At 40.7% G+C, this 51,196-nt stretch overlaps 1 protein-coding gene and 1 pseudogene across 6 annotated transcripts; one reads left to right on the top strand and one right to left on the bottom strand.

Moving 5' to 3' along the window:
- The first annotated feature begins 204 nt into the window (after nt 1-204).
- LOC147917167 (uncharacterized) lies at nt 205-38,471 on the top strand. Of its 6 annotated transcripts, XR_015551851.1 has the most exons (5): nt 205-349; nt 2,313-2,512; nt 22,674-22,787; nt 23,988-32,433; nt 35,529-38,471. XR_015551851.1 is itself a non-coding variant. In XM_087429167.1 (3 exons), the coding sequence occupies exons 2-3, from the start codon at nt 2,464-2,466 to the stop codon at nt 24,697-24,699; spliced, it is 615 nt and encodes a 204-aa protein (XP_087285293.1). In that variant the 5' UTR covers nt 205-349; nt 2,313-2,463; the 3' UTR covers nt 24,700-24,868. The 6 variants fall into 6 exon arrangements, 2 of the variants coding, with proteins under 2 accessions (XP_087285293.1, XP_087285294.1); XR_015551854.1 differs by lacking the exon at nt 22,674-22,787 and having other exon boundaries at nt 23,951-32,433; XR_015551853.1 differs by lacking the exons at nt 205-349; nt 2,313-2,512 and adding an exon at nt 20,750-20,858 and having other exon boundaries at nt 23,984-32,433.
- Nucleotides 12,961-15,531, bottom strand: LOC147917168 (uncharacterized; annotated as a pseudogene).
- Nucleotides 38,472-51,196: the final 12,725 nt, after the last annotated feature.

Genomic DNA, 51,196 nt, shown 5'->3' with positions numbered 1-51,196 from the left:
TTGCTCTCTCGGCGTTATGGCGGCTGCCGGGAGCCAATAAGCGGCGGGAGCGGGAGCGCGCGCGTGGCTGCGGCGTCGACGACGACGGCTCGTTCCTTCTCGCTCTGGCTGCCCTCGCCGTTGGTGCTTCAATCAAGAATGGATTGTTGGATCCGCTCCACAGGGGATCGCCTGTGGGTGCCCCGGGCCAGGGCTTCCCCTTCCCCCTCCCCCTCACGGATTCCTGCTTCCCCCGAGACGCCCGGAGCCCGAGGACTCACCCGGCGGCGGAGACCGCGGGCCCGGGCGCGGGGGAGGCCACCGACCTGAGTGGGCTCCCTCCGCCCCCGCGAAGCCTGCACGGCTGCCGGTAAGAAAGGGGGCGGCGGGCGGGTCAGGACGTGGCGGGGGGGGGCCGGGCGGGGGCGGGGGCGCCGGGCGAAGGCCGAGGCGGCTCTGCGAGGGCCGGCGGCGGCGGCGGCCGGGATCGGCGCGCGGGGGGCGCGTGAGTGGCGAGCGCAGGCGGCCCCGCGGAGCGCGTCCTAGCGCCGGCGGGCGGCGGAGCCCGGGCCTCCTCGGCGTGGGCGCGGCTGGGCCGCGAGGGCAGAGCCGCGGAGCACGAGCGGCGAGCGCTTGGCCGGCGCGTCGCTCCCGCCGCGACCAGGCCTCCCAGCACGTGGGGAGCAGCGGCGAGGGGGAGGGGGCGGCGGCCCAGGCGAGCCCGGGAGGGCGCGGAGCGGGGCTGCGGGAAGTGTGAGGCGGGAAGAGAGACTCGGGGACCGGGATGGAGGCCCTGGGAGGGACGGGGGTGGGAGTGTGCGTCCGGCTGGGAGACTGACTGGAGCGAAGCTGCGATGGACGGAGGAGGGAGGAGGAAGGTTTCCAGCCTCCTTTCGAGCACCGCTTCGGAAACTCAGCAGGAGCAGAGCAACTGTTCAAGGACCGGGCACAGGGGAGGAGGGTTGGGGAGGTTTGACTTCATTGTTAAGACGCGGGAAAGGCTGGAGAGAGCTGCGTGCGCCTGGAGCTTCAGAACTTAGGGCTGTGAGAAGGGCCTCAGAAAGAGGACTGACTCGGAGAAGGCAGATGAGGGGGAAAAGGAAGTTAGAATGTCCAGAGAAAGCCGTTTTGAGGAGCGAAAGGAAGGTGAAAAGGAAAGAACGAAAAGAGGAGTGAACTTTCTCAACGCAGAGAGACTTTCGGGAAAGAGGCGGTTTGTTAGAGTACCTAGATTTTTAAGACTTGTTTAACAGTAAAGCTCTTTGACGGGTTGGAATTAGTATTTAACATGAGGAATAAATGTTGCGTGGAAGAGTTACTTTTTGGATAACCAGTTCTTGCAAAGAGTCTACTGGACCTTAGTCTCTGGAGAATTAAAATCTCGATCTAGATGTAGAGTTTGCTATGATTAAGTTGGCAACAGCCTGTTTTCCTCCTCGTTTTTTGTAGAATGGAAATCATCGTAGGACTGAATTCTCTTTGCTGAGGTCGGAGGACAGCTCTGCTCTCAGTCGGCTATCTCGGTCCTTTCTGGCTGGGGAAGGATCTGACGTCTCCTTCCCCCGCTTCTTCCTCTCCCTCCCCTGCCAGAGATCTCCTTTGTTTGTTCTTGGATGGCTTGTAGGTGACTCTCCAGTGTTGTGCTGAAATCTTGAAAGGTGGGAATGCTGTGTCTTGGTCCGTGATTTCTGCCCCAAACCCGTTACTTAAAAAATCATAGTGTATATTCCATTACCTTTTTTTTTTTTATGGAATCTCCGCAAGTCCAACCTGGATAAATATTATTTAAATTTTTTCATTCCACTGTCGGCTTACCTGTGAAAGTACACATTTATTTTGACCTGTACAGTTTTTGCAAAGATTGTATGATACTCTTTTATTCTTCTGTTCTTATGTGAGCATTTTCAAAACTTTGCCTCATTCAAGTGTATGAAGTTCTTGGTGATATGAATTGGTGTTTGATTAAAGGTAACCTTTTCCCCCCTTACTTGGTTTGACAAAGTATCTAATAAGACTCCGTTTTCTATTCTTGGAATGTATGTATATGTTATATATTACCGTTTTTCTTTAGTTAGCTAGTTATCCGTAATGTGTATATATGTATCGCTACACAGCTGCAGTTAGTCTACAAGTTTTATCACTCAGCAGATATTCTGATTTCTTCTGTCAAAAATAAGCACTGGTGTGCTATAAATTCTAGTAAGTAGTCAGGAATGTAGTTAATGGAAGCCTAGGTATTTCTGATTGGCCTAGGTAGATTTGTATAAGTTCTAAATAGACTTATCTTTTTCTCTACAGGAAGTTTTCTTATTTTCTTAATATGTTTTCTTTAGGTGAATCAAAAAGGGTCCCAGGAAACCTGTGAATGTTGAAGAAAATTTGTCTGTGAATTTTTGGTATTCAAGGAGGAGTCAGTATTTATATTCATCTTTTAAACTGGGAAGATTTATATTTTATTTTAAAACTTCTTGATATTTACAATGAATGGACACAGTGATGAAGAGAGTGTTAGAAACAGTAGTGGAGAATCAAGGTAAGCACTTTATTATCAAGTATTTATTATGAAGAGAATGGAAAACTTGTGTGACTCTTTTTAGTTTTCTTAGTAGATGGCAGTTTTCAGGTTCAAATTCTTCCTCTTAGGTATCCAAACGGTAAAAAGTTTCTAATATAAGGAGCTTTGTTGATAATACAGGTTTTAGTTATTTTTTTCCTTTGAGATACACAAAGAAGAATTTAAGTATAAAAGTTTGGGTTACTTAAATCGCCTTGGAGGTATATATTGTTTGGGTTAATAACTGAAGCTAGAACAAGTAGGAAAAGAGATTTAAATTGATTTGACTGTTAGTGCACTCTCTAAATAAAGGCAATAAGAATTTCTTTCCTCATCTTTTTCTGGCATTTTTTCTTCTACCTGTGCTGTCCAATATAGTAGCCACTAGCCACATGTGGCTGTTTAAATGTAAATTAATTAAAATTACACAATATTCAAAATTCAGTTACTCAGTCACACTAGACACATTTCAAATGCTGAATAGTCACATGTGGCTAGTGGCTACCATGATGGACGGTGCAGATAGAAAACATTACTATCACTACAAAAAGTTCTTTTGGACAATGCTGATCTGGATATTTGTTAAAGTATTGTTGCAACTCTTTTTTCCTCCTATTTTCTTTAATTTGAGTTTTAATTATATATGAGTGAGTTAAGAGTTCTTACTTGGGCCATGTCTTTTTAAGGAAGATATAGTTTATGGGAATAAGCCATATTAAGCTATTTTAATGTGAAAGAAGCCTCTTCAAATACAAAGACTCTTTAAATTCTTCTGTAGCCCCCAAATTTTGAGTTATCTGCATATTAATAATAAAGTCCATGTAGTTATATATACTTATCATATGTAGAGATCAGGAATATGGACATTGGAGTGAGACTGCCTGGTTACTTATCCCGGTTCTACTTCTGGTTAGCTCTGTGAATTAGGACAAATTATTTAACCTCTGGGGCCAGCCCCATGGCCTAGTGGTTAAGTTTGGTGTCCTCTGCTTCAGTGGCCCGGGTTCAGTTCCTGGGCACCGACCTACATCACTCATTGGTGGCCATGCTGTGGCGGCGACCCACATACAAAATAGAGGAAGACTGGCACAGATGTTAGCTCAGAGTGAATCTTCCTCAAGCCAAAAGAGGAAGATTGGCAACACATCTTAGCTCAGGGCCAATCTTCCTCCGCAAAAAAAAAAAAGAGAGCGAGAGAAAAAGAAAAAATTAACTTCTGAGGCTTTGATTTTTGCAGTTTTGAAATGGGGATTACGGTATTATTTATCTTATTTGAAGTTGAGGATTAAGTGAGATGCTACATCTCAAGGTCTTAATATAGTTCCTGATATAATGAGCACTCAATATTTGCTTATGATTAGCATTATGTTTTATGTAACATAGGGTACTAGATAACTAAAACATTAATTATAGTGATAGAGAAATGTGATGGACAAGAAACAGGAAAGTTTTGGCAGTTAGGAGGGTTTCAGAAAAAATGTTGGGGTAGAAAATGAAGCAGTGGTATATGTATTTGACCTGAGACTTGGGATTTTCTGGTCATTCTAGGAATACTTGAGTTTATCAGCTTTCACAGGTGCACTGTTTGGATAACAAGAACATCATAGAGAAGAAGGAGTAGTTACGGAAAGCAGCATGATTTAGCAGAACAAGTGTTGGTCTGGAGTTACAAAACCTGAGTTGACACCATCTAACTAGTTCTCTGAATGATTTCTCAACTGTAAAGTAATTAAGAGTTGAACTAAATGATTTTGAAGTTTCATCCTATCACTTTTACAATGTGTAATAAAATTTTAGATAACAGAGTTTCTGGTGATTCTAGTCAAACTCTGTTATCTAAAACTTTATGAATCACCAGAGTTGAGAGGTAAATTAGAAGACTTTTGAATCTCAGTTTTGATTCAGATCTCTACAGGTATATTGACTATAGTAAGTGAATAGGAGAGTCACATTGTCCCGCATTGTCTTATTCATTAGTGAGCAATGAAATGGTTGATAGGTAGAAATACCTAGAGGAGACACAGGAACAAAACTACCTGGAAAATAGGAAGTAAGCCTCTTGAGAGTAAATCCTCTTGTTGAGTATGTGGAGAGATCGCGTGCTGTTATGTTCTGACCGCTTACCTGTTCAAGTAATCTTTTATATATTTTACTGCCATATCTAAAGCAAAGGTGAGTAGTAAGTCAAATTAGATGGTATAGTTGAAAAAAGTTAAACCCTGTGAAAGCAGATTTACTTACAGGAGTCTTTTATAATGCATACTCATTTAAAATAATTGCAAAGCATATTCTGTAATTATTCTGAGTCACCATTTCTACCATACAAGGTATGTGCTTCTGAGAAGTATGATTGTCGAGTTATCTAATTCTTTCAACTGCCTTGGTGTTTGTTTATCAGGAGGAGGAAGACCTGCTTCTATTTTGCTTTCATTTTCTTCCTTACTGCTGTTATGCCTATCCTTTTCCTTTGCTCTACTGTCAATGTTACTAACCCTGAGACCCGCTCCCCAAAGCTTTTATAACAAGGCAGTACAGAGAAGGGAGATTGTGCCTAGTTAGTTAAAAGAGTGAGGAGGTGAACTTTACAGACATAGGGATTTTCTTGCAAACAACAAAAGTTTCAGTAACTATGAATGTTAATATAGAGTGATGAGAGGAGAAATATGCTCTCCTTTTAAAATTAATATACACTGTAAATAGTTTTTAAAGTAAAATTTGATTTTTATTGGCTAGAATTTTTAAATATATTTTTGCTTTAGCGTTTCTTTTTTCCTTTATGAAAATGAAGTTTATGAAATGAAATAGACTTAAGTCATTTAGCATTTTTGGTTGGTATAATTAGCTTTCTACTACAAAAATGGTTTTTTGATTCTTTCCATGTAGAAAGCTCTCTATAACCATTGACTGAAGGGAAGAAGAATACATAGGAAAATGTCTCTTGGGCTGTGCTATAACGGACAGTTTTGAAACTTATTTACTAAGAAATCTGGGTCAGGATGCACCTGTACATCAGTTTCAGCTCAGCACAAAGTTTATTATGTAACTGAAGTTAAGCTTTCTGAAGATACTATTGGAAGATTTCAGAGCATCAATTCCTCACTGTGTGGATGTGTTGTTATTTGCAACCAAATTTTTCAAATCCTGGGTAGATATTTTTTATTTTAAAATTATCTTGAATGATGATTTACTCCAGGACTAGATTTATGGGTAAAGACCAGAAATATATTATCATATTTTGCTCATTTTTGGATGATTGATACATGCTTAATACTCAGAAGAATTTCTCTGCTTGCCTGTAGATTAAATTTTTAATAATATGTTTGTCCATGTAAATTTGAGAATTTATTTGAATCACTTTAATTAGTCTCTATATATTATGCTCTTGAAAAATTCTTACAGGGTGAGGAAGGTTGTTAGTGATGTGCTGTAATGGTCTTAACCATTTAGATTTAATCTCTAGCTGGCAATTGAGCTTTGTTGACCTGTAACACTTCAATTTCCTTGGCTTATAGAAAATATTTTAATTATCGTTTTATGGTTCGAGAATCTTTGGATCTCAACTTTTAAAGTGTTTTGGGTAGGCAGTGAATAGGGAATATGATCACTGGAAGTGTTCTAAATGAAAATCTCCTTTTGAGAAATTCAGAGTTTTAAAAGGCTTTTTCAAGGCTTTGAGAAGCCCTAGAGCCTAAATGACCTGTTAAATTTCAGGAAAACCAGTTCAGAGTTAATGTGAACACAGGGCACAGTTTGCACCATGTGTCTGTTAGTGTCCTGTTGAATCCTACTATGGGATGCTATTTGTGGAAACATTGTGTTTCTGTGTACACATACAGAAAGATTTCTTGCCATCAGAATCAGTTAGTTTCTTTTACTAGATAAATTTGAACAGGTTTAAAGTCAACACCAGTTACGATGGTGTTTGTTGAGCTTATTTTGCAGTTATCTCAGAGTTTAAAACAAATGTCATTTTTTACATTTCCAAAGTTTGTGCTAAGAAACATTTTAAGGAGGATGGGAAAGTGTGAAATCACAAAGCCAGAATGGCTAGAAGTCATTGAGTTAAGGAAACTGGTTTTTAAAATTTTCTGTGATGTCATTAATTGCAGGGAAGTATGACTCTTTTACATCTCATTTTTTGTTATTCCCTATTTCTCAGTTCAGCATGTGCTTTCTTCATCTTTTCCTCTTTTTTCTCTCAAATATCCTGTATATGCTACTAAATCTAAGATATCTAAGATCGCTTCTTATCCTTTGAAAACTCAATAAATCGTTAAGCAGGAGCCTTAGTAATAGGATACTCTGTTTCCAAACAGAATTTACCAAATTAAAATTTTCACACAATTTCCTAGGATTGTGGTTAATCTAGGTTACTGTAAAGTATTGAGGCTTTTTTAAGTGATAAGGCCAAGAGAATTGTATATGACTTGACTTTGCAAGACATTACTTTCATCTACATAGGTATGAGATCATGTGGGGACAAACATTAATGTGTAGTTACCCCTTTTTTGTACAGTAGCCTCCCCTTATCCACGGGGGATGTGTTACAAGACCCCAAGTGGATGCCTGAAACTGCGGATAATACAGAACCCTGTGTATACTATATTCTTTCCTGTGCATTCATACCTGTGATAAAGTCTAATTTATAAATTAGGCACAGTAAGAGATTAACAACAACAATAATAAAATAGAACAGTTATAACCATATACTGTAAAAATAGTTCTGTGAATGTGGTCTCTCTCTCTCAAGATACCTTATTGTACTGTACTCACCCTTCCTCTTGTGAGGATGTGAGATGATACAATGCCTACATGTTGAGATGAAGTGAGGTGAATGATCTAGGCATTGTGATGTAGCGCTAGGTTGATATTGACCTTCTGACAATACATGAGGAGGATCATTGAGCCATGATGATGTTGATGGTTGGATGTCATAAGCAGATGATGTCCATGGTTGTTAGAACACAAGCACTGTGATACTGCGATAGTCAATCTGATAACTGAGGTAGCTACTAAGTGACTAATGGGCAGGTAGCTTATGCAGCGTGGATACGCTGGACAAAGGGATGATTCACGTCCCAGGTGGGATGGAGCGAGATTTCATCATGCTACTCAGAACAGCACGAAATTTAAAACTTACGAAGTTGGGAATTTTCTATTTAATATTTTCAGACCACAGTTGACTGCAGGTAACAAACTGTGGAAGGCAAAACTGCGTATAAGCGGGGAAGACTGTCCTGTTGAAATAGTTGCTTATTTAAGATCTTGACGACTGGTGGGTTACACGTGATATAGTTGGGTTTAAAAATAAGAGTATTTTTTGTGGTGAAGAGATAAAGAATAGATGGAGAAAACTTTTTTGTATTTTTTAAGGAAAATTTAAAAACATGCAGAAATAGAAAAGTTGCAGCCCCAATTTTGGTCCTTGGACCAGCAGCATTGGCGTCACTTGGGAGCTTGTTCAAAATGTAAAACCTTGGCCCCTACCCCAGACCTTCTGAATCAGAATCTTCATTTTAACAAGATTCTCCAGTAATTCGTATTCATATTAAATTCATACGCATATATATGAAGCGGTTCATTCAGCACCTTGCCGCTTTTTTTGTTACTGATGTTGTTATACATCGTTTTTATTTTCTGGGAACTCCCAAAGAACGGTGTCATAGGCCCTGCCATCAAGAGGCTGGGTCCATTTCATTGCTCTAGAAACAATAATGCAACCAATAATCATTGAGCTCTTAACTCTGACTGAGCCAGGCATGGTGCACAGTACATGGTGCATTATGTGAATTTATCACAGTTCATCCTCACAAAACTCCTGTGATGTTCACAGTATTATGAGTCCCATTCTCTAGAAGGAGAAACCAGATTTATAACCATTAAAAAAAATAAAAAAAGCTATTGGGGCCAGCCTGGTGGTGTAGTGGTTAAGTTCACGTGCTCTCCTTCCGCGGCCCAGGGTTAGCAGGTTCGGATCCTGGGCGCAGACGTATGCACCACTTATCAAGCCATGCTGTGGCAAGTGTCCCACAGAAAATGGAGGAAGATGGGCACAGATGTTAGCCCAGGGCCAGTCTTCTTCAGCAAAAAGAGGAGGATTGGCAGCAGATGTTAGCTCAGGGCTAATCTTTCTCACCAAAAAAAAAAAATAAATTTCAAACTTCACTTGGATTTCATTGACTTTTCCATTAATGCCCTCTTTCTATTCCAGGATTCAACCCAGGGTACCATGTTATGTTTAATTGTCAGCTCTCTCCAGTGTCCTCTGTTCTGTGAGAGTTTCTTAGCCTTTGTTTGATTTCCTTAACAGTCATCAGAAGTACTGGCTAGGTGTCCTGTAGAATGTCCCCCAGTTTGGATTAGTCTGATATTTTTGTTAGGATAAACTAGGGTTATCAGTTTTTAGCATGAATATCACAGAGATGAAGTGTTCTTCCAGTCACATCGTATGGGGAGCATAATATCCACGTGACATTACTGTTGATGATAATGTCCATCACTTGGCCAAGGTAGTATTTGCCAGGTTTCTCCACTGTAAAGTTACTGTTTGTTTTTCCCTTTCCATGCTGTATTCTTTGGAAGCAAGTGACTGTGTCTGGCTCACTCTCAAGGGGGTGGAGGGAGTGGGAATTAAGTTCCATCTCCTGCTGGGAGGGAGTATCTACATATATTATAATGGAATTCTTCTGTAGAGAAGTCATTTCTCCCCCATTTAGTCACTCATTCATTTATATAAGCATGGACTTAGGTATATGTATTTTATACTTTGGGCTATAATCCAATAAATTTATTTTGTTGCTCAAATTGTTCTAGCCTTGCCCATTGTGAGCTTTCTTTCGAGTTGGCTTCTGTGTCCTTTTTACACATTCCCATTCTTTTGCCCTAGAGTCAGTCATTTCTCCAAAGAGCTCTGGTTCCTTTTATTGGAGAAAAGGGTATTAGAAAGCAGATTTGGGTGCTGGGTATGCTCATTGCTACTCAGGTGTCACTACTTCTAGGCCCTCTCAGCAGACAAAGCAGACAGAGCTAGTAACATATGTATATATAGTAAACCACGTATATCGGCATATCTATAGTTCTTTCTGTATCTGTCCATCTGTATACATATTAAGGTAAACTTGAGTTTGTACTGATGTCTCCAGCTATAATCCTGAACTACAGGATTCATCCTAACCTTCCTTTCTTGCTCCTTTATAATTTCTATCTCCAACAGAGAAACCTGGTTCCCACCATCCTCTACCTACTATCCATACTCTTCACCCTCAGCATATGGGTAAAGCAGTTGCAGAATTTCTAGGCTATTCTCACAGAAGAAACAAATTTACCAACTAGAATACAGTGTTTACGTACAGCGTACAGTTCCTATTATATTTAGCCTTACAGTTTCTAGTCAAAACACCCGTTTTCCGAAGTTACTCAAGTTAGCTTCTGCCCCCCAACCCCCTTCAGTATGGTGATATTATAAATTTATAATAATGTTAGATTCATTTGTCACAGTTTGCATTCCATCCTGGGATACTCAGTCACATGGGTTGATTTTTTTTAAACTTGCACATATTACATACACTCTGTGCTACACAGTTTTGTGGGCTTTGACAAATGCATAGAATCATTTATTCTCCGCCACAGTACTGTCAGAATGATTCCTTCATCTAAAAGTTCCCCTGTGTGTCCCAGATTTATGGAATCAAAATTTTCATTTTAACAATATTCCCAGGAGATTTGTATGCATATTAAATTCATATGCATATATATGAAGCTATTTACCTGGAGTCATTCAATATCTTGCCATGTTTTAAAATTATAAATTAACTTGGAGAAATATATTATGATCTAGAGGTGATAATGGAATAGCCAGGTTTAAATGCACAGTCAAGGAAGTGAGTATATTTAAATTCATGGGGCATATAGGTATGCAAGTGAGGTGAAAGAAAATAGAATTGGGCAAATTATTGGACTAAAGTAGTGGGCTGTATGGCAGGTTTTCACAGAGCTCTTTAAGTTTTGTCCTCTTGATAATGATGAGAAATGACGTAGTTTGGAAAGAAGGAAGAACAAATGGTATCCAGAGGCATGATGGAGAGGAAGGTTTTTTACAGAGGTCATAGTCCCCAACAAAGATGTGCAAGTTCCCTAATAAAGAGAATGTGTTGGACATCCTAGCTTTGCAGTTCTTTACCCTGAGGTTTATTCAGTGTTCTGCTGAAGTTTTTGTGTGGTTTAGTCCCAGGTGGAGGAAGGAGAAAAAAGGAAGCATAGCTGAATAAATGCTACCTGTATTGAGGGATACTTCTGGGAGTGTAATACAGTCCATGTGAATGGACTGGTCAGAACCACAGATTTTAAGGAGGTACTCTAGGAATCTCTTGTACCAGAATCAAGTTCTTATGTATGAATGACTGAGAAAATTGCTTTTCATAATTAAGAGTATATTATCTGTCCCTGTGATATGAGGTGACTGCTTAGTCAAAAGTCAGCTTTAAGTAAATGTTAAACTGCGTTCAAAAGTTTCCTTGGTGTGGATAGATTAAGTGAGATCTAAGTTATCTTTGGGATTAAAATACACAAATGTGAAAAGTTCTGGGTAATTACGCGCTACTGGCTTTTGGGATCTAATGTCTACAGTATCTCTCAGAGCTGAGGCATAAGGCACAAAAATAGTAGGGGGCTCTTTTCTTAATGAAAACCTTCTGTTAGCTATTTCACATCTCTCTTGTTGCTGCTTTCAGAACTACAGTTCTGTGTCCTCAGATAGTTATTTAATTTAGATGATTGAGCAAGTACTGTGTGGTAGATACCATCAAATACTAAAATTTGAGATTCTTCTCTGAAGCTTATAATCAAGAAAGAGACCTTAGCCTTAAATATTTGTAGCATCAGGTGGATATGGTAAATACAGAGAGATACAGTCTGCACCACTTCAAAGGTAGGAGACCGAGAAGTGATACATGCTATTGAGACGAATATCTCCCAATAATGATAAGAAATGTGGGAATTGGAGACTTGCTCATTTATCTGGAGTGAGAATGAAAGCCTCTCTGTTCAGGGCACACTTGAGCAGAGACCCAAGTGAACTGAGAGTGAGCCATGTGGCTACATTGGGGGATATCAGTCTAGGCAGTACAGAGACCCTGACATTGAACTGTGCTGGCGTGAGGGAGCTACAGCAAGACCAGTATGGCTACAGTGGATGGAGCAAATAGGAGAGTGGTGGAAGGTGAGGTCAGTGATGTGATGAATCCTGATTATTTGGGGCCCCTGTAGGAAATGGAACAGACTTTTCAGTATGCTCTCCGTGCACTGATGTGTCACTAGGCCAGAATGATTCATGTTAACAGGACTAGGGTGTAGGGAAACCAAAGAGGGATACTGCATATTCAGTCACTGGAAGAGCAAGGAAGAAAAGGTGAGGGGAGGGAGTGAGTCTGGGGTCATAGTGGGCAAAGGGGAGACAGCTGCACCACAGGGGCTGAGAAGAGCTCAAGGGTAACACCCGGACCCCAGTTCTCCTGCAGGGATATAGTCATGGCATGGAGTCACTCTCCTCCAACCCTCTGATCTCCTAACTGGGCTCCCCACTGACCAACCCAAACAGAAGCCTAAGGCAAATGAGCTCTTTGATATAGTCCATCAACCTCCCCAAGCACAGAGCAGTGTAGACTAGAGGGGAGAGTGCCAGTGTTTGCCATTCCACATTCCTTATATACAGGGTGTTCCTCTGCAGTGTGTTTCTCATGTGTGTCTTAAGGGATGAGGGTCCTCTGAAGGGTTTTCCATTTTGATGATATTCATAGAGTTTTCCCTTAGTGTAAATTGTGACGTGACTCCCTAGGGCTATCACTGAAGGCTCTCCTATAGCCATTGCGTTCTTTAGGTTTCTCCCCAGTAGGTCATCTTCTGGCACACAGTAGGGTCAGAGTTTGTGTTGAAGGTTTTACCACATACAGTGCACTTAGAAGGCTTCTCTCCAGAGTGAGTTAACGTGTGGGTTATTGAATGCTACTCCATATTGATTAGATTAGAAGGATGAGGGTGTGCTGAAGGCTTTTCTTCACTGAAGTCCAGACTCCAAGAGGATTCCCAGTGATCTCTGTCTCCTGGTATTCATATCCTGTGTAGTTCCCTCCCACTGTGTGGCAGGATCAGTCTGGGTGACAAACACAATCCAGATGAAGAGAGAATATGGCCTTCTGAGGCTAGATCATAAAAGACTTACGGCTTCTGCATGGGCTCTTTTGGATCACTTCCTTTGGAGGGTACCTGCTGCCATATTGTGACGATACTCAGCACCATGGAGAGACCTACATAAGGAGAAACTGAAGGACCCCTGCCAACAATTGGCACTAATTTGCCAGGGATGTGAGTAAGCTATCTTGGAAGTGGACCCTTCAGTCCCAAAGACTTTAGATGACTGCAGTTCTGGTTGACATCTTGCTTCTCATGAGAGATCCTGAGCTAGAACTACATAGCTAATCCATTCCTGAACTCTTGACCTACAGAAATTGTGAGATAATAAATGCTTGTTGTTTTGAACCACTAAATTTTAGGGATAATTTATTACACAACAAATAATTTATACATCCAATGTGAGTCCCGAAGATGCCCCAGAGATGGCAGATCAATGAATGCTTTCCCACAGTTACTATCTTCATATCTACCTATTATGAATTCTCTTATGCACAGAAAGGTAAGAGTTAGTGGTGAAAGATTTCCCAAAATGATTGCATTCATAGGGTTTTTCTCCAGTGTGAGTTCTCACATGTTTCTTAACAGATGAGAGATTATTTAAAGCTTTCCCACAGTCACTGCACTCGTAGGCTTTCTCTCCATAATGTATTCTCTTGTGCACAGTAAGAGAAAAACTACTGGTGAAGGATTTCCCACACTCATTAGACTCACAGTTTTTCTCCAGTATGAGTTCTCACATGCTGTGTCAGATGTGAGCTCTTCCTAAAGGCTCTACAACAGTCATGACATTCATAAGGTTTCTCCCTGTGTGCATTCTATTGTGGACAGTAAGGGAGGAGCTCGTGCTGAAGCGTTTCCACAGTGATTGCATTTGTAACGATTCTCCCCAGTATGAACTCTCCTGTGCCTTTTGAGGATACATGTAGTGCGGAAGACGTGAAAACACTGGTTACATTCATAGGGCTTTTCTCCAGTGTGAATTCTCACATGCAGTCTAAGGGATGAGGGATTACTGAAGGCTTTCCCACAGTCACTGCATTCATAGGGTTTCTCCCCATTATGTATTCTCTTATGAACAGTGAGGTAAGAACTGCTGCTGAAGGATTTTCCACATTGATTGCAATCATAGGGTTTTTCTCCAGTATGAATTCTCTTGTGCTGAATAAGATTAGATTTTGTGCTGAAGACTTTAAAACACTGATTACACTCGTTGAGTTTCACTCCAAGATGACTTCTCTCCTGTTAATTAAGAAATGAATGCTAACTGTAATTTATAATATTTTTAATATTCAATGCTATCATAGGAATTTTTCTTCCAGGAATTCTGCTATGTATAACATCATTATAATTGGTGTTTTTGCCACTTTGAGTGCCTGTATATGATTTCTGCTGGTTTGAGTTCTCAGAAGTTAAAAAAGATGGATGCTTTGCCATAAGTCCTTATCAGATTCACAGAGCATCTTCTGATAAGTTTAAGACAAATTTATCTTTGAAACACTCAATATCTGAGTCACATTTATGGAAACATTTACTTGTGTGAACACTCAGGGAAGAAAAAATTTTGGAGATAACTTATGCTTCTCTCCAAATTCACAAGAGTTTCAGGGTATCTCTCCAGAGGGACAACTTTTTCTTGGGAAAATGAATCCCTTGGTAACTTTGTGGCTTTTCTAATTTATGGTATTTTCCTACTGTGGAAAATCAGAAATCTTACCATTTTTAAACCTTTAGATTGTTCTTCTCTAAAAACATGCTGCTTAGAAGTTAACCCTTGGACTTTAAGTAAGAGTCTCCAAATCCGAAACAAATTGAAAAGAAATTTAAGTTGATGAAGGAAAGAAAAGGTAAAATGCACATGTTAGTGAAGGTAGACCCGAAGGGGTTAGAGATTTTCAGGAGGTTTGCAATGAAAGGGACGCGAGTGTGAAAATTTTAGGTTTGTATTGAAGAAGACTCTAGAAAGATTGAGATTGATGCTGATGGAAAGAAGGAATTGTCAGGAATGTAAAGTGAGAAGGAACTAGACAAAGAGCTCATATGAGACTTAAATTTAAGAAGGAAGAGAGAGATCTTTTTCCCCCCTCTGAGGCCAAAGTAAAGTATGAGATAATGAACAGAAAGTTAAAGAAAAAGAAAAGGAAGTCCACGAGGAGGCTCATACTAAACGTTTTTGGCCTTCTTGTCGGTAAAAAAGGGCATTTTACAAATGTCTCGGATTGACATTTCCTAATGTAATACTCCAAACTGTCAAGCCACAGGCCAGAGAGGTTCCTGACAAAGACTCATATATACCTAGTGCTCACCTGGACAAGTGCCTGGGAGAATTCCTCTTTCCTCTGTCCTCGCTTTATCTTCTTGCTCCAATTTGGAGAGCAGACTAGGTTTATCAACTTGATTCCCTATACATGGAGAAAAGACATATGATGTGGGGGACTCTGCATGGGACAAGAAGCCTCACCATGGAACTGAAGCCCACACTTCTATAGATGAGCAGGTGTGACTTTAGGAGCAGCAGTACAATTATCCTTAAATTCTAACAAATATAGTAAAACTATCTTTCACCAAGAAAAAAAAATGCAAGCATCCTCAGTCAATATCCAGGGTGACGGGGGATAACTGGTCCCAGAAGTTCATGCCCAGTTTCAAATACAGACTTAAAAGCCCCAAAGCTTTTATCCATGGAGAACATGAAGTCAGGCCAAGGAGTAGATCTTCAGTTGATAGGGAAGGCATTAGACCACAAGCTCCAGGATGGTAGGGACCTAATTCCCTAATTCCTAATTCCTAGCACAGACCTCATTCACCACCATATTCCTAATTCCTAGCACAGACCCAGGAACATAAAGGTGCTTAAGAAAGACTTGTGAGAAATGATGTCAGTGACAATGGTGGAGTAGGTAACTCTCAAAGTCCAACACTCTACAAAACACCAACAAATAAACTGGTAAAAACTGTCAGAATCAACTTGATTGGAACATTGGAGAGTTATAAAAAGTTTACAGCAACCAGAAGAATGCTTAATGAAAACAAAGAAGTGAATTTGGTAAGAGAGCTCTGTGACACTTTAGCTGACCCTGGCCCATCACCTGTTCCCCACATGGCAGTCACATTGAAGACAGCAGCCTGTGTTCCTACTACTGGAGGGAGCAGAACGAATTTTCTTCTCAAAGAGCTGTGGTTGCTTGTTTTGACCTGTGTGGTGGCTCACTGAATGACTGGCTCAAAGGGCTTGCTTTTATTTTGTCTAACTCCAAACTCTCTCAGTGCTGAGGTGGCTATGAAGGGTGGAGGGCTGGGGCACGTGCCAAACACATTTAAATGTATTAGCTACTGCTGCCTGGGGCAAGGGAAAACCATTAAACCAAACAAAAGACTAACCAAAAAGTCTAAGAGGAAAGCAGGGAATAAGATGTTTCAGACAAAAAAGGCTTCGAAAAGCTCCCACATATTCCTAGGTATACGTAAGACCACGCACATACCCAGGGCTGGGTGCATGCTCCGAAAAGACCTGAGAAGGCACTAAGCCCTCACCTTTGATTGACCTTCCTGCTCTGCACAAGCAGGAAGTGAAGGCTAAGACAGAGTTGTCAGTCGCCTGATTGAGTTTTGAAAGCCCGCTCCAAAATATACACAGAGACCATTTGCAAAGACTGTGCGTTTTTGGGTTCTAGGTATTTAAGGAAATCTCTGACAAATCACTAGCTGGCCATTAAGCTAACAAAACAGAGACTTCAGTGGCCACACATGACTAATACAGACATTGCAAAATTAGTTCAGAAATGTCACCAAACAAACAACACCAACTACAACAAGCAACAACAACAAAACTTAGGGATGGGGTGAAATCTGATGTACAGAATTGCCAGACTATAATGCCAAACGTCCAGTTTTCAACAACAAAAAAAATGAGTCATGCAAAGAAACAAAAGTGCTTGGCCCATTACAGGAAAAGGAAATTAACAGAAATTGTCCCCAAAGAAGGGACTTTCCAGACAAAGACTTCAAATCAACTATTTTAAGTATGCTCAAAGAGATAAAGGAAACCATGTACAAAGAACTAAAGGAAATGGAACTCTTACCAAATAGAGACCATCAAAAAGATAGAAATTATTGGGGCTTGCCCGGTGGTGTAGCAGTTAAGTGCACGTGCTCCATTTCGGTTGCCCAGGGTTCGCAAGTTCAGATCCCGGGCGCGCACCGACACACCGCTTGTCAAGCCATGCTGTGGCAGCGTCCCATATAAAGTAGAGGAAGATGGGCACGCATGTTAGCCCAGGGCCAGTCTTCCTCAGCAAAAAAGAGGAGGATTAGCAGGTGTTAGCTCAGGGCTGGTCTTCCTCACACACAAAAAAATAAATAAACAGAGTTCTGAAAGAAAACAAACTGTCACCCACAAATTCTATATGCAGCAAAAGTGTCCTTCAAGAAAGTGAAAAGGAAATCCATAGAATGGGAGGAAATATTTGCAAATCATATATTTGATAAATGTCTAGCATCCAGAAGATATAAAGAACTCTTACAACTCAACAACAAAAAGACAAACAATCCTGTTCCCCCTAAAATGGGCAAAAGACTTGAATACACATTTTACTAAAGAAGATATAGAAATGGCCAACAAGCATAAGAGAAGATAATTCTTATCTCATTATTCTTTAGGGAAATGCAAATAAAAGCCACATTGAGATATATACCACTTCACATGTATAAGGATGGCTTTAATTAAAAAAAAAAAAGGAAAATAAACAAGTGTGGTTAAGAATGAGGAGAAATTGGAACCCTCTCATATTGTGGGAGGGAATGTAAATGGTGCACAGGTGTTATGAGAGGTTCGGGGATTCGATCGGAGATGTAAAAGACACTTTCCACTCCAAACAAATGGACTGAAGGTATATTTTATTATGTAGAGGATAGTAAAGGCGACAGTCTGCAAACAGATCAAATAGGTCAAATATTAAGAGGGAAAAAAAACATCAGCCCGACTGGAAAGGGAAAACACCCACATCGGCTGAAGAGAAATGACACAAATCAACCGGAAAGAGAAACACCAGGTTGACCGAAAAGAGAACACATCAAATCAATTACTTCATATCAAATCAATTACTTCACATCAAATCAGTTACTCACAACATCCACGCCCCACTGCCGGGAGAGCCCTGTCAATCGACGCGGCTGGGCAAGGATCACACGTCCTGGGCAAGGTGTCCCTTCCACAGGTGGAACTCTCTCCGGGTCTCAGTCTCCAGTAGTTTTTATACCATCAGTAATTTTCAGAGTAAGCAATTACAGAGTTTGCAGAGCAAGCATTTAGTGTTCCCATGCACAAAATGGTTATCAGTGGCGTACGTGCACTGAGCCCCCTGGCTAACGTCCCAGCCCAGTAGTTGTGTACGTGTATTGTTCTCTTTGGTTATCGTCCCAGCCCGGCACAGATGGCCAGTCCATCCCGCGTACGACGCTCCAAGAGCCTTGAAATGTCACAACTTGCAACTCTCTCTGTGGGAGAAGGGCCAGTTCCCACCACACAGAAAGCAGCTTTGTATTTCTGTTTGTGCTGGTGGCTGTAGGTCAACGGAGCGGCCAAACATGGCTGTACTCATGTCAAGACAACAGGTACTCTGCCAAACAGTTTAGAGGTTCCTCAAAAAGTTAAAACATAGAATGACTATATGACCCAGTAATTCCATTCCTAAGTTTATACCTGAAAGAACTGAAAACAACTGTTCAAGGAAAAATTTGTACATGAATGTTCGTAGCAGCACTATTCACAATAGCTAAAATGTCCATCAACAGATGAGTGGATACACAACAAGTGGTATATATGCACAATGGAATACATTCAGCCATAAAAAGGAACGAAGCCTGATACACACTACAACATGGATGAATCTTAAAAACATTATGCTGAACAAAAGAAGCCAGACACCAAAGGCCATATATTGTATGATTCATTTATATACAATGTCCAGAATAGGTAAATCCACAGAGACAGAAAGTAAATTAGTGGTAGCCAGTGGCTGGGGGTAGGCAGGACTGGGGAGTAACTACTTAATGATCATGGGTGTGATAAAAGGGTTCTGGAATTATAGAGTGGTGATGGTTGCACAAGACTGTGACATTATTAAAAGCCACTGAACTGTATATTTAAAATAGTTAAAATGGTCAGTCTTTCTGTTTTGTGAATGTTACATGAATTAAAAAAAGCCTTGTTACCTGAGTCAATAAATAAATGCAGGAATGATGTCAGGCTTACCAAGAGATGCGAGGTTCCTGCAGTTTTCCAGCATCACATCCCTGTACAGTGTTCTCTGAGAAGCATCCAGTAATGCCCACTCTTCCAGGGTGAACTCCACAGCCACATCCTCGAAGGTCACCAAGTCTTAAACCATCACAAACATCATGGCTTAGCCAAGGACCACCCTCACCAATGTTGACAGGAAAAGGGCCGAGGATGACAGAACTAGGGAAGAGGAACCCAAAACACACGATGTCTGGGCAGGTGCTGAGCTCTGCTCTCCTTTGCTTCCAGGCTCACCCCTCAATGCTCATCTCCAGTCTACTTACTTCCAGCCACTCCCAAGGTTAGATGCATGTCCATCACATACACGGTTGTCTTTTTCCAGTAAGACTGTGGGCTCTGTAATCTTATTTCTCTCAATCTCCAAGGTTGACAGGCTGGGACACTGCAGAAAACAGAGAAATACTCACTAGTAGCCGTCATAAATTACTTGAGTACAGGACACGGTCACGTCTTTCCTTTAAAAGTCTCAGCAGAACACAATATAGACGGTGACCGCGGAGGAAGCTTTGAAAATGTAAAAAATGTTGACATAGGCTGACATTTTGTGGGCAGCCCCTCACCCTCCATCAGATGCTCGGAGATCCTGGGATGCCTGAGGACCTGGTTTGCCTGTGAGGCTCCAGGCCACAAAAGATAAGTCCAATTTCTGGTCAAAAGAATAATTATCTGGAGAAAGGAATATCTGACTTACCAGTAACCAGCTTGCCAGGAAGCCATGAACAAGACCTTCCTCCTCTGTGCATCCTCTCTGAGGAGAGGCTGGGTACAGGGGAGACTGAGCTGGAGAAGAAGGAAGGAGTCACAAGAATCCAGGGATGCCCTCTGTTCACAGATTATTCCCATTTCACAGATAAAGAAATTGAGGTTCGGAGGGACATCATTGTTACTTCATCAAGTTTATAGAAGGAATTAGAGGTAAAATTCATAAGATTCCACACAGTCACCACACAGGTGACATCTCCACAGACACTCAAACCACTGAAGTCCTAAATCCCAAGAACCACATAATCAGATATCAGTGACCTCATGGATCCTGGGGCTCCACTCCCACCTCCCCTGCTCAGCCCCCTCCCCTGTGGTGCAGGGGCCTTTAGCGCCTGGACTCTGAGGGCTGTAAGGACCCAAGAACTTACCACATTCTTTAATTGCATTCTTTAATTGTATGCAATTAAAGAATGTCCATTTCATTGAGGGTATAATGCAAAGTGAAATAAGTCAGAGGGAGAAGGTCAAATACCGTATGATTTCCTTCATTAAGTAGTAGATAATAACAACAATAAACAAACACATAGGGACAGAGATTGGATTGGTGGTTACCAGAGGGGAAGGGGGGAGGGAGGAGGGTGAAAGGGATAATTCGGTACATGTGTGTGGTGATGGGTTGTAATTAGTATTTTGGTGGTGAACATGATGTAATCTATGCAGAAATAGAAGTACAATGATGTACACCTGAAATTTTTACAATGTCATAAACCAATGTTACTGCAATAAACAAAAATTTAAAAAAAAAAAAAAAGAACTTACCACAAGTTGGGGACAGAACCATGGCCGCCATCCTGTGATTCAGTAAATGTTTGTGAACAACAGGGCAGTGGAGAACCAGGATGCTCCTCCTCTTATCCCCACAGAGCACTCAGGACAGGGCCCTGGAATAAATGGGAAAATACAAAGTATTCACAGCCTCTCTCCCTCTCTAGGTTACTGAGGACGAATCTGTCTTAGCCCGTCCGTCATGTCCTCCTTCAAACAATATATTTGATACTGGGCCTTTATTTTGCTTAGCAGGTGATCAACTCAGGGCCATGTGATGGCAAAACTTGTCTTCTTCTGCCACCAATGGTATGACCAATACATTACTGCTCCCCCCATTTTAAGTCCTTGGTTTCTCTGAGTCTCAGGGCACATTCTTCCCATCCGCGTGGTTGTCACAATCACAGTCCCAGCTACAACCCCTGTTCACGGAGACTTTGGCACGTGACTCCCATTGTTATTTCAACCTCCAGTCCCACCTCACTTGGATGACGTCAGCGTCCATGAGGATGACTCTCACAGTATTAGGAGTTTGTCCCCATCCATCTTGGCCACACATTTCCATGGGCACCACCCCAGGCTTTGTCATCACCTAACACTGCTCTACCATCTAGAACAATAGTTCAGAAACTTCTCTCTCTGAACCCAAACCCCCAAACATCTACCCTGCTCACTCATTTCCTCCTTTCAGGACATGTGTTCTACCACACATGGCTCCAGTCTACCCACTCTCCTACTTTATTGTTGTCCATCTACTACCTTCTCTCCTCACTTCATACTTACCCAACTTGTATTTCACTGTGTCTCATTTCAACATATTTCCTTATCCCTACCCCCTATCTTCACTCTGGCACAGCAGAACTCCAACCAAGCCTGATTCCAATAATCTGCCTGCTCCGTGGCAACATCTGGGCAGGCCAGCCTGCACAAGAGATGTCACGTTGCCACCTCCAGAAAAACATGGTCTCCACCACGCAAAGAGCTCTTGACCCTGTAGGACAATCCCACAAGTCTCTGAAGCTTCCTACTCATCATACCTTCTCTAATGTCTCTAAATCTCTCACATCCTCACCTTTTCCCCTCTGGTAACCAGCTTCCTAAATAGCCCTCAATGATTCGAGCCTCCTGGTTGTCACACTCACATTGAATTAGGGCTGACCTGTGTGACCAACAGAATATTGTGGAGGTGACTTCTGAGGCTAGGTCTTAGAAAGCACTGTAGCTTCCGCCTTGTTCTCTTGGACTGCTGGCTCTAAGGGAAGCCAACTGCCATGTTGCAAAGACACTCAAGCAGCCTGGTGCGGAGACCTACGTGGAGAGGAACTAAGGCCTCCAACAGCCAGCACCACCGTGCCAGCATGTGAGTGAACCACCTTGGAAGTCAATCCTTCAGGTGACTGCAGCCCCAGCTGATATCTTGATGTGAACTCATGAAAGTCCCTGAGACAGAACCTTCCAGCTAAGCTGCTCCTGAATTCCAGAACCACAAAAACTGTGAGATGACACATGGTTATTGTTGTTTTAAGTCACTAAGGTTTGGGATAATTTGCTATGCAGCAATAGGTATCGATGAATACACTCTGACTTTCAGCAGATGGTCTTGCCTCTTACTTCTCAAAGCAATCATCCTAAGGAGTCCATTTTCCTGTCTTGTCACCAAAATCACAACCTGCACCACGGTTTCCTCCCTCTGCTGTTAAAAACCAGGAGCCGTCTCCCCTTCTCTGTAAGGCCGTGCTCTGCAGCTCTGTTCTTTGCTCCATCCCGCCTGCCTTTTTAGGATCTGAAGCCTATCGATGATCTCTTATCTACCCTTCCCCTTCCAGCTCTCCCACTCTCCTGGACTCTTCCTCCCACCATTTCAACCCTATGCAGTATTTGTAGTGGGGAAATAAACCTATCCTAAGAGCATAGTTTTCTTTCCAGTTACTTCCCAGTCTCTCTCCCTCATCACTGCCAAAGTGTTTGCATTCTCTGTCTCATTTCCTCATGTCCCCAACACAGGACACTCTGGTTTCCACCACTTCCATTTCAAGGACAACACTCTTGGTAGAATCATCAATGATCTTAGTCACAGAACAGAGATGTAGATGGTAAATACTGATACTGTTTCTTATCTTTCAGATCAATAAAAATCCTTTGTTGGAAAGTCTGTCTGGAAAGGCACTTTCATACACTGCTGGGGTACAACTCCTACAGAAGAAAATTTACCATAATCAAGCAAAACTGCAAAAATATGTATCCTTTGTCCATCATTCCCACTACTAGGAATCCATCTCAAAGATACAGAAATACTAAAATATTCCTCTAAGACTATTCACTGTGACATTATTTATAACAGCAAAGGAGTAGAAACAACACAAATGAACATCAATAGGGAACTGGTTGAATAAACTATGGGATATTCACCTAGTGAAGAATCATGCAGCCATTAAAAAGTGATAAGATCTCTAGGTAGTTATAGAGATAATTATCCCCAATAAATATAAGGAGAAAAACATCAAGATACAAAAGTGTATGGAATGATTCCTTTTTAAAAGAAGGGAAAGGCCAGGATATATACATATGTATATGTATACATATAAATGTATATACATTTGCATTTTATATGTATATGTATTGTATGTAATTGTATGTAAAATACAAATGTATTTTATATAATACATATATATAAATATATGTACATATATACACATATATATTTTGCATATGTATATTTTTACATATACACACACCTATTTTCTTATATTTGCAAAAGAAACGCTGAAAGGATAAAACGAATACAAACGGTAACCAAGAAGGGTAGGACAATAATTGAGAAGAGGAGACAGGAATTGAATTTAGAATTCCCTAAATATGGCTCATTATACAGTTTTGACTTCGGAACCATATCTTAAAAATACAACCACAATCCTCAAAATGGAAAACAAATAACTCAATGAACCGAATTTGCATGTAAATTGGAAACATGACTACAACAGAGTTTGAAAAAGAATGCTTTCACGTGACTTTAAAACTAAGTATATTGCTAATTCAGCTGGTTTCCTACTGAAGGACGTTTGAGTTGTTTCTCTTCTTTTGCTGTTGGAAATAATGCTTCTGTGAATAACCATCGTGTGTAGATGTGGTCTTGTATTTTGGGAGGTTTACATTCAGAGTATATTTCCAGAAGCGGGATTGCTACGTAAAGACAGCGACTCTTCTGGGTGTAATTTTTTATATACACTGAAGGAGAATATCATTAAGTAAATGAATTGCTATTCAGAGGCAATATTTTTAGTATAACATGTAAGAGATTAATATAAAATCAAAGAAAATTAAGCAAAAAACCACTGTAAAGTTAAATCGAATTAGAAATATGTTAAACTCATGATTTAAAAATTACGTATTCTCTACTGCAGAAATTGATAAAAGAAACCTTAACTAAATTGGAGTCAGGAAGGCCTGTAGTGGGAGCTCTCACACCCTCTCACGTATTGTCAATTACACCAAACAGGAAGTGACAGAGACTTGTGTCTTGGACACGAAGTAAAACTGCTTTATTACTGAAGCAAGATTTCTTTTTCCACCTGACAACATCCTAGCCAATGAGAAACATCACAGCTCAACCAACGAAACACGTCGCAGCTCAGCCATCGAGAAACGCCGCAGCTCAGCCATCGAGAAACGCCGCAGCTCAGACACCGAGAAACGCCGCAGCTCAGCCACCGAGAAACGCCGCAGCTCAGCCAGTGAGAAACGCCGCAGCTCAGCCACCGAGAAACGCCGCAGCTCAGCCACCGAGAAACGCCGCAGCTCAGCCAGTGAGAAACGCCCAGCTCAGCCACCGAGAAACGCCCAGCTCAGCCACCGAGAAACGCCGCAGCTCAGCCACCGAGAAACGCCCAGCTCAGCCACCGAGAAACGCCGCAGCTCAGCCACCGAGAAACGCCGCAGCTCAGCCAGTGAGAAACGCCGCAGCTCAGCCACCGAGAAACGCCGCAGCTCAGCCACCGAGAAACGCCGCAGCTCAGCCACCGAGAAACGCCGCAGCTCAGCCACCGAGAAACGCCGCAGCTCAGCCAGTGAGAAACGCCGCAGCTCAGCCACCGAGAAACGCCGCCCCACTGTAGGGGGTGAAGAGAGATTTCTTCATATTTTACATTTCTAACATCTAGTTCATCTTATACATTGATTATTCCTGACCCTACTATAATGCTAATGATAATATCATTGTCTTTATTTCTGATTCTTCTCATTATATAAATCATTGAATGCAAATTGCTAAAAATATTGTTTTTAAAAATATTTAATTATGCCAATAAAATATAGCTTCCTGATCAAGATTACTCAATCTTTGAAAAGTTCAAGATTGCATGACTTGGAGAGTTAAAAATTCCCCTCCCATGGCTGAACAATGTTAAGTGGCAGGCACTATGGTTATAAATTTACATATGAAGTAATACCAGCAGGACTGTTCAGTTCAGTTTTGGAACATTCGTTAAAGTTCAGTTACAAGCCTGACGTTTATTTTCAAGTGTAATTGTTGAATTACTCCGTAGAAATTAAGAATGTGATGTAAATTTTTTTTTTTAACTGAGGAAGATTCACCCTGAGCTAACATCTGTTGCCAATCTTCCTCTTGTTTTCGCTTGAGGAAGGCTAGCCCTAGGATAACATCTGTGCCAGTCTTCCTCTATTTTGTATGTGGGTCGCCGCCACAGCATGGCTGACAAGTTGTATAGGTTGGTACCCAGGATCCGAGCCTGCGAACCCAGGCTGCCGAAGCGGAGCATGCCGAACTTAACCACTATGCCATAGGGCTGGCCCCTAAATATTTATTTTCTGAAGCAGCTCCAGGCAACTCATGTGAAGTAGGAGTTTCTCTTCTCTGTACATCATCAGTCTCTGAGAGCACAGAGAAACCTTGGCAATAGATTTACAGGCCCACGACACTGGGGGAGTGGAGTTTATTGCAGAAAGTCTGGACATGAAAAGTGATTCTGGTCATGGATCCAACCTATGTATCTCAGGTTCACATTGACTTATGGCCTTTGAAAAAAATCCTAAATATAGATGAGTTTTCTGTATTTTCAGAATTGTGAAGGCACCCATATCCTAATATTTTCTTGTTTTCATTTGAGCAGATTACTAGACAAATGACTTCTGAATTTTCAGTGATAATATTTATCTTTAGAATTAATTTTAGAAATATATGTCACAATTTTTATTTTATTTTACAAAAATGACTATGTTTGCTGCATCAGCAACACATCTAGTAACAGTGTGGAAAAAAATTTGCATGGGTGTAGAAATATGTGAAAAGTAACAGCACTGGGAAACTCAGTGGACAGAAAATACTTTTCAAATTTAATTTTTAAATTTCTACATACTTCCTATAGGAATAGTAATTCCCCTTCCTTACTCAAAGATGCCCAGTTCTTTGTTGGTTTAAGGTTGTTTTTCTATTTGTAGTGATGGTATTGTTTGCATCTCCCTTTGTTACTCCTTTTCCGGGCCCAACTTTTCTTTCTTTCATTAGGGATTTCTGAGCAAGCCAGGGGCAGATTCTCTGCCTGGAGACACCCCTAGGGGCTGGTGAACCCTGCCTCTCTCTGGTTCTTGTAATGAGTTGTTAAAAGCACTTGTTCATCAGATATTTTCTTTTTCTTTTTATTTCTAGATTTAGAAGTATTTTAGCAGGTGTACATTTGCATATAAAAGAGAATAAAAGATAAGAAGTTGAGGCTTTTTCTTCCCTCCTCAACATCATCTCTCTCCTATCTCCCTTTATTCAGCATGTTTTTGCTTTCCTTCTTTGGCTGTTTCCGTTTTCTAGACACGAAATGCATATCAAAAAAAAAAAAAACAATCTCAGTGATTCTTCACCACTTTGTGGGAAGATAGATGATTGGGTTTGGCTGGCTTATGTAACAAAGTAGGGAAAAACATATTTATCTCTTTGTGTCATCAGTCTGGAATTAATAGCCAAGGATGGATTTTAACCCCCTGGACTCCTTTATTTTATGTTTTAAATTGCAATATTTTCTACTTTTTAAATTAAATCTTGACACAGATTTGAGTGTATAATAGATGCTTGACTGAGAGATCCAGAACTGAAAGCTTGAGCATGCATATATATTTGTTTCTGTGTGTACCAGAACATTCTAATTGACAATAATTGTATTCTTTAGAAATATTTGTTTTATCTAATTATACGCACTACTCAATAATTTTCTGAGAGTTTGACATGATTAATGAGCGGAAATGTTTCTCTGGAGTTCTAAGTCACAGGCTGGAAAGTAAAGCCTTGAGGGGCTACCTAGTCCTCGAATTTGCAGACTTAGGGTTTACTTGCAGTTGAGAAGACTCAAGTCTTTTCTCCTTGGAACTGGAGGAACTTGGCCCCCACTTGTCTATAGCAGGCTGATTTGAATCTCTAGACTTGTTACTTTTGCTCTTTTGTTCGTTCATTCATTTCGTAACTATAAATTTGCAGGGCAATACAGTGCAGCTTTTAACTGCTTGATTCTTCACTATCCTTCTTCCTTCTAGGAAAGCCTGGGCCTGAGTTACCAGAAACTTCGTGCCCGTAGCTTTGCCTACTTGACTTATGAAGTTGGCGTCCTGGCCAAGACTTCTAGGCTTTTCCAGGAGGAGGTCTGAATTGTTTGAGTACCCCTAGCAAAAAGTAGACTCTTGCCTCCAAAGAGTCTGAAACCTGGTCTATTTGATACAAACAGCTACTTAAAAACCTCCACACAGCTGTTGCAGCCTGCCTTGATAATGTGTTCCGGGGTCTCTCAGCTCTGTAAACTACGAAAGCTTTTGCTAACATCTAGCTTATATCCCTTGGCTGAAGTTTTTCTCTGAGTGTTCTTGTGCCACTTTTAGGGAACACAGAAAAAATTGCTCACCACCATCTAGTTTCGAGGTTTCCAGTGTGTTCTGTTTGGCCTGTGCAGTGTTGTATTTTTTTTTTTAAGAAAGGCAGAAGTCTGGCAAGACTAGGCCCACTTTCCCACCTGGCAGCAGTTGGCTGTAGCCGGAGAACAGCTGTCCCCCTGGCCAGGCATGTGCTCTCCAGCTGGCCAGACTCACTTCTCTGTGCTACCTGCTTGGCCCCAGAGCATCTGCATTTATAATCCTGCCCTGTCCAATCTATGCAATTTCTGTGCTTAAACCCTCTTCCCGGGCCGGCCCCGTGGCTTAGCGGTTAAGTGCGTGCGCTCCGATGCAGGCAGCCCGGGTTCGGATCCCGGGCGCGCACCGACGCACTGCTTCTCCGGCCATGCTGAGGCCGCGTCCCACATACAGCAACTAGAAGAATGTGCAACTATGACATACAACTATCGCCTGGGGCTTTAGGGGAAAAATAAATAAATAAAAAATTTAAAAAAAAAAAAAAAACCCTCTTCCCTTGTTTCTACGCAGGCTATGTAGCCTTTATCCTCTCATTGTTATTTTTTAACCAAACCTTAATTTTGTTTTTCCTTTTTGGGTTGTTTCCCAGTCCTTCAAATGTTTTGTGCAGCTCTTCTGACTAAAACAGGGGTGACTGAGGGTGTGATACATGCCATGGGAGAATGACCACAGCTCTGAGCATCTGCTGCCCGACACAGACCTCCTGTTAGACAGCAGCACCTGCCGCCTGCTCCAACCCCTCTGGCTGGTTTGGTGTCTTGGTCCTGCCTCAGTTAGTGTTTCTTCCTCCAAGTGAATACACTTAATCCTTTCACCTTTTAAACTTCACTTTGCCCTTAAACCACACGAGGAAGCATGCATCGGGGATGGGAGCAGGCCATGTGCCCAGCAGTCCTCAGCTTGATTTTGCCAACCCTCTATTACTTAGGTCAGGGCGGCTACGTCCCAGATAAAAATTGTCCAGGTGAGCTTCACTGACTTTCCGCTTAGAGAAGGGCTACAGAAGGTTTAAAGATCAAATACCAGTAAGGAGCTATGGCTGGGAAGGGGGGTGGGCTCTGGGAGAACGAGACTGGAGAGACGAGCTACATCCCTCCAAAACTGTGTACGGTTGAAAGCAGACTCAGGGCAGCCTTGAAGGGAAAGGCCAGTTACAGAGTCCAAGTCCTTCAAGAAGCAAGGGAAGGGTAGATCCTACAATTCCTCACCCACAAGAAAAGATACTTTGTAACTATGTATGGTGACTGATGTTAACTAACCGTGGTGATCATTTCGCAATATGTACAAATATTGAATCATTACGTTGCACACCTGAAACTAATATAATGCTGTATGTCGATTATACTTCAATTAAAAAAAAAGAATAAGAGGAAGGAAGAGAAGGAAACCAGAATGGAAAGTGTGTGGAACATGGAAACGGCCTTTCTTTTCCAGAGTGGTAAAATGGTCCCTTGCTGCTAATGTGAATTCACTTCACATTCCTCCCTTGCTAGACTCAGACCAGTGATAATATCCGTACTGTCCTATATTTGGACAGAATACTTAATCCTCCCAAATGTGAAATTAACTCACAACTACTAGCTTTATATTTTTCACGAAAATCTTCTCCTAAAAATAAAAGGCACGTGTTTTCTGAGGAGCGGGAGAGCCAGCTCACTGGAGTCAGATGATTTACCTCACAACAATAGATGAGAGGAAAGCCTAACTCCAGCTTCCAGCTGCCAGGGGCCTTTGTTTACCAAGAAGCTACTCTTTTTTTCTTTTCCTATTCTTTTTTTTTTTTTAACTTTTATCTTTGCTCTCTTTTCCTTGACCAAGTAAGTATAATTGAGTGCAGAAATAGCATATGGTCATTATGATCTGGACTTATATCCTAAAAGCTGAAAAACTTTTTGGTTGATCTTTATAGAATAAAAACAAAACAGAACATTTTTACCTCTTTTACAGTGATTCCTTACCTTTTTAGAATTCTTTGATTTTATTGATATTTCTCCTCTCCCAAAAGTACCTTACCACAAATCTGAAGTAATATAGGTAGTAGGACTGACAGGAGAGTGTTATGATGCTGTCCTAGGACAGTGGGACTAATCTACAGCAAGAAACACTTTCTGTCCCAGGCCAGTACCCAACACATATACAGAAGTTATGCAAAACAGTACTTTCCCCTTCTGCATGCATGACATCTGGTGTTTTCTTTATTAAATTTGTCAAAATACTAGTTCAGGTTTGCCCAACTAATATCACAATCCAGCAATGTTAAAAAGTGTTGCCTTAGGATTTATTATTTTCAGAGTTGAGTCCCTGATCTGTACATATTTTAACTATATAGCATTTAATATTTCAAAATATGATGCTCATTTTAAGTACTTATTTTTATCTTGATTGATTCTCAGTAGGGCAAGATAAGTTACATTTTTATTCGTCAGTGTGACGGTAGTTTTAATCCAGTAATAAGGGGCTCATGGTTAAGTTCTTAAATTGAACCAGCAAAAGCAGGAAAGCAGTGATTGCCAGCCTCCGGTGCTGACAGCAGGAGTCCTTTTGTTTGTGGCCACGTTGGAGGTGTGGACGTGGATGCAGTTTTGTTATGTCTGTGCTAAAACTCTATTTCTCCAGCCTCTGTTGCATCCAGGCATCCTTGAGACTTGAGGTAATGGGAAAGTTGTGTCTCTCAGGTTCTTTACGTGATCATTATTTATTGTTTTTCCCAACAGTCTTCCCCACTTTAACTTACAGCAGACACTGTTAACAGTCCTGCAGGGTAAGAATGTCCTGTGGGTGACCAGGCTGCTGCTGACCCCTCTGGGGCATCTGGCTTTGCTCCCTGCAGATGCTCTTCTCTGTCCCTACGATGAGCCTGGTTAGATTTTCTCAGTGGTGGGTCTCCAAGCTCATCCTGCTGCCGCCTCCCCTTCCTGACCTTCCCGCCCCTCACTCAGCCCAGAGACCCCACACTCAAATGTGCAAACCTGAGAGCCAGGGCAGCAAGTGCTCCAGAGGACCAGCTGACCAACCAAGGAAGTCAGTTATGTGTCTTCTGATTCATTCCTGTAGCCGCTTCTGCAAGGCCTGGAATGGAGAGAAACCATTTTACTGTGAGTTGAACCTATCCACAGACCCACTCAAAATAATGACTGGAATTTGGCCACCTCAAATAAATTCATACAACTTGACTTCGAGTCTTGAAACCTGGGTTCAACTAAATTGTTTTTTGTTTGTTTGTTTTCAGAGTTTCTAAAAAGGGACAGTTCAAAAAACTAATTTGCATGCATTTGAAAAGTGTTAACATCGTAGGAGGAATTCAAGAAACTTGTTTCTAGGTAGTAGAAAATTCAGTATTTCTGTGTATTTTTTTCACACCTAAAGCAGTTAATAACAATTTAGCAATATCATATATCCAATCAGTGTTCAGTCAGGAGCCAAGCAAATATCTTTTCAGTTGATTTTTTTTGATGAGTAGCCAAACTGTGCCATTGCATTGCATTTGGTTCATATGTCTCTTAAGTAGCGTGACCATATAATTTATTGTCTAAATTAGGAAACTTTTGATTAACAAAAGACAACTCTATTAATTATTATGCTGGGACAACAGGCAGAAACCTGAATTGTCATGGACAAATTCTACTTTTTATTTTAATTGTGGTAAAAAATACATAACTTTACATTTACCATCTTAACTGTTTTTAAGTGTGCAGCTCAGTAGTGTTAAGTATATTCACATTGTTGTGCAACAGATCTCTAGAACTTTTTCATCTTGCAATACTGAAACACTATACCCACTAAACACTAATACTCCCTCCCCCTTCTTCCCAGCCCTTAATAACCACCTTTCCACTTTCTGTTTCTATGATTTTGACCACTTTTGTTACTTCATATGAGTGGAATCATACAGTACTTGGCCTCTTGTGACTGGCTTATTTCGCTTAGTATAAGGTCCTCAGGGTTCATCCACACTGTAGTATGTGACAGGATTTCCTTCTTTTCAAAGGCTGCATAATATTCCATTGTATGTATATGCCACATTTTCTTTATCCATTCAACTATTGATGGACATTTGGGTTGCTTCCACCTCTTGGCCATTGTGGAAAATGCTGTGATGAACAAGGGTGTGCCAATAACTCTTTGAGATCCTGTTTTTAGTTCTTTTGGATATATACCCAGAGTGGATTGCTGGATCATATAGTAATTCTATTTTTAATTTGTTGAGGAAGCTCCATACTGTTTTCCCTAATAGCTACACCCACCAGGAGTGCACAAGAGTTCCGATTTGTCCACATCCTCCACAACGCTGATTTTCTGTTCTTTTGATAGTGGTCATCCTGATGGGTGTGAGGTGATATCTCATTGTGGTTTTGATTTACGTTTCCCTGGTGATTAGTGATTTTGAGCATCTTTTCATGTGCTTATTGACCATTTGTATATGGAGAAATGTCTATTCAAGCACTTTGCCCATTTTTCATTGGGGTATTCGATTTTTGTTGTTGTTGTCAAGTGGTAGAAGTTCCTTATATATTCTGGATATTGACCCCTTTTCAAATATATGATTTCAGTTATTTTCTCCCATGGTGTAGGCTGCCTTTTCACTCTGCTGATTGTTTCCTTTGACATGCAAAAGTTAAGTTTGAGATAGTCCTGTGTGTCTATTTTTAATTTTGTTGACTGTGCTTTTGGTGTCATATCCAAGAAATTGTTGCCAAAACCAATGTCCTGAAGCTTTTCTCCTATGTTTGCTTCTGGGAATTTAATAGTTTTCAGTCTTATGTTTAAGTCTTTAACCCTTTTTGAGTTGATTTTGTGTATGGTATAAGGTAAGGGTCCAACTTCATTCTTTTGCATGTGGATATCCAGTTATCTGTGCCTTTTTTTAAATCTGTAGAAACAAAAGCCTACCAGCTGCTGAAGTGGCCTACCCTTCAGGATAATACAAATCAAACTGAAGACAGGTTCCAAAAGGCAGATGCTTCTGCATCACAGCTGTCAGGTAAGTGAGCAGATTCAGCACTCACAGCCAGTGTCTAGGTGACCCAAGGCAGCAGCTAGTGCTGTGCTCAGGGAAGGGTGGTCATTCTTTGAAAGTTTCTGGAGTTTGCTTTGTAATAAGCTATCACTGGATCAGAATCAGCCAGTACTTTTTCAGTCCTTAACAAACAAGAGTTTGGAAGAGTCTTCCCTCCTGGATATGTGCCAGCCCTGGCATGGCGATGGTCCTTACAGGCCCTTGGATTATACCTGGCATGTCATGATAGTAACTTGTCGCTAAGTACCACAGGAGACACCCCAAATTCTTTCTTTTCCCACATCTTCCAGTTTCTTAATCATCAATGGGGAACATCATCCTGGGCTATTTTCCCTCACCAGAATGTTGGAAAACTTTGGGTTTTTTAAATGAAAAGACTGTAAATCCCAGGAAAGCTAAATTTTAAGCTTAAATGTAGTTCCTTCAATCTAGGATTTTTGTTTTAATTGTAATTTTCTTTGTTTTCGTATACTTTATTGCATTTTTATTATTTTCATTGGTTTTTATTTTATTACACCTTTTTTTAGTATGTCACTTCAGCTCCCTTTGTGAAAGTAAATGGATTCATACAGAAGGAAGTACACCTTAGTCACTTCCTTATCCTTACATAAACCACCATTCCATAATTTCACCCATCAGAATGAACAGTGATCTCTTAACATCACATAATTCCCAGGCCATATCCAGATTTCCCAATTGTCTCAAAGATGTCTATATCAGACAGGCATTTTTTCGAGGGACATGTGGTGCATTAGACTTAGCTGCCTGTCTTCAGAGAGCTATTTCCTAGATAATATTAGTGTTAGAATTGGTTGCTGCAAAATTCTGTTATTTTGGTTGTTTTGAGGATTCAGTGAGCCACTGCAGGCGAAATGCCCAGCACAGGGCCTGTTAGAGAGCAGCCCTCAGCGACTGCTGGCCGCGGTGGTGCTGGGTGTTATGTGAACTCCGCGAATGTGAGACATTGTAGTTGGCTGAGGTATGAAGCAGGGCCTCTGCCCCGATGGAGGGCTTCATCACTTTGGAAAGATGTAGCACTCGTGAGCCCTTAACCGTTTGCTTTTCACCACTTTCTTCCATTTGAGTCACAGAATTAGAATCCAGAGAGATTTAGAAAGTATTTATCCAACCCCCTCATTTCACAAAAGGAGGCGACAAGAGAGTAGCACCTCCCTCGGAGCCTTACAGCCAGTTAGCAGACACGCGTGGTTGGAAGGTGACTCCACACATCTGTGTTTGGTAAGTTTATTTTATATGGATAGTTAATTGGACAAGTTCAAAGGATGAGTAAATTTGACGTAAGTTGTAGTCCCTTGGATGTATATCAAAAATGTTGGGGGCCGGCCTCACGGCTTAGCGGTTAAGTGCGCGTGCTCCGCTACTGGCGGCCCGGTTCACATCCCGGGCGCACACCGACGCACCACTTCTCCGGCCATGCTGAGGCCGCATCCCACATACAGCAACTAGAAGGATGCGCAACTATGACATACAACTATCTACTGGGGCTTTGGGGGAAAAAAAAGGAGGAGGATTGGCAATAGATGTTAGCTCAGAGCCGGTTTTCCTCAGCAAAAAGAGGAGGATTAGCATGGATGTCAGCTCAGGGCTCATCTTCCTCATACACACAAAAAAATGTTGGTACTATTAATATACTAATGATTAATGTATTTGTTTATTAATTTATTCATAAGTGAAGTGATACTTTATAGGTTGTATAATCAAGCACCCCTAGATTCAGTTCCCTCACTCCACACTCAAATTTACAGTATGTGCTTTGCAAGATTCCACATTTTCCTGCGTTGGGATCATAGAAGTCCTTCTGGTGGTGTCAGCCGTCTCTGAGGTCAGATACGGCCTCTGGCGTTTAGTTTAGTGTGGTCACACAATACTTTTCACTCTCGCTCTCACTCTCTCGCTCTCACTCTGATCCTGGGGACTACTCTGAGCTCCAAAGGGAAGCAGGAGGCAGGCTGGCAGGGTGGAGGGAAACGGAAGCCACGTACCCTGTGGTTAGCGTACCCCGCTACTGCTGTTACAGGTAATGGTGAGGATGGGCACCCTGAACTCAGGAGCCACCCCAAATCTGACTATTGAAGAAGCAGTGCATGTTTCAGTTACTTTCTGCATCAGATGTGTTAGGTCTCTGCCTCTGGACCTGTCACTAAGGAAAGCCACTGCAACCTTGCGCCTTCCTTTCCATGTCTGAAAAGGCCTTATGCTGTTAAGCACATGGAAACCCTCTTCAGGCTGAGCACGGACACATTGTTAAGAGAATGGCTTGGCTGCAGAGGTTACATGCAGGCAAGCAGGTTACAGGATAGAAACTCAGCAAATGCCTTTTGCAGAGACACCCATGCACTCTCTATCCGTGATCTCAGGTGACTGCCAGTTAAGAATCAGACTTGAAGCAGAAACATCCAAGGCTGAAGTCACCCAGGGGGCAGAGGTCAAGGATTGCCCTGCACGCTGATAGCATCATGGGAACAGTCTGGTTCCCCTGGCTCCAGGAAAGAGGTGGATTGTGCATCTTCCCCATCAACTTTTTCAGGCTGGTTAAAGAGTGGCCTTGATGGTTTTCAATGGAGATTCAGTCTCTCCTGGGAGATGGAAAAACAGAGGATTTGGCAGAGGGCTTAAGGGTGGGTGGGGTGGGTAACTGTCATCCAGCGGTGTCAGTTATTTCTGAGACCTGGTTCCCAGCACCCATTATTTTGATGATCCCTTGCTGCCCATGTGTTATAACAAGGTGAATTATCCAGTGCATGGTGCTGTAGTAGAGACCCATGTGCTCACATGTGCATTGTGGTCATTTGGAATAGAGCTCTTCGAATGATTTTATTTTTTATTTTTTGTGGCTTCTAAGTATCACCGGAAAACGCTCCACTTCCTTTCAGAGTTCTATCAACATGTTCCTTGCCTCAGAAGCTCCCTGCCTTCTGTGGCTTGAGCAGCATCTTCCCCTGTTGACATTTGTTTCACCAAAGTTATTGTGAGCCCTCTTCTTCACTCGCTGCTGCGTGGTGGCTGACACTCCCTCTCCATGTTTGTGCTTCTCACAGGTTTGAATATTGGCAGCGGTACATTCAAGACAAAGACAACTAACAAAATCGCTTCGGAAGCTAGTTTTTCATCTAGTGAAGGAAGTCGTTGGTCAAGGTAAAGTCGTGAAAGCCTGTCTAAACAGCGGCAACAAGCTGAGAAGTGTCGCTACGCAATGAATTAAACTCCGGCCGCGTGTTATTTTGTTTTGTGACTTGACGGAAGGTTATGGTTTGGGGTTTTGTTTATGTAAAATAACAGTTGAAACTTTAGTCTACCTTTGAAAATATTTGCACCAGAGCCAAGTATTGTTTGCAGCTGTTGTTGCCTTGGTTTAAGACTCAATTGACTCCTCAGTGAACCACGAATTGGCGTCTACAGCTGCTCGCAGTAGGGCTGCTTAGAGACCACACGATGGAGGGTGTCGGAAAAGGGCAGAGAGAAAAACCTCAGGCCTTAAAGGAAGTAAAGTGGCCTGTTTCTTCTTTCTGAGATGGCTGATACATATACTAGCAATTTCTGGTTATTTGTTTTTGTATTCCTGTTTCTTACCAAGTATTTGGGCTAAATTATTCTTTCCTTTCCTGATACTTTCTTCCTTATTTTCCATAAAGGACAAAATGTATTTTTTCAGTTTTGTTAAACAGTAGCACTTCTTGTAAGTTTTTCAAGCAATGATAAGTGAGTTGTGTGCGAGATTTGTCATCAACATAAAATACTGATCAGGCAAGGGCACTGAGTCACTGGGGAAGAATTTATAGATGGGAATGGAAGCAGTCACCTGCTGAAATACCTCCCTTGTTGCTTTGGGCTAAATATCATTTAAAACAGCCCAAGTCTCCTTTAGTAATAGCATTTCTCATTAAAAAGATGTCCTTTAGATGACTGCATTCCATTTGAATTAGTTGCTTGCCCCTGATGAAATTTTAAAGCAGGAACTTTACATTTCTCATGTTCCTTAATTTTGATGATGAAGTTTAACTTATTTATTCATTTATTTAGTTGCTTCTGCTTTTGGTGTCAGATCTAAGAGTCCATTGCCAAATACAAGGTCATGAAGATTTCTGCCTGTGTGTTCTTCTAAGTGTTTTATAGTTTTAGCTCTTAAATTTAAGTGTATGATCCATTTTGAGTAAACTTTTGCTTATGGGATAAGGTTAGGGTCTAACGTCATTCTTTTGCATATAGCTATTCAATTGTCACAGCACCATTGGCACCCTTGTGAAAAATCAGTTGACCATAGGTGTATAGGTTTATTTCTGGTCTTTCAGTTCTGTTCCATTGATCTGTATGTTTGTCCTTGTACCAGTACCACACTGTCTTGACAACTGTTGCTTTGTAGTGACTTTTGCAATTGGGAAGTATGAGTCTTACACTATTTATTCTTCTTTTTCAGAATTGTTTTCTTAGTCGTAGCTTGTTGCCTTAGAATTCCGTATGAATTTAGAATCAACTTCAGAGTATAAGTTTTGCATTTCTTTGGTTAATTTATTCCTGGTTTTGGATACTATTGTGAATGGAATTGTTTTCTTAATTTTACTTTTGGGTTTTTCAATGCAAATGTATAGAAATTCAATTGGGTTTTGTATATTGATCTTGTATCCTGCAACCTTGCTGAACTCATTTATTAATTCTAATAGTTTTTTGGTAGATTCCTTAGGATTTTCTATATACAGGATCACTTCATGCAAATAGAGATAGTTTTACCTCCTCCTTTCCAATATAGATGCCTTTTATTTCTTTTTCTTGCCTGATTGCCCTGGTTAGAACCTCCGCTACAATTTAGAATAGAAATGGCAAGAGTGGAAATCTTTGTCTTGTTCCTAATCTTAAAGGGAAACCATCCAGTATGTCACCATTAAGTATGATGTTAACTGGAGATTTTTTGTAGATGCCCTTTATATTGAGGAACTTCCCTTCTGTTCCTAGTTTATTGAGTTTTTTTTTAAATCGTGAAAGCGTGTTGGATTTTGTCAAATGCTTTTTCCTACATCTGCTGAGATGGTCTTGTGATTTTTTGTTTTTCATTCTATTTGTATGATGTATTACATTAATTATTTTTGGATGTTAAACCAACTTTGCATCCCTAGGATAAATCCCACTTGGTCATGGTGTATAATTCTTTTTATATATTGCTAGATTCAGTTTGCTAGTATTTTGTTGAGGACTTTTACATCCATGTTCGTAAGAGATATTAGTCTGCAGTTTTGTTTTCTTTTTTTTTGGTGAGGAAGATTAGCCCTGAGCTAACATCCGTTGCCAATCTTCCTCTTCTTGCGGAGGAAGATTGGCCTTGGGGTAACATCCGTGCCCATCTTCCTCTATTTATTTATTTTTATATGGGACACCGCCATAGCATGGCTTGACAAGCGGTACATCAGTCCATACCCGGGATCCAAACCTGTGAACCCTGGGCCGCCACAGTGGAGCGTGCAAACTTAATCTCTACGCCACCAGGCTGGCCCCTGTAGTTTTGCTTTCTTGTGACATCTTTGTCTGATTTTGGCATCAGGGTAATATTAGCCCCATAAAATGTGTTGGAAAGTGTTTCTTCCTCTTTTTTTTTTTTTTTTTGGAAGAATTGGTATTAATTCTTCCTTGAGTGTTTGGTAGATTTCAGCGGTGAAACCATTTAGGCCTGGGCTTTTCTTTGTGCATAGTTTGTGGATTACTGATTCAATCTCTTCACTTATTATAGCTTTATTCAGATTATCTTGAGTCATTTTTGTAGTTTGTGTTTTTCTAGTAATTTGTGTATTTCATCTAAGTTATCTAATTTGTGTACTATTATTCATAGTATTTGTTTATAATCCTTTTTGTTTCTGTAAGGTTGGTAATCTTGTCCTCTTTTTTTTCTTTTTCTTCAGTTTTGTCTTTTTTTTTTATTGATGTTTTAATAGTTTTTAACATTGTGAAATTTTGGGTTGTACGTTTTTGTTTGTCCATCACCATATATATGTCTCCCTTCATCCCTTGCGCCCCCCCCCCACCCCCATTGCCCCTGGTAACCACAGTACAGTTTTCTCTGTCCATCTGTTGGTTTATATTCCACATATGAGTGAGCTCATACAGTGTTTGTCTTTCTCTTTCTGGCTTACTTCATTTAACATAATACCCTCCAGGCCCATCCGTGTTGTTGCAAATGGGACGATGTTGTCTTTTTTTATGGCTGAGTAGTATTCCATTGTGTATATATATACCACCTTTTCTTGATCCAGTCATCAGTCGAGGGACACTTAGGTTGCTTCCACTTCTTGGCTATGGTGAATAATGCTGCAATGAACATAGGGGTGCATAAGGCCCTTTGGATTGTTGATTTCAGGTTTGTTGGATAGCTTCCCAGTAGTGGGATAGCTGGATCATAGGGCATCTCTATTTTTAATTCTTGGAGGAATCTCCATACCATTTTCCATAGAGGCTGCACCAGTTTGCATTCCCACCAGCTGTGTATGAGGGTTCCTGTTTCTCCACATCCTCTCCAGTGTTTGTTGTTTTTTGGCTTGGTGATTATAGCCATTCTACTGGGCGTGAGGTGATATCTTAGTGTTGTTTTCTCTCTTTTGTTTTTGATTCAAGTAATTTGAATCTTCTCTCTTTTTCTTGGTCAGACTGGACAGAGGTTTGTCAATTGTGTTGATCTCTTCAAAGAACCAGCGTTTTCTGATTTCCCTTTAGATTTCTTCTTCGACTCATTGGTTATTCATGAATGTGTTGTTTAATTCCCACATATTTATGAATTTGCCAAATTTATTCCTACTATTGATTTCTAATTTTATTTTATTATGGTTTGAGAACATACTTTGTATTATTTTTATGCTTTTAAATTTATTGGGGTTTGTTCTATAGCCCAACATTTGATCTGTTCTGGAGAATGTTCCCTGTGTACTTGAGAACGTATATTCTGTTGTTGGATGGAGTGCTCTGTAGAAGTCTGTTAGATCTGGTTGGTTTGTAGTGTTGTTCAAGTCGTCTGTTTCCGTGTTGATCTTCTGTCTAATTGTTCTATACATTATTGAAAGTGGGGTGTTGAAGTCTCCAACTATTGTTGAATTGTCTGTTTTCATTTCTATTAAAAGTTTCATGTATTTCAATGCCCCGTTAATAGATGCATATGTGTTTTTAATTGTTATGTCTTGAACTATTGACCATTTCCTCATTATAAAATGTCACTCTCTCTGGTATTCTTGTTTTAAAGTCTGTGTTGTCTGATGTTAGTGCAGCCACTCCAGCTTTCTTGTGGTTGCTGTTTGCATGATATTCTTCCCCATCCATTTACTTTCAGTGTTTTTGTCTGTGTGACTCGCGTGTGTCTCCTGTAGACAACATATAGTTGGATCATGTTTTTTTTAAATCCAATCTAACAATCTTTCCCTTTTGATTGTTCAGTCTATTCACATTTAATGTTACTGATATAGTTGGATTTACATCTGCCATTTTAGTTTTTGTTTTCTATATGTATTTTCTAATGTAGGATTTTAATTTCATTAGTGATCTGTTTTTTAGTTTTTTTGAATTTTTTTAAGTAATTGCTCTAGGGTTTACTATATACGTCTTATCAGCTTTAGATTTGTACTAGCTTAATTTCGGTAATATGTAGAACCTTTACTGCTATGTTGCTTGATTCCCATGTTCCCTTTTTTTTTGGTATTGTTGTTATATGTATTATATCTGTTAATGTTAACTCAACATTGCATTGTTATAATTATCATTTTACCATCTGCTGTCATTTCCTTAGCTCATTGCAACTTTGCTTCCATCCACCTCCTTTTGGGCTGTTACTAGGAAATATATTACACTTATATTAAATTGTGCGTTTTAAGCCATGATACGTTGTGTGATATTATTTTATACAATTGGTTTTTAAATCAGTTAAGAATAGAAAGGATAAAAATATGTATAATTACCTTTACTGGGGTCACTTGTTTTCAGCCTGAAGAACTTTCTTTAGTATTTCTTGTAAATCAGGTCTACTAGCAATGAATTCTCTCAATTTTTGTTTATCTGGCAAAGTCTTTATTTTTTCTTCATTTTTGAACAGTACCTTTCCTGAATATAGAATTCTTAGTTAACAGTTTTTTCCTTCAGCACTTTCTATGTGCTATCCCACTGCCTTCTGGCCTCCATTGTTTCTCCTGGAAGCCAGCTGTCAGTCTTATTGGGTTTCCTTGTAAGTGACTCATCATTTTTCCTCTTGATTCTTTTAAAGATTTTTCTCCTTGTCTTTTACCTTCAGCATTTTTTACTCTGATGTGTCTGTTTGTGGGTCTCTCTGTGTTTATCTTACTTGGAGATCTTAGAGCTTCCTGCATGTATAAGTTATTGTTTTTTAATAAATTTGGGAAGTTTGGGGTTATTCTTTCCTTGAATATTTTTTCTGCTCCTTTCTCTCCTCTCCTTTCAGTACTCCAGTTCTGTGTATGTTCGTGCATTTAATTGGTCCCATATTTCTCTCAGGCTCTGTTTATTTTTCTTCATTCTTATTTCTCTCTGCTCTTCAGCTTGCATAAATTCTATTAATGTATCTAAGTTTGCTAATTCTTTCGCCAATTCAAATGTACTGTCAAGCCCCTCTAGTTGAATTTTTGATTTCAGTTATTGTAGTTTTCAACTCCAGAATTTCCATTTGGTTCTTTTTTGTAACTTTTATCTTTGTTGATATTCTCTATTTGATATAAATTGTCATCATAACTTTTTTTACTTCTTTAACGTACATCTCTTTAGTTCTATGAACATACTTATAATAGCTACTTTAAACTCTGTTCTGTTAAATCTAACATCTGGATGCTTTCCCAGGCAGTTTCTGTTGCCTGCCTTTTACCCAGTGTATGGGTCATACTTTTCTGTTTTTCTCCATGCCTGGTAGTTTTTTGCTATAAATAGGACATTGTAGATAACATATTGTAGCAACTCTGGGTGTTGGCCCCCCACCCCCAGACTCTTTCAGGGCTTGTTACTGTTGCTTGTTTATATACCAGCTGGATTATTTTAGTGAGATGTATTTCTTCCTCACTGTGTTAGACCTCTGATATTGCTTCTCTGGGTGGTGCAGTTTGGGGCCTGCCCAGAGCCACCCTAGGATGACAGGTATAGGTAGGACTCTCTCCCACTCTTGCCCTCATTACACCCAGCAGTTAACCTCCACTAATTGTGGCCCATTGCTGTGTTGTTTTCAGCAGTGCCCTGGGGCATGAATTCCTCTACAGACTAATCCAGTCAAATAGTGGCTCCTGCCGGGGATTAGTTTCTGAGGTTAATGTTTGGTACTTGTACGAACCCCAAGAGGACTCTTCCCAGCTGTCTCATTCCCTGGTTCTCTCCTACAAACTAGCTGGCCTATAGTCTGGGCTGTATCTTCATTAGATCAAGGATTCTCTTCCCCCTTGCTTTTCACCACAACTTGCACTGTTCTTGAGAGTGTCTTTAGGTTGAAATTTTTTCATGCTCTATTGTATTGTCAATGCTGAATTTTCTTAGGTTTTTGTGACTCGATTGCTGTCTTCCTCTAGGACTGTTTCCAAGGGCTTTAAATGGTGTTATTTTAAAAAAAAATTCACTAGTTTCCCCGAGAAGCAGGTGAGCAGAGCTACTCACGCTGTCATGCTGGAAGTTGATCTCTCCAGTGTTATCTTGTGTCTTAGAGAGCGAGGATCAATTTCACACGTTTTACATGTTTTGTGTCCTCTGTAGCACTGGCTGTAGTCCTTGATGCACATTATAAATGTTCAATAAATTCATGTTGAATCTAGTGAAATTATAATCAATCAGTCTAACATACTGGTTAAGATCCCAGCTCTGATTCAGACTGCTGGGTCCCTTGGCAGTAGTGTGACTTTGGAGAAGCCACTTAACCCCTCTAAGCATTTGTCTTCTCATTTATAAGTAGGTTACTCTGTACCTCACAGGGTTCTTGTGAGGAGAGGGGAATAATCCATGAGTAGAATCCCTTAGAACAGTGCCTATCACATTTTAAGTGCTTTGTAAATGTTAGTGATAATTAATAGTCCTTGTTGACTAACACAGTATAAAAATGAGGACCTAAGATACATACTACTTGAAAAATACTAATCACTAAAAATGTTAAAATTTTCTATTTGGCAACTGTATCGAATTTATGGCCTGAATTTTTAACCAAAATACTGCAATTTGAAATTTTCCTTAGCCTTTTGACCATTTCTCCCCAAAATATCACCCATGTTTTGCAGTTCTTGTGTTCCAAGCTGCTTTAAGGGAAATCTAAAACCAAATGCTGTAGTTTGGCATCTGACTTCCAATAGTGAGAACTCAATGTTACAGTGGAACCTCAGGCATGATTCATGATTTTCTAATGCTGCTGTTAAATACTGTCCAGGTTTACACAAAAATGCATACACTTAGCTATCACTAACAGTAGTGGTTTCAGCTTTACACTTGAGGAGCCAGAAAGCCTTATTATAAGATTGGAAGAGTAAGTTGGTGTGAAATTCATTTTGGGAGTTTATTTCAAAACCTGTGGAGTGTATTTTTATACAGACTCACTATTTGCGTGTTTGTACCATCTTTAATTCTTTAAATATCTTCTTTTTTTTTTTAAACAGTTTTATTTATTTATTTTTTTGTGGGGAAGATCAGCCCTGAGCTAACATCCGTGCTAATCCTCCTCTTTTTGCTGAGGAAGACCGGCTCTGAGCTAACATGTATTGTCAATCCTCCTTTTTTTTCCCCCCAAAGCCCCAGTAGATAGTTGTATGTCATAGTTGTACATCCTTCTAGTTGCTGTATGTGGGACGCCGCCTCAGCATGGCCGGAGAAGCGGTGCGTCGGTGCGCGCCCGTGATCTGAACCCCGGCCGCCGGTAGTGGAGCGCGTGCACTTAACTGCTGAGCCATGGGGCCGGCCCTTAAATATCTTCTTTATCTTGATTCCTTGGCATCTTTGTGTACAAATAGGATAATTTCCCAACTGCCTATTAGGGATAAATAGATCCCTTTCTTTTTCTGTGAAGTGGAAGAGAAGTGGGATTCCTGCTTGGCGGGATTGCTTGACTGCCAGCCCTCTGGGTAGATGTGCTCCCTGTTCCTCTGGGGAACTGCTCATGAGCCAGAGCACTGCACTGCTTTTCCTGCTCAAGCACCCGTGTTTTCTGGGAATGCCTGTCTCAAGCTGCCTGGTGCACATGGGACCTGAGGGGGTGAGAGGAGAGTGCAGGGCTTGACCCACCTGGCTCTTCCTGCTGCTGGTGGTGATGGATCATCCAGAGACTATCCCTTGAGCCCCCTCTCTGGGCCTGGAGCCTTCTTGTGTTCTCCCACTGCTTGGCTGCCGAACTCCTCTCTGCATGTTTTAGGCTGTGTGCTCCATCTTGTCAGATCTAGTTTTCCACATTTCAGGCATCCCTCATGGTTTCTCAGCCGCAGAGGGTTCTTCTGGTATTCCAGTACAGTTATGCAGTTGTGATTATTTGTTTGTTTTTAGTCTTTCATGTGGTCTTGGAGTAAAAAGGGAAGGCTGCAGTGTGTGCTCAGTTTATCATCTGGTAAATCCAAGAGATATTGAAAAGTTCTTTGAAATGAATTGTTTTTAGGGTTCAGAGTGGCTCTGCTTTTAGCTGCCCTTTGATTGAGGATCTCTTGAATGCAGCAGGAGACACGTTGGCTTGTGTTTGGCAAGGCTCTTGAGGAGTGAGTTCCTTTGGTGAGCATCAAAATCTTCTCTTGAAGAAAGAAACTCTAAGTTTACGTAATTAATGTGTTGACTATATCTACAGTAACTCCTGAGAGGAAAGTATGTTCAGTTTTCTTATTGGGAATGCCTGGAGCTCTTTTCTCAAAGTTAGGACCTCCCCATGCACCCTTCCCCGTGCTATACTTTCTAGGTAGTGGAAGTAAAAATTCTCATGTAGCTATACGCAACATCCGTTGAAGAGCTACAATATGCCTAGTGGTGTGCTAGGCACTAGGGCCGAGGTTAGCAAGCCAGTGTACAGTTTTTGTAAATAAAGTTTTACTGAAACACAGCCATAGCCATTCATGTCTGTATTCTTTACGGTCGCTTTCACTCTACAAAGGCAGATATGAGTTGTTGCAACTAAGATCATATGGCCAACAAGTCTAAAATACTAACTATCTGGCTTCCTGGGGAGCATAAAGAAAGTGGGTCTGGATTCTCCTGAGTGTGGTGTCTATTTGGTGCAGGAGAGAGGAAAATGTGGACTTTGGAGTGTAGAGGTTAGTTGGATAGGCAGAAAGCCTCCTGCCCTCATAGAATTTGTTTTGTTATGTTTGGTGGTCATCAGGTTATCTTTTTCAATAGACCCCCCAAAAATTGACCTCCTGCTTTCCTTACCAGTTATCCCATTCACTGCTTCTGATTGAACCCCTCTTTCCTGATTCATAGCCCGGAGGTATGGAACACTGTCTGATAGCTTCTTCCCTATTCTGCCCTTAAATCTCTTTTGATATCCTTTTCTCCCAATTATAAATCCAAACTGAAGCTCAATCTCATTCCTTTCCCTCTCTCTCCAAGATAACCACTGTCCTGAAATTGGTGTTTATCATTCCTTTGCTTTTCTAATTTTGCTTTCATTGCATATGTATTCATCCCTGAACAATACCTAATATTGTTTTGTCTGTTTGATAACTTTGGATAAGTGGTGTCCTGTATGTGTTCTTCTGCAGCTTGCTTTTTTGTCTTAGCAATATATTTGTGACCATCCAGCTCTATTTCTTTGAATCTCACTTCTATTTGATATTCTACTATATGGACATATCACAGTTTATTAATCCATTCTTTGGGCTCTTTTTTTTCCTAATTAAGTTGACCGTTTATTTATCTATTTTTAATAGCTTTATTGAGATATAATTTATATACCGTAAAGTTCACCCATTTAAAGCATACAATTCAGTGGTTTTTCGTATATATACAGAGTTGTGCAACAAGCACTATTATCTAATTTTAGGACATTTACATCACTCCCAAAAGAAATGTTGTACCCACTTGTGGTTACTTTCTATCTCCCTTCCCCTTCCTCTACCCTCAGATTAAAGCTAATCTATTTCTGTCTCTATAGGTTTGTCTATTCTGGATCATATAAATGGAATCTTTTGTGGTCTTTCATGACTGGCTTTCACTTAGAATGTTTTTGAGGTTCATCCATGACATAGCGTGTACATGGTGGGCTTTTAAATTGTTCACAGTTTTGCTGTTACAAATGATGCTTTGCATGTGTTGGGGAACTATTATTTTTTAAGTGACTTTTACTATTAGTAACAGTAAAAACCTATCTCCTATTCTTATCATCTGCTGAAGCTCTGGGAGAAAAAGACAAAGGTAATGTTTATCACAAAAGTATAACTGAGTGCCTCCAGGAGTGAGTAAGGCACAGTCCTTACCTTTTGAAGAATGCACAGTGTAGCTGGGTTAGAATGACAAATTAATTATAAAACCATGGAAGTGCTACAAGTGAATAAGCAAAATTCTGTGGAAATGCAGAAGGAAGAGCAGTTCATTTCTTAGGAGATGAGTACAAAGCGTTATAAAATGAACGACATTTGATCTGAGTCTGACCCTGGAAAATGACTAAGATTTCAGGAAGTGGGTGTTGATAGAGAGGAAGCAGTGTGCAAAGACATTGAGAGATGAGAGTGTTTTCCAGGAACTTAGACGAGATGGGGTGGACCTGAACAATATTGTGGTGGGACAGGAGACTAGGGTAGGTCCAGGCTCATTGGTTTACACCCGCTATGGGAATCGTTGGGAGAATCAGGCAAGATTAAGATGCAGCCACATTTGTATTTTAGAAAAAAAAACTCTGGCAGCATAGAGGGCAGGCTGGAGACAGGAGAGTCTAGAGGTGGGCAGTCCACACGAAGACCGTTCCAGTCTTGTAGGTGAGAGATGATGCCCTGATGCTGTTAGCGTTTTTCATGTTAAATTGACAGGACTTATTGGAATGGGTGGTAAGGGAAAAGAATTCTAAGGTGACTCCCCTGGTCTCTCGCTTGGACAACTGAGTGATTTGGAAATTTGATAACTATCCCCCACATAGAGAAGATTCACTTGTGTTGGAAGCTGTCTACTTTCTACAAATGAAATATCTACTTCAGTTTGCTTTAAGGAATAAGATAACTTATAATTTAAAGATTGCTTAAAGTGTTTTATTTCCAATTCAGAAATGAAACACAGGTACTTACTGAGCCTAGGTTATATCAATTTCAGACTTGAACAATCAAACTACTATTTTTTTTTATTTAATTTATTTTTTTTTTTTTAATTTATTTTTATTTTTTTATTTTTTGTTTATTGCAGTAACATTGGTTTATAACATTGTAAAAATTTCAGGTGTACATCATTGTACTTCTATTTCTGCATGGACCACATCATGTTCACCACCAAAATACTAATTACAACCCATCACCACACACATGCACCGAATTATCCCTTTCACCCTCCTCCCTCCCCCTCCCCTCTGGCAACCACCAATCCAATCTCTGTCCCTATGTATCCGTCCATTGTTGTCACTATCTACTACTTAATGAAGGAAATCATACGGTATTTGACCTTCTCCCTCTGACTTATTTCACTTTGCATTATACCCTCAATGTCCATCCATGTTGTCACAAATGGCTGGATTTCGTCGTTTCTTATGGCTGAGTAGTATTCCAGTGTGTATATATACGACATCTTCTTTATCCATTCGTCCCTTGATGGGCACTTAGGTTGCTTCCAAGTCTTAGCTATTGTGAAGAACGTTGCAATGAACACAGGGGTGCATGTATCTTTACGCATTGGTGTTTTCACGTTCTTTGGATAAACCCAGCAGTGGAATAGCTGGATCATATGGTAGTTCTAGCCTTAATATTTTGAGGAATCTCCATACTGTTTTCCATAGTGGCTGCACCAGTTTGCACTCCCACCAGCAGTGTATGACACTTCCCTTCTCTCCACATCTTCTCCAACACTTGTTGTTTCCTGTCTTGTTGATTATAGCCATTCTGACGGGCGTGAGGTGATATCTCATTGTAGTTTTGATTTGCATTTCCCTGATAGTTAATGATGTTGAACATCTTTTCATGTGCCTGTTGGCCATCTGTATGTCATCTTTGGAGAAATGTCTGTTCAGGTCCTTTGCCACTTTTTTAAGTGGGTTTTTAGTTTTTTTGTTGTTGAGATGCATGAGTTCTTTATATATTTTGGAGATTAACCCCTTATCAGATGGATGGTTTGCTAATATCTTCTCCCAATAGTTAGATTGTCTTTTTGTTTTGTTGGTGGTTCACTTTGCAGTGCAAAAGATTTTTAGTTTGATGTAGTCCCATTTCCCCAGTACCCTCCAAAGTGAAAACCTCATTTTTGTTCTCTATCCTGCCTCTTAGTCTTGCTTGGGTCCCCCTGTCTGTTTTTAGTCGTGGTTCTTCTCTTGGGCACCTTCTTAAATGCATTTAGATATTATCAAGTCTCTTTCATTTTACTAAAACCAAATACCTCGCTGGTCTCAAGTTCTGCTCCAAATTCATCCCAGTCTCCTCCTCCCTCTTCAAGTGTGCTACCTTCTCCTTTTCCCTCTTCCCTCCACAACCCATTCGGTCCTCAGCCCTCCCCCAGTACTACCTGGCTTCTGCCTTACTACTGCTCTTAAACAGCTTTCACCAAATTCACCAATGGTCACTTTTGGATTTGACCAGTAGAAACTTTTCAAGCTTTATTGTCTTGAACCATTGCAATATTTGAAACTTAAAACTCTTCTCTCCCTGGCTGTGCTATCTCTATTTTTTTTTTTTTGCTTTGTTTTGCCTGTCCTTCAGAATTTCATCCTCAATACCCTTCTCATTCTGCATCATTATTCCCAAGAGTTTTCATCCTCTCCCTGGTTTCCATTACCTCCAGTTGGTGTGCTAATTATTTCCAAGTGTATTCTTGCCTGAGCACTAGATCTATAGAGGGAATTGTCCTCTAACCACTTCAATTTGGATATGCCAAGGATATCTCAGCATGTCTCAAAGGGATCTGATCTAATGAGCTCCTTACACTGTATTCTGTGAACAGGACAATCATCCATCCATTCCATTGGCCAAACCTGCATTCTGGGTGTCACTCCTGATAAATTCCCCAACCTCATCCTCCACATCCCAGCAGTGAGTAAGTGCTGTAGATTCTGCATCTTCTCTCACACTCAAATCCATTCAATTTCCTTCTTAGTTGCCACCACCTTAGAGCAGTTTTCAGCCTTGAACATTTCTCTACATTCTGTTTATTCAGGTTTCAAGGCTAAGATACCACACAACACCCAGAACACCTGGAAGGTGGTATTGCCTCCTCCTCAATCCCAGCATATATTCCGTGTTAGTGGCTCTCAGAGTATGGTCCCTGGACCATCAGCAACAATATGACCTGGGAGCTTGTTATAAATGTAGGTTCTCAGACTCTATGCCAGACCTACTGGATCATAAAACCTAGGTGTAAGGCTCATTTTTTCAAAAGCCCTCTGGATGAGTCTGACGCATGGGAAAGTGTGAGAACCCTTCTTCTAGGTAAACTGAGCTACCTAAGGTTTCCCAAATAGGTTGAGACCCAGCTCACATCCAGGCCTTCATCAGTTCTCTCTGGAATACTTTTTCCTTCCACTCACTAACTTCTTCCACTAACTAAAGGACACAGCTTAGACATAAGTTCCTTCAGGGAGTCTTTCCTAATTTTGACAGTGGTAGGTGTCTCACCTATGGGGTCCTGAATCCCTGTGTGTTTGCTCCTGCTGTGAAAACAAGTTCTTTAGGTTTTAATTGGATGAGGACAGGAACTGTGTATCCTTAGTGCCTAGCAAAATTCTAGGTCCAGAGTTGGCCCTAAATAAATATTTGTTAAAGTCAATGAATGCAGCCAATTAAATTAAATTATGTAAATCACACAACTTGACCTACACAAAATGCTTTGCAAATGGCAGCAACAAATGAAACATTTTTGAAGTTTGCCATCAGGGTATTTCTTGTCACATCACATCTCCATATACCTCTTTTCTCCTCATTGGCAAACTCTCCATAAAGAAGAATGAGCTAAGGTTAGTTTTTCTACCTTGGGACTTCTTTGTTTGGTGCCCGTGAGGAAGAGCAGGTGGGCCAGGAAGAGGCAGAGTGAGAGCTGCAGGTGGAGGGAGGTGCCGGTGTTCTGGATAGATCTGCACAGGAGAAAGATGAGGGCCGCCATGAGGAGACACAGCAGAGAGACACTCAGCCCCACATAGGTGATCACAGTCAGCACAGGGTCCTCCTGGATCCAGTAAAAGAAAAGAGTTATCAACTCATTTTGGACCTTCGTATTCTTTAATAAATTTACAATTATTGTAAATAGGGTAAAATTGCTTAATTTATTATACATTCTTGATCTGGAGTACCATTCAGCCCTTAAAAAGTTATGTTTTCAGACCACTTATGGGTATTAGAAAGTGTCCATGACAATGTTAAATTTATAAAGCTGTATATATACTACATGGATCAGGGTCTCTCAATCTCAGCGCTGTTGACGTTCTGGGCTGGATGATTCTCTGTTGTGGAGGGCTGTCCTCTGCATTGTAGGATATTTAGCAAAACCCTCTGACCCACTAGATGCCAGGAGCACTCTCCCTCACCAAGTGGTGACAACAAAAAATGTTTTCTGCCATTGCCAAATGTCCTCGAGAGGGCAAAGTTGCTCCCAGTTGAGAACCACTGATATGGAGTATGGTCACACATTTGAAAAAGAATACACGCATAAAATTACAGGATTTATTTTTTAAATTAATTTTCATTATCTCTGAATGGTAGAGATCTTTCTTGTTCTTTGTAATTTTCTATATTTCCCATTTTAAAACCAGCAAGCATACATTGTCTTAATTAAATAAAATCAATATATATTTAAATCCTCCACTGAATACAACTATCTACTGGGGCTTTGGGGAAGAAAAAAAGGAGGAGGATTGGCAATAGATGTTAGCTCACAGCTGGTCTTCCTCAGCAAAAAGAGGAGGATTAGCACAGATGTTAGCTCAGGGCTGATCTTCCTCACAAAATAATCAATCAATCAATCAATCAATCACTTCTGCAGACACCAGCTCACACCGAAAGGCCCCAAAAGCTGACTATGGGGCTGGTGGAGACGGCAATCCTACACACTCTTCCGCGGCACAGACCCAGGTACGGCCTGGCTGCTCCGGTTGGGGTCTCCTGTATTTTTGGGGGGAGGGAGAGAAGGCATTTTTGTTCGACAACGTCTCCTTGCTACCTGGTTTAAGTGATGAAGATACAATGAATGTTAACTTGAAGTTCACAAACTTTCATAACAAAATAAGACATATTTTGATTCTTATACAAAATTCAGGTCAGTTAGCTTTGTATGGCTACTACTATTTAAAGCACAGATTTATAGTCCTATGATTATTTTAAAACAATGCGTAATTAGAACTTGGTAGAGCCAACAGTGGTTTTTGGTTCTTCTGTCTCTAAAGCCTGAGTGATCACGTTTATTTTTATCTCTGAAAAAACCAAAAGGGCAGTTCTGCACATGTGCATGTAACTACCGTGTTTACAGATGAACCTCCTATGACCCCTGTCCCTGCCCCCTCCCATGGTCAGAGGGAACTCTAGGGCAGGGCAAGGAGGTGCCCTAAGACTCGTTAGTAATAACAACAATGAACAGTTCTATTAGCACTTATAGTAGAATTGCTCAAAACCTGGTTTTATTA

Source organism: Ceratotherium simum, chromosome 4 (genome assembly GCF_057802395.1).
Source record: "Ceratotherium simum simum isolate JZ-2026a chromosome 4, ASM5780239v1, whole genome shotgun sequence".
In the NCBI taxonomy this organism is placed as follows: Eukaryota; Metazoa; Chordata; class Mammalia; order Perissodactyla; family Rhinocerotidae; genus Ceratotherium; species Ceratotherium simum.
The sequence above is the reverse complement of the archived record's forward strand: the minus strand, read 5'-3'. Positions and strand labels throughout refer to the sequence as shown.

Bases quoted from the DNA above. Each gene is read 5' to 3' on its own strand.
- LOC147917167 (XM_087429167.1), top strand. From the start codon at position 2,464: ATGGACACAGTGATGAAGAGAGTGTTAGAAACAGTAGTGGAGAATCAA. The intron at 2,513-24,133 runs GTAAGCACTTTA...ACAACATCCTAG, and splicing joins AACAGTAGTGGAGAATCAAG to CCAATGAGAAACATCACAGC.